This window comes from Tachyglossus aculeatus, chromosome 13, assembly GCF_015852505.1.
Source record: "Tachyglossus aculeatus isolate mTacAcu1 chromosome 13, mTacAcu1.pri, whole genome shotgun sequence".
Taxonomy (NCBI): domain Eukaryota; kingdom Metazoa; phylum Chordata; class Mammalia; order Monotremata; family Tachyglossidae; genus Tachyglossus; species Tachyglossus aculeatus.
This window is the reverse complement of record NC_052078.1, coordinates 4847356-4913441: the sequence shown is the minus strand read 5'-3', so window position 1 is coordinate 4913441 and position 66086 is coordinate 4847356. Positions and strand designations below refer to the sequence as shown.

Below are 66086 nucleotides of genomic sequence, written 5' to 3'. Positions count from 1 at the left end.
CTTCCAAAGATTTGGCTCGAAAAGAGCTTCTCCCCTCTTGTATCAGAGGCAGATATAATGGAAACTCTTTTGTATTGTATTTGTTAATGTCCCAGGCACTGTACTAAGCACTGGGATAGATACAAGCTAATCAGACTGGACGCAGTCCTTGTCCCACATGGGGCTCACTGTCTTAATCCCCATTTCACAGAAGAGGTAGCCGCGGCCCAGAGGAGCGAAGCGACTTGCCCAAGGTCACACAGAAGGTAAGTGGCGGAGCTGAGTTTAGCACCAGGTCCTTCTGACTCTGAGAACCATGTTCTACTATTAGGCTGTGCTGCTTCTCTGACCCATCAGCTGTCCACTTTGGAAGGAAGATCTCTGAGGGGAAGAGGACAAGGAGAAGCAACCTGGAGTGAAACGACAGGTGAGTGCTTCAATTCCTCAAATCAATCAGTGGTGTTTATGGAGAGCTTCCTGGGTGCAGAGCACTGTTCTAAGCACCTGGCAGAGTCCAGTGCCACAGAGTTAGTAGCCATGCCCCGTCCCTGCAAGGAGCTTACTGTCCAGTTGTCTCCAGATTTTCTTCCCTGGAAACCTCTCAAAACTAGAAGGGCAGTTAACAGCTGCCTTCCAAGCAAAACAGAAAACAATTTCACTTCACCGGCTTTTGCATAATTAAAGAGGCTTTAAATGGGAAGAGCCAACTTCTGCCCGGGTTTCTGCGCCCGGCTGGTCTACCTTGCGGTGGGGTTTACAGTAGGGTGAGAGAGCAGGTAGTCACAAGTGGTGCCTGGTGTGGGGGCTAACCTTGAAACAGATTTTCTGGAACTTTAGTCTTCAGCAAGTGGAAGTTTGTGGAGGAGGGGGGTCAGTTAACCTGCTACCTTTGTCTAGGAGACAATGGAAGCAAGGAGATCTAGAAAAAGACTTCCAGTAATCCAGCCAGATGGTTTTTAGAGCTTGTACCATCATCATCATTATCATCAATCGTATTTATTGAGCGCTTACTATGTGCAGAGCACTGTACTAAGCGCTTGGGAAGTACAGATTGGCAACATATAGAGACAGTCCCTACCCAACAGTGGGCTCACAGTCTAACTACCAGAGTAGTTAGTGGTTGTAAAGATGGAGAGGAAGGGGCCAATATGTGAAATATTAAGGAAATCACAGGATCAGTGCGGTGCTGCCTGTGAAGTAGGATTCTCCCATCTCTAAATCCCTCACTGGAAGGGAAAAAGGAATATTTGCTTTCTGAGCCACTGGAGAAATATTTAGATTCTGTTACCTACCAACCTGTTGTGATTGGGAAGATCTGATTCTGTTTTTTTCTCCTCCTCTGGTATTTAAGTGCTTACTATGTGCCTAGTACTGTACTAAGCATTGGGGTAGACAGGGTAATCAGGTTGAACACAGTGCACATCCCACACAGTCTTAATCCCCATTTGACAGATGAGGTAACTGAGGCACAGAGAAGCGATTTGCCCGAGGTATCACAGCAGTCGAGTGGCAGAGCCGGGATTAGAACCCAGGTCCTTTGGACTCCCAGGCCTGTGCTCCATCCATTAGGTCTCACTGCTCCTCCCTTGGCTGGAAGGCCAGAGGAACAGCGGAGGGGTGCTACAGGGCTCAGCTAGTGACATCTCGGGTGACCGCCCGGAAAAGATGATTCTCTCCTTACCCCCGCACCAGGTTCTCCCCTTCTGGCCTTGAAGATGTTGACCTAAATTCTGCCAATCGCATGATCTCCGACAGCAGAAGCGAGCAGAAGGGATAAACTCCCTTTTATAGGTGTGTGGGTGGTGTTTGGAGCTAGTTCTAAATCACCTGAAGAGAAGGGGATTTAAAAACACAGCTGGTCTCCAGAATGAAAATTACACCTTCACTGTCTGGGTTCAGGTTTGTGGGGATTGTGTAGTTTTAGGTCTCTGGTGGAGGGGGAGGATTTCTGGGCCCGTGGGCAAAATGTTGGCAAGACTGTCACACTCCTGCTGGCACCTGGAGTGAGCTGAGGGTGGGGAGAGGCAGGAATACTAATGGTGGCATTTGCTAAGCACTCAATACATGCTAAGTGTTGGGATGGATTCCAGATAATTAGCAGAACAGTTCCTGTTCTACATGGGCCTCACAGTCTAACTAATTATATTAATTGTGGTATTAGTTAAGCACTTACTGTGTGCCAGACACTGTATTATGTGCTTGGGGGTGGGTGGATAAAAGCAAATCGGGTTGGACACGGTCCGTGTCCCACGTTGGGCTCGCAGTCTTAAATCCCCATTTTATAGATGAGGTAACTGAGGCCCAGAGGAGTGAAGTGACTTGCCCAAGTTCCCACAGCGGGCAAGGGCAGGATTAAAACCCAGGGCCTTTTGGTGCCCAGGCTCTAGCTACTAGGCCACATTTTGAGTCCCCATTTTACAGAAGAGGAAACCGAGGAAAGCGATTTGCCCAAGGTCACACAGCAGGCTTACCAACAGCCAGGACCCAGCCCGATCACTGAATCTGCGGCATCTTCACTGCCCTCGAGGGTGAGGTGTGGAAGAGCCAAAATCATGGCAACTTGGGGACCCCTTAGCAAGCACCCTAATACTCAGGAAGCCAACCAAGTACAAGGCCGAAATACGGAGGGCTGGGAGAGCACAGGTGAGGCCCACCAGGTTCAAACTGTTACTGGAATTCCTGTCCCAGATCATCATCATCATCAATCGTATTTATTGAGCGCTTACTGTGTGCAGAGCACTGTACTAAGCGCTTGGGAAGTACAAGTTGGCAACATATCCCAGATTCCATGTCCCAGATCCATTTGCGAGAAGCAGCGTGGCTCGGTGGAAAGAGCACGGGCTTTGGAGTCAGAGGTCATGGGTTTGAATCCCGGCTCTGCCACATGTCTGCTGTGTGACCTTGGGCAAGTCACTTAACTTCTCTGAGCCTCAGTTACCTCATCTGTAAAATGGGGATTAAGACTGTGAACCCCACATGGGACAACCTGATCACTTTGTTTCCCCCCCAGCGCTTAGAACAGTGCTTTGCACATAGTAAGCGCTTAACAAATGCCAACATTATTATTATTATTTGCAGCGGTGTCTTCATACCCTGTTTTGTAGGAACCAGCTCTTGTACACGTCCCCTTTCTTTCCTCCTCTCTCAAATTTTTTATGGTATTGAGCACTTAATATGTGCCAGGCACTGTTCTAAGCTCTGGGGTAGAAATAAGTTCATCTCCCCCACAGGTACCAACTCTCTTGCGTGTCCCTTTTTTTTCCTCTTTTCTCTGAATTCTCCATAGCCTGTCAGCTCCTGCACCTTTTTATATGGTATTTAAGTGCTTACTCCATGGCAGGCACTGTACTAAGCCTCCCTTCAAGGCCCTACTGAGAGCTCACCTCCTCCAGGAGGCCTTCCCAGACTGAGCCCCTTCCTTCCTCTTCCCCTCATCCCCCCTTCATCCCCTGCATCTTACCTCCTTCCCTTCCCCACAGCACCTGTATATATGTATATATGTTTGTATATGTTTATTACTCCATTTATTTATTTATTTATTTATTTATTTTACTTGTACCTATCCTATTTATTTTATTTTGGTAGTATCAATCAATCAATCAATCAATCGTATTTATTGAGCGCTTACTATGTGCAGAGCACTGTACTAAGCGCTTGGGAAGTACAAATTGGCAACATATAGAGACAGTCCCTACCCAACAGTGGGCTCACAGTCTAAAAGGGGGAGACAGAACAAAACCAAACATACTAACAAAATAAAATAAATAGAATAGCTATGTACAAGTAAAATAAATAAATAGAGTAATAATATGTACAAACATATATACATATATACAGGTGCTGTGGGGAAGGGAAGGAGGTAAGATGGGGGGATGGAGAGGGGGACGAGGGGGAGAGGAAGGAAGGGGCTCAGTCTGGGAAGGCCTCCTGGAGGAGGTGAGCTCTCAGTAGGGCCTTGAAGGGAGGAAGAGAGCTAGCTTGGCGGAGGGGCAGAGGGAGGGCATTCCAGGCCCGGGGGATGACGTGGGCCGGGGGTCGACGGCGGGACAGGCGAGAACGAGGTACAGTGAGGAGATTAGCGGTGGAGGAGCGGAGGTTGCGGGCTGGGCAGTAGAAGGAGAGAAGGGAGGTGAGGTAGGAGGGGGCGAGGTGATGGACAGCCTTGAAGCCCAGGGTGAGGAGTTTCTGCCTGATGCGCAGATTGATTGGTAGCCACTGGAGATTTTTGAGGAGGGGAGTAATATGCCCAGAGCGTTTCTGGACAAAGATAATCCGGGCAGCAGCATGAAGTATGGATTGAAGTGGAGAGAGACACGAGGATGGGAGATCAGAGAGAAGGCTAGTGCAGTAGTCCAGACGGGATAGGATGAGAGCTTGAATGAGCAGGGTAGCAGTTTGGATGGAGAGGAAAGGGCGGATCTTGGCAATGTTGCGGAGCTGAGACCGGCAGGTTTTGGTGACGGCTTGGATGTGAGGGGTGAATGAGAGAGCGGAGTCGAGGATGACACCAAGATGTTTGGGTTTGTTCTCTGTCTCCCCCTTCTAGACTGTGAGCCCACTGTTGGGTAGGGACTGTCTCTATATGTTGCCAGCTTGTACTTCCCAAGCACTTAGTACGGTGCTCTGCACACAGTAAGCGCTCAATAAATACGATTGATTGATTGGGATAGATAAAAGCTAATCAGTTTGGACACAATCCATGTCCACGTGAGGCTCACAATCTTAATCCCCATTTTACGGATGAGGTAACTGAGGCTCAGGGAAGTGAAATAACCTGCGCAGGGTCAGACAGGAGACAAGTGGTGGATGCTGGATTAGAACCCAGGTCCTTTTGACTCCCAGGGCCTGGGCTCTATCCAGTAAGTCAAGCTGCTTCTCGTAGGCCACTCTGCTTCTCTTGAGGGTGTCTACTACCTCTATTTGGACTCTCCCAGTGCTCAGTAGAGTGCCCTATACAAGTAGATTGTAAGCTTCTTGAAGGGGAGGGATTGTGTCTACTAACTTGTACTCTCCTAAGCGCTTTGCTGTGTACACAACATTGTACTGTAGTTATTATTGATAACCCAGGCAGCATGGCTTATGTTTTCCTGTTCTCCCTGACCCTGGCGTAAACTACGCAAGCAGTTACTCGTCCATGACTGGAAAAGGGCACTTCTCAATTGAGTTTTCCTCTTTCAAGGCTCGTTTGCAAACCAATTTCTCTCCTCCCTCGCTGGAGTTTCCTTCTGGGCTTAGAGCAGCTTGTGCAGTTGCTGGGGTGTGTCTACACTGCCTTGTGTTGAAGGGGTTGGTGGGGGAAAGGTCCCTAGCTGGGAAGAAGAAATGGAAAGGGCTGAATGGTGCATGGTCCCAGACTGAGCCCCTTCCTTCCTCTCCCCCTCGTCCCCCTCTCCATCCCCCCCATCTTACCTCCTTCCCTTCCCCACAGCACCTGTATATATGTATATATGTTTGTACATATTTATTACTCTATTTATTTTACTTGTACATATCTATTCTATTTATTTTATTTTGTTAGTATGTTTGGTTTTGTCTCCCCCTTTTAGACTGTGAGCCCACTGGTGGGTAGGGACTGTCTCTATATGTTGCCAATTTGTACTTCCCAAGCGCTTAGTACAGTGCTCTGCACACAGTAAGCGCTCAATAAATACGATTGATGATGATGACTGATGATGATGGTCGTGGCTAAATGGCAAGGGTGTGGGGTGAATGGTGGGCGTGGAGAGAGCAGGGGCAGCAGGGCAAAGTCCAACACCGACCATTGAGCCCTGCCCTGGAGGAGGCTTCACCTCTGAGGAGCAGCGGGGGCCTAGTGGAGTCAGAGGACCTGGATTCTAATTCCGCCTCCACCACTTCCCTGCTGTGGGCCCCTGGACAAGTCACTTCACGTCTCTATGCTTGTTTCCTCTTCTGTTAAGTGGGGATTTAGCCATGTGAGGCAGGGACTGCCCCCAACCTGATGATGATGATGGCATTTGTTAAGCACTTACTATTTGCAAAGCACTGTTCTAAGCGCTGGGGGGGGGATACAAGGTGATCAGATTGTCCCACGTGGGGCTTACAGTCATCACCCCCATTTTACAGATGAGGTAACTGAGGCTCTGAGAAGTTAAGTGACTTGCCCAAGGTCACGCAGCAGACATATGGCAGAGCCGGGACTCGAACCCATGACCTCTGACTCCAAAGCCCGGGCTCTTTCCACTGAGCCATGCTGCTTCATCAGTCATTCATTCATTCAATTGTATTTCTTGAGCACTTACTGCGTGCAGAGCACTGTACAAAGCCAATCAGTCAGTGGTCTCTGAGCTCTTCTTCTGTACAGAGCATCACACTAAGCGTGTGGGGAAAGTGCAACAGTTATCTTGTATCTACCCCAGCGCTCAGCACATAGTAAACGTTTAACCAATACCGCAGTCGTGGTATTTGTTCAGTGCTTACAGTGTACCCTGCACTGTTAAGCACTGGGGAGGATACAAGCAAATATGGTTGGACACAGTCCCTGTCCCACGTGGGGCTCACAATCTTAATCTCCATTTTACAGGTGAGGTAACTGAGGTAACGGGGAAGTGGCTCGCCCAAGGTCACCCACAATTGATGATAATAGTAATAATAATAATGCTGACAGTCTCCCCGCAGTTTATGATGTGTGACTGGAGGTGTGTGGCAGAGGATGGGGATGAATGGGGGGGGCGTCAGCTGGCAGATGCTCCTGCTCCCGCCTTCCCGCCTGTCGTCGCCCAAGCCCCTGTTTGTGTTGGCCGCTGCCATGGTTTCCTCTCCCGCCCCGGCATCCGCCGCCCCCGCCTCATCTGTCAGCCCGCCGTCACCCCTCCGGCTCCGGCCTCCTCCCGCTCCATCCATCTACCCCAGAGAACCCTCTCGGGACCGCTTCCGGCTGTTCGGCCAGAATCCGAGGGACCAGAACGTCCTCCCATCCCGGCCACTCGGATCCCGGGAGACGCCGCTCACCGCCGGTTCGCCCAAGGAGAGATCCGGAGAGCCTGCGGCCCCGTTGCGCGGATGGAGAAACTGAGGTTGTGGGTGCTGTGGACCAGGGCCAGGGACTCTTGGGTCCCAGGACACCACTGGGTGAGGCGTGGCCTTTGTCCGGGATTTTAAGGGCCTAGTGCAGGTGGGGTTGGACATAGTTTCCCACCTCATCACCCCTGCAGTCGATCCATTCAACAGTGGTATTTATTGAGCTCTTACTGTGTGCGGAGCTTTGAACTAAGCTCTTGGGAGAGGATGACCCTCTAGACTATAAGCTCACTATGGGCTGGGAAAGTGTCTGTTTATTGTCATCCTATCCCGTCTGGACTACTGCAACAGCCTTCTCTCTGATCTCCCATCCTCGTGTCTCTCCCCACTTCAATCCATACTTCATGCTGCTGCCCGGATTATCTTTGTCCAGAAACGCTCTGGGCATATTACTCCCCTCCTCAAAACTCTCCAGTGGCTACCAATCAATCTGCGCATCAGGCAGAAACTCCTCACCCTGGGCTTCAAGGCTGTCCATCACCTCGCCCCCTCCTACCTCACCTCCCTTCTCTCCTTCTACAGCCCACCCCGCACCCTCCGCTCCTATGCGTACCTCGTTCTCGCCTGTCGCGCCGTCGACCCCCGGCCCACGTCATCCCCCAGGTCTGGAATGCCCTCCCTCTGCCCATCCGCCAAGCTAGCTCTCTTCCTCCCTTCAAGGCCCTACTGAGAGCTCACCTCTTCCAGGAGGCCTTCCCAGACTGAGCCCCTTCCTTCCTCTCCCCCTCATCCCCCTCTCCATCCCCCCCATCTTACCTCCTTCCCTTCCCCACAGCACCTGTATATATGTATGTATGTTTGTACAGATTTATTACTCTATTTATTTTACTTGTACATATTCTATTTTATTTTGTAGTATGTTTGGTTTTGTCTCCCCGTTTTAGACGGTGAGCCCACTGTTGGGTAGGGACTGTCTCTATATGTTGCCAATTTGTACTTCCCAAGCGCTTGGTTCAGTGCTCTGCACACAGTAAGCGCTCAATAAATACAATTGATGATGATGATGATATTGTGCTCTCCCAAGCGCTCTGCACACAGTAAGCACTCGATAATTGAATGAATGCCAACTCTGTACTCCAAAGCGCTTAGGACAGTGTTCTGCTTAAAGTAAGCACTCAAATAAGATTGATCGATTGATTCTTTTGCTTTTCATCCCTTCCTTTCATCTCCCCCAGCTGCCCGAGTCTCCCTCGGTTGCCAGGAGAGACGACAGCCGCGAGGGGTCAGAATGTGCCGTCTGATATTTGCTTCCTCCCTCACCCACACTTAACCGTTGAGCGATTCCCTCCGAGAACCGGGAGGCCCATCCCCTAAGCGATGTGTGTTTAGAATTGGGGGTGCGGGGAACCCCTCTCTCCCGTGGGCGGGACAGATGGCAGTGAGCTGATTCCCTTTCCTGTGGGGGACAACGGATCCCGGGGCCCAAATCTGGCTGTCGGGGAGGGGGCAAGGAGGAGGAGGGAGGTAAAGAGAAGCCTTCACCCAGAACACAAGTGCCCAAAATTCAGACCTGAAGTGAGGAGAACTGGCCGAACTCAGCTTGAGGATAAGAAACGGTTCCGGGGAGACCCGCCCTGTCCTGAGCACCTGCTAGGAGTTATTTTTTTGCAGCGTGGCTCAGTGGAAAGAGCACAGGCTATGGAGCCAGAGGTCATGGGTTTGAATCCCGGCTCCACCACATATCTGCTGTGACCTTGGGCAAGTCACTTCACGCCTCTGGGCCTCAGTTCCCTCATCTGTAAAATGGGGATTAGGACTGAGCCCTCTGTGGGACAACCTGATGACCTTGTAACCTCCCCAGCGCTTAGAACAGTGCTTTGCACATAGTAAGCACCTAATAAATGCCATTATTATTATTGTTTGCTCCCCAGAAATTGCCCACTAGACTCATCATGGGCAGGGACCTTGTTTGTTAATTCTGTTCTCTTGTACTCTCCCAAGTGTTCAGTACAGTGCTCTGCACACAAGAAGCTCTCAATAAATATAATTGGTGATTGGTTACTCTACTTCCCCAAAAGTCCTTGGGTGGCATGCCCTCTCCCCATCTACCCTCCAATGCCAAAGAAAGCCTGCTCAGCTGCCACCTCCCCCAACCACCAATCACCTCTCCAAAAATCCCCTCACCCTCAGGATGGGACTGCTGTAGGCATTCAGAGTAAAACCTGGGAATCAGCATAGCATGGTGGAAAGAAACCGGGCCTGGGAGTGTGTGACCTTGGAAAAGTCATTTCACCTCTCTGTGCCTCAGTTCCCTCATCTGTAAAATGGAGATTCAATGCCTGATCTCCCTCCTGCTTGGACTGTGAACTCCATGTGGGACAGGGACCAGATCTACTCTGATTGTATTGTATCCATTCTAGCACTTAGCACACTGCTTGGCACATAGAAAGTGCTTAATAAATACCATTTAGTAGTAGTAAATGATTCTCTCTCATTAACTTTTTTTTCCTTTCAGCACTGCCTGACACAATTGCTGTTTTGCCCTGAGGCCTGCTGAACTGCAGAACAGCAAACGTTGAGTTAACTAGGCGATCCTATAAGTTTTCAGATTCAGAAGTTCTCTCTTTTTCTCTCTCTCTTTCTCTCCTCTTCCCTTCCCCCCGCCCCCCAACCCCTACTCCCAAGCCTTTATATAAGGAAAAATGACCACCCTGAAGACCCTCTGCCTCGGTCCAGGTTTTTCTATCAGTTAGTGGTGTTTATTGAGCACTTACAGTGTGCAGAGCACTTGCTAAGTGATTAGTACCAGCCCTCTCAGTCATTCATTTATTGAGCGCCTACTGTGTGCAGAGCACTGTACTAAGCGCTTGGGAAGTATAAATCGGCAACATATAGAGACGGTCCCTACCCAACAACGGGCTCACAGTCTAGAAGACGCCCCCCTCACCCCCAGACTGTGAGCTCGTTGCCGGCAGGGAATGCCACTGTTTATTGTCGTATTGTACTTTCCCAAGCACTTAGTAAAGTGCTCCGCACACAGTAAGTGCTCAATAAATACTATTGATTGGTTAATGGGTGTTCGTAATGAAGGCAGTTGGTGGTCTAAATGAGCCTCCTTTGTCTATGGCATTTGAAGGGCAGTGTCCTTTAAATGGATCTTGTCTTAACTGGCTCACCCTGGGCAGGGGGCAGGCTGTGTGATGGCCTCTTAAGGGCTTGGGGTTCAAGTTCACAGCTTCCCTGCCCTTCACCAGCCCACCCCATCCAGTGGACATTTTCCCCTGGAGCTAAGATGCAAACAGGAAGGTCCAGGGGGAGGAGGAATCCTGGGGAACCCAGGGGGATGGAAGGGACCAGTTGGGGATGAGATCAATCATACCCATTGAGCACTTACTATGTGCAGAACACTGTACTAAGTACCTGGGAGAGTACCGTATAACAGAGTTGGTAGGCACATTCCCTGCCCACAATGAACTTACAGTCTAGAGGGGGAGACAGACATTAATATAAATAGGTTACGGGTATGTACATGAGTGCCAGGGGGCTAAGGGAGGGGTGAATAAAGGGAGCAAATCAGGGTGACATAGAAGAGAGTGGGAGAAGAGGAAATGAGGTCTTAATCATCATCATCAATCGTATTTATTGAGCACTTACTGTGTGCAGAGCACTGTACTAAGCACTTGGGAAGTACAAATTGGCAACATATAGAGACAGTCCCTACCCAACAGTGGGCTCACAATCTAAAAGGTCTTAATCAGGGAAGGCCTCTGGAGGAGGTTTGCCTTCAAGGGAAGACGGACAATATAAATAGGTAAATGACAGATATGTACATAAGTGGTGTGGGGCTGGGAGGGAGGATGAATAAATGGAGCAAGTCCGGCAACGGCAGAAGGGAGTGGGAGAAGAGGAAATGAGGGCTTGGTCAGGGAAGGCCTCTTGGAGGTGGTGTGCCTTTGATAGGGCTTTGGAGGCGGGAAGAGTAATCATCTGTCATCCCAACAGATCACCTTCTATGAGGGAAAGTTTTTCACAGGGCGGCAACTGGAGGTGGGCGGGGACTGCGACAACTTCCAGGACCAGGGCTTCATGAATCGGGTGAACTCGGCCCGCGAGGGGAGCGGCGCCTGGATCCGCTCCCACCACCCGGACTTCCGGGTGTGGCAGTTTGTCCCGGAACCTGGAGAGTACTCCAACTTCTCCCGCTGGAACGGGCCCAACGACCACATGGGCTCCTGCCGGCCCGTGGGAACGGTGAGGGTCCAGGCTGGGCAGGACTTCTGGTGCAGGGGAATGCCTGCATTGGAGAACTGTGAGGAGCAGAGAAGCAGCATGGCCTAGTGGAAAGAGCACAGACCTAGGAGCAGAAGGACCTGGGTTTGAATCCCAGCTCTGCCACTTAAAAGCTGTGTGATGATGGGCAAGTCACCTTTTTTTAGATGGTATTCGTTAAGCACTGACTCTGCCAGGCACTGTAACTTCTCTGTGCCTAGGTTTCTTCATCTGAAAAATGGGGATTAAATCCTAGTCCCTCCCACCTAGACTGTGAGTCCCATGAGGGACAGGGACTGTGTCCAACCTGATAATCTTGTATCTACCCCAGTTCTTAGAGAACAGTGCCTGGAAGATTCATTCATTCATTCAATCGTATTTATTGAGCACTTACTGTGTGCAGAGCACTGTACCAAGCACTTGGGAAGTACAAGTTGGCAACATATAACATAGATAGTAAGTGCTTAACCAGTACCATAACTATTATTTTTATTATTGCTTGCCAAGTGACCTTGGGCAAGGCACTTGACTTCCTCTCTGCCTCAGTTGCCTCATAAAATGGGGGAGTGAGACTGTGAGTCCCATGTGGGACAGAGTATCTGACCCGATTATCTTGTATCTACCTCAGTGCTTAATACAGTGCCTGGCACAGAGTAAATGCTTAACAAATATCACTAAAAAACCAAAATGTCCTGGGGTCAGCGGGAGGTTACGGAGCCCTGAGGTCCTCGGCGGGACTAGGCTCTGGCCGGGCCTCAGCTGCTGGGTTTCCTTCAGCCCAACGGTCACCGAGACTTCCCAGCATCTCAGGGGTTCTGCCGCCATGCTGGGCGGGATGAGATTTCGGCACCACGGCACGCAGAAGGCTATTTATGCGAAAAATAGACACGGCTGGGGTCCTGCAAGCACTGTTTTTTCAGAAAACATCATCTGGCCCAGCTGTGTCCCAGGTGCACATGAGGCCGGAGGGTGGGCAGGGCCTCCAGAAGGAGTTGATGCCAATGCTAACTGCCCCCCTACCTGACAGATAATAATAATAATAATAATAATAATAATAATAATAATGATGGCATTTGTTAAGCGCTTACTATGTGCAGAGCACTGTTCTAAGCGCTGGGGGGGGATACAAGGTGATCAAGTTGTCCCACTTGGGGCTCATAGTCTTAATCCCCATTTTACAGATGAGGGAACTGAGGCTCAGAGAAGTTAAATGACTCGCCCAAGGTCACACAGCAGACATGTGGCGGAGCCGGGATTTGAACCCATGACCTCTGACTCCAAAACCTCGGCTCTTTCCACTGAGCCACGCTGCTTCTCTCATCAGAGAGACAGATGCCCTCATCAGAGAACCAACTGCCCCTGGAAGCCCCCCGAGAGTGGCCATGCTGGGGGAGGGGACAGGGTTCGTCGCTGGATACTGGAAGCAGCATGACTTGGTGGATAAAGTCCAGGCCTGAAAGTCAGAAGGACCTGGGTTCTAATCCTGCTCCATCACCCATTTTCTATAATAATGATGGCATTTATTAAGCGCTTACTATGTGCAAAGCATTGTTCTAAGTGCTGGGGAGGTTACAAGGTGATCAGGTTGTCCCACGGAGGGTTCTATGTGGCCTTGGGCAATGCACTTCATTTCTCTGTGCCTCAGTTATATGTCAAATGGAGATGAAGGCTGAGAGCCCCATTTGGGACAGGAACTGAGCTCAACCTGATTAGGTTGCATCCACCCTGGCGCTTAGGACAGTGCTTGGCACATAGTAAGCGATTAATAATAATAATAACAGTACTTTTTAAGCACTTACTATGTGCAAATCACTGTTCTAAACTCTGGGGAGGTTACAAGGTGAGGTTGTCCCATGGGGGGCTCATAGTCTTAATCCCCATTTTCCAGATGAGGTAACTGAGGCCCAGAGAAGTTAAGTAACTTGCCCAAAGTCACACAGCTGACAATTGGCGAGCTGGAATTTGAACCCGTGACCTCTGACTCCAAAGCCCGGGCTCTTTCCGCTGAGCCACACTGCTTCTCTGTAATAAGTAATAAGAACTATAATATTATAATTACTTAATAATGAATGTGTTTTTTGTTCAGTGCTTACTATGAGCCAAGGGCTTCAGGAGATATAATCTAATTAGGTTGGACACAATACATGTCTCCCACAGGGCTCACAGTCTGAGGTTGCAGGAGAACAGGCACTGTATCCCCATTTGACAGGTGAGGAAGTGGAGGCACAGAAGAGTTAAGTGAGTCACACAGCAGGCAAGGGGCAGAACCAGAGTTGGAACCCAGGTTGCCTGACTTCCACTAGGACAGGTGCTTCTCTGCCTACTAGACAAGAGGTAAAAGGAATCCTCAAAACTCTGGGTTTTTCCCTTTCCTGCCAGGCCGTTCTGTGCCAGGGCCAAGCTCCTGCTCCCTGTCAGCTTCCAAGGTTGGGACAGGCTGGGGGTGATGGACCCAAGAAGGGAGTTAAAGGGGAGCATGAGTTTTTGGAGGGGAGGGGGGAATCTGTCTGTCTGTCTGTCAGGCCTTTAAAGCCCGGTTTAGCCGTAGAAACTTTGTTCCGATCAGCACGGCGACCACTTTCGCCTGGAGATCTTTGAGGGCTGCAGCTTCACAGGCCAGAACCTGGAGTTCACCAAGGACTGCCCCCTTCTCCAGGACCGCGGCCGGACCAAGACCTGCATCCAGGCCGTCAAAGTGTACGGGGACGGAGCGTGAGTGCCAGGATGGAGCCGACGGGAGGGGCGGGAGGGGTCATGGCCTGGTGAGGGGGTGGGAAGCGTACCCCAGAAATACTTTTCACCATTTGGTCAGAGAAGTGAGCCGCCTCATCCCCCAAAGCAGGAGTCAGGGAAAGGCCCACACAGGGTCTCTGAGGGAAGAGAGTCTTCAGCTCTCGGATTTTGAGCGGGGATGGCTGCACAATGGGGCTTGTGGGAGATTAGGTGTCTCCCCGCTGCCTCCAGCTGCAAAGCAGGGCCTTCTGGCATTCATTCATTCATTCAATCGTATTTATTGAGTGCTTACTGTGTGCAGAGCACTGTACTACGGACTTGGGAAGTACAAGTCGGCAACATATAGAGACGGTCCCTACCCAACAACGGGCTCACGGTCTAGAAGGGGGAGACAGACAACAAAACATGTAGACAGTTTTGATGACAGTAGACAGATGTAGACAAAACATGGCAGTCCGAGTGTCCGGCAAGGGTTAAAGTGAGAACCCTCCCCCCGCCCCCCCACTGCAAGCCGCCATCATTTCTCTCCCCTGCCCCTCTCCGGCCTCCTCTCCCTCTTCCCTCCCTCGTCGGAACCATGTCTCCCTTCTGTCCATCCCTGCCCCGTTGGAGAGGTCTTTCTCTGCACCCCTGCCCACCCTCCCCTCCGCAGACATTCCTGCCTCTTCCCCGCCTACCAGGCCTGGCTGGTGCAGATGGCCCCCACTCCCCAAGCCATCACCGCACACAGGAGATTGGGGTATGCAGGAATCAGCTGTGGGGGCTCCTGCAGGAACTCGACCTCAAGCTGGGCCTGGGTCCAGGTGGAGCACTGAGCTCTGGCACAGGGGGTTTAGATTCTCTCTGTGATGCCATCATCCTCCCCGCTTCTTCCTCTCTGTCTGCATTCCTCTACTCCCCAACTTCCCTTCTCTCCTTCCCCTCCTCAATCAATCATATTTCTTGAGCATTTACTGTATTCAGTGGATGGGGCTGGGCCTCCCCTGATCCAATGGGCACCGCTGCTTCTGGGCAATGAGGAAGGAGAGGAAAGGTAAACCTGAGCTCTCTCCCGAAACTCTGGCTTCTTGCCTATCCTCCCATCTCCCCCGACTTGGTTTTGGGGACCCCAACCCCTGCACCCCCTTAAGTGATTATTCTGGCAAGCGGTCTTTTCTCCCTGCTCAATATTCCCGTGAGGAGGCGGTCCCCTGTGGGACACCTCTAGAAGGGGGGCACCTAAACTACAAGGGCAGGCCCTGCCCGCCCCAGGCCAGGAGCCAATTAAGCAAGAGTATTTATTGAGCACATACTGAGTGCAGGACACTCTGCTAAGCCCCTGGGAGAGAGCGATGGAGTAAGGAAGGAGAGCGTCCATGGGAAGGGGAGCCAAACGAGTCACTGGGAGGACGCAGGAAAAGCTTTAGGGCCATGGTTGGATGGATGGCAGGGATTGTGGGTGGGGGAAGACAGTGGCTGACTGGAAACTGGGCTGGCCTGAACCAGCATCCACCTGTGGGGAGGGGCCCATGGGAACCCCCGAAATGTGGCCTCCCCACCCCTCCACTCTGTTCCAGGTGGGTGCCCTACGAGGAACCTATCGTGGGCATATGTACGTGGTGGAGAGAGGCCCCTAACCCAGCCTGTACCAGTGGCTGGCCCACGGAGCCAGCGTCCAGTCCCTCCACCACATGGTCAACTCCCTCTGACCAAGGCCCCCGCCGCCCCTACCCAGGGAATAAACGCATCCACTCCCATCAGAGGCTTTCCCTAATTTTTTTTTTCCTCCTCCATTAGTGCTGGATTTAATTCATTCATTCAGTAGTATTTATTGAGCGCTTACTATGTGCAGAGCACTGTACTAATCCCTTCTGGTGGATTCCAACCCCACCAGAGGTCCCTCTCCAACCCGGGTGTCTCCCCATGGCTGGAGACACAGCAGAGACCAACCAGTCAGTCCATCTGTCAATCAAACAACAGTATTTATTAAGGCTCTACTGAGTGCGGAGCACCGTGCTATTCAAAGCACTTGGGAGGGTTTGAAGGAAAGAAAAACAGGCATTCCCTGCCCTTGAGGGCTTACAATAATAATCATTATTATTATTCATTCATTCATTCAATCGTATTCATTGAGCGCTTACTGTGTGCAGAGCACTGTACTAAACGCTTGGGAAGTGCAAGTTGGCAACATATAGAGACGGTCCCTACCCAACAACGGGCTCACAGTCTAGAAGGGGGAGACAGACAACAAAACAAAGCATGTGGACAGGTGTCAAGTCATCAGAATAAATAGAAATAAAGCTAGATGCACATTAACAAAATGAATAGAATAGTAAATATGTACAAGTAAAATAAATAGAGTAATAAATCTGTACAAACATATACAGGTGCTGTGGGAAGGGGAAGGAGGTAGGGCTGGGGGGATGGGGAGGAGGAGAGGAAAATGGGGGCTGATTCTGGGTATTTAATTATGGTATTTAAGCGCTTACTATGTGCCAAGCACTGTTCTAAGCACTGGGGTAGATTCAGGGTAAGCAGGTTGTCCCACATGGGGCTCACAATCTTAATCTCCATTTTACAGATGAGGAAACTGAGGCCCGGAGAAGTTAAGTGGCTTGCCCAAGGTCACACAGCAGAGAAGTGGTGAAGCCGAGTTTAGAACGCAAGACCTCTGACTTCCAAGCCTGTGCTCTTTCCACTAAGCCACGCTGCTCCTAAATCTAATGGGGCAACCAGGTAGGCATAGCTTCTTTACAGATAACTTCCTGAACCCCTCTAGACTGTAAGCTTCTTGTGGGCAGGGAGCATATATAGCAACTCCATCGTATTGTAGTCTCCCAAGCAGGTAATACGATGCCCTGCACACAGTAAGCACTCAGGAAATACCTTTGATTGATTAATTGATTGATTGGTGGTGTCTGACCAGAGCCCTGCAGAGATAGCAGTCAGAAACCTGAGCTGTTCTTGGCTGGGTCTGGGAGAGACCGTTTGGCCCTGGGGTCAATGGCCCTTCCCCCCATTATGGTGGATCAGGGCCATGGTGGGGGCAGCGGGGGATGGGGAGAGAGAGAGAGTGTGTGTGTGTGTGTGTTTTCCCTGTGGAGTCTCTGGCTCAACAGCATCATGCCCTCTTCCCCATAGGAAGTGAGGTTAGAATCCCTTCCAGCCCCAGTTGGACCCAGAACAAATTTGAATGCAGGCCCCAGGCCACAAATTAGCCACCAGACAGGGCTCCACCTCCACATGGACATTGTGTTTCTCATCTGACCAGACATTTGAGGACCCCCCAGCAGAGCATATCATCCCCGACTCCTCCACAAGTATGTCCTGAAATGACCCCCTGCCTAGCCCCATCCAGCTTCTCCACCCACCCTGGCTAGCTATTTCCCCGTAGCGCTCTCGGGTTCATTGGTGGGTTGATGCTTAGCCATGTTGGCTGCTTGGTAGCTGTTAAGTGGGCTCCCCCCTCCCCGCCAGGGCTGGGCACCACCCACATCAGGCACTGGGCACAGGTTCAGCCCTCTCAGGGGCTTCCTCGCCACCCCTGGAAGTGGGGTGCACTGTGTTACCCCAGCGAGGAAGTCTTGGCTCTCATATTCATCCTGACTTTTGCAGATTCTGACACCCCTTTGGAGCCACATAGTGACTGCTCATTCTAAAGGCAGCTTGAAATCCTGTTAGTGGATTACCCACTTGGTGGATTATCTGTGATAGATATATATAATTTTTAAGGGTCTCCCCCGAGCAAAAGTCCCCTCCTCTTTCCACACCAGGCACCCTAAGTCTATTAAAATGGCTCTCCAAGACCCCAGGGGTCCCTTCTACCTTTCGGACTGGAGGGTATCATTATCCCTTCATTCAATTTTGTTTCTCAAAGGCTTAGCAGCTCCCTGAAAAGCAGAGCTTTGATGGTTTCACTGAAGTTCTCCCCAGCCGCTCAGGTCAGAGTCTTGAGTATTCGTTTGTTCATTCGTTAAATTGTATTTATTGAGCACTTAATTTTTCATGAATATGCACGGCGGACTGAGTTGACCCAGTGGAAGCTTGGAATCCAATTGACAGTAGCATTTGTTCAGGAAGAAAAGGCAGAAGGACTTCCACCAGACTGTAATCTTTTAGAGGGCAGAAGGAGGGTTTATATAGAGTCCAGCAAGTCAGTTAGGTGGAGGGACACAGCATCAAAATGTACTTCAGCCTGGAACCAAACATGATCCAAATATTCTGCTGAGAGCCTGGGATTTGAAAATTTTTAAACTAATTACCTCGGGAGTTTCTGCACACGCAGCCCCGCTTCCTCTTCCCCCTCCAATCTCCCCTATCTCCCTCCTCACCTCTCCCCTCCCCTCTCTCAACTCTCAATCAATCAATCGCATTTATTGAGCACTTACTGTGTGCAGAGCACTGTACTAAGCGCTTGGGAAGTACAAGTTGGCAACATATAGAGACAGTCCCTACCCAACAGTGGGCTCACAGTCTAAAAGGGGGAGACCTTTTCTCTCTTCTCCTCCCCCCACCGCCCCGGCTCCACCCCTGACCTCCCCTCATCCTTTGCAGTTGGGCAACAGGGACAGCAGCACAATGCATTTTTCCTCAAGTGCTGACATGGTCACGCCATGGTTTCTGAGGCCCCGTCTGACCACAGGAAAAATGTTCTTTTGATACCCCAGATGTTTCTCCTTGCTGCATTTCTGTGGGAAGGGGAGGAGGAGGAGGAGGTCAGAAGCGCCTAGAGGGATGTTTTGACCAAGCTAAGGGTGAGTCCCGGGTCAGCGGGGAGTTGGTTACAGATCGCAGTTAAGGGCCAGACTGTGCTGGAATTCAGACCGCCCCATCCTGCTTTCCTGGGAGACTTGACCCTCACAGTCCTTGGACAAGCCTGGATAGAATGGAGTCTAGGGATCAGGATCAGGGTCCGGAAGCTCATCTTCTGCGGACCAGCCATTATCAGGCTGTTGGTCCTGCTGCATTCCCAAGGCTTATCCAGTCTGGTCCTGGTCCGAATAGGGGCCAGGGCAGAGCCGGGATCGGAATCCCAGTCTTCCGACCCCCGATCCACGCTCTTTCCAATTGGCCGGGACTCTAACCCCAGCTCTGCCAGTTGCCTGTCTTGGGACCTTGGATGGATGAATTAGTGCATGAGTGTCGATCAATCAGCGGTATTTATTGAGCTCTTACTGTTTACAGAGCACTGTACTAAGCGCTTGGGGGAGTATAATAGAATAGACAGGAGATCCCAGCCCTCCAGGAGCTTACAGACTGTAGGGGAAACGGGCATTAAAATAAATTACAGCGGGTTAGGTATCTAAGTGCTGTGGAGTGGGATAAAAATCAAAATGCTTAAAGGTTAAAGACCCAAGTATGTGGGCAACCCAGAAAGGAGGGTGAATAAGGAGAAGTGACACAAAAGGGAGGGCAAATGGGGGGAAATGAGGGCATAGGCAGGGAAGGCCTTGTGGAGGAGGTTTGATTTCAGAAGGGTTTTGAAGGTGGAGCGCACGAAGGACTGTCGGATATAAAGGGGGAGGGAATTCAGGCCAAAAGGAAGATGAGGGCAAGTGATTGGCGGTGTGATAGCCCGCAACCTTGGTGTCATCCTCGACTCCGCTCTCTCATTCACCCCTCACATCCAAGCCGTCACCAAAACCTGCCGGTCTCAGCTCCGCAACATTGCCAAGATCCGCCCTTTCCTCTCCATCCAAACCGCTACCCTGCTAATTCAAGCTCTCATCCTATCCCGTCTGGACTACTGCACTAGCCTTCTCTCTGATCTCCCATCCTCGTGTCTCTCTCCACTTCAATCCATACTTCATGCTGCTGCCCGGATTATCTTTGTCCAGAAACGCTCTGGACATATTACTCCCCTCCTCAAAAACCTCCAATGGCTACCGATCAATCTGCGCATCAGGCAGAAACTCCTCACCCTGGGCTTCAAGGCTGTCCATCACCTCGCCCCCTCCTACCTCACCTCCCTTCTCTCCTTCTACTGCCCAGCCCACATCCTCCGCTCCTCCGCCACTAATCTCCTCACTGTACCTCGCTCTCGCCTGCCCCACCATCGACCCCCGGCCCACGTCATCCCCCGGGCCTGGAATGCCCTCCCTCTGCCCATCCGCCAAGCTAGCTCTCTTCCTCCCTTCAAGGCCCTACTGAGAGCTCACCTCCTCCAGGAGGCCTTCCCAGACTGAGCCCCTTCTTTCCTCTCCCCCTCGTCCCCCTCTCCATCCCCCCGTCTTACCGCCTTCCCTTCCCCACAGTACCTGTATATATGTATATATGGTTGTACATATTTATTACTCTATTTACTTATTTATTTATTTATTTTACTTGTACATTTCTATCCTACTTATTTTATTTTGTTGGTATGTTTGGTTCTGTTCTCTGTCTCCCCCTTTTAGACTGTGAGCCCACTGTTGGGTAGGGACTGTCTCTATGTGATGCCAATTTGTACTTCCCAAGCGCTTAGTACAGTGCTCTGCACATAGTAAGCGCTCAATAAATACGATTGATTGATTGATTGATTGATGATGGTGGGTGGCGTTAGAGGAGTGAAGTGTGCAGCTTGGGTTGTTATAGGAGAGAAGTGAGGTGAAGTAGGCGGGAGAGAGCTGACTGAGGGCCTTGGTGCAAGTTTCTGTCTGATGCGGAGGTGGATGGACAACCACTGGCAAGTCTTGAGGAGATGGGAGATGTGGACCTGTATTCACCAGTGCTTTGAATGGTTGGGAATTCACAAGTGCATTGTTAATCATAACAACAGGAATAATAATTATTATTATTGTTTAAGTTCTAAGTAGCAAACATTGGGCAGATTCCTGATAATCAGGTCAGAAACAGTCCTGTCCCACGTGGGGCTCATGGTCTAAAGGGAAGAGAGAAACAGGTATTTCACCCCCATTTTCATAATAATAATAATAATGGCATTTGTTAAGCGCTTACTATGTGTGAAGCACTGTTCTAAGCGCTGGGGGGGTAGAAGGTGATCAGGTTGTCCCCTGTGGGGCACACAGTCTTAATCCCCATTTTACAGATGAGGTAACTGAGGCTCAGAGAAGTTAAGTGACTTGCCCAAAGTCACACAGCTGACAAGTGGCGGAGCCAGGATTAGAACCCATGACCTCTGACTCCCAAGCCCGGGCTCTCTCCATGGAGCCAAGCTACTTATCATTTTACAGATAAGAGAGCTAAGGCCCAGAGAAGTGAAGTGACTTACCCAAGGTCACACAACAGGCAAGCAGTGGAGTCAGGATGAGAACCCAGGTCTCTTGTTCATTTTTCACTAGGCCCCAGTGCTTCTGTTTTTTTGGTTTGTTTGCTTTTTGTTTTTTAAATGGCACTTATTATGTGCCAGGCCCTGTACTAAGAGCTGGGGTAAATACAAGGTAATCAGGTTGGACACAGTTTATGTCCCACTGGAGCTCACAGTCTTAAACCCATTTTACAGATGAGATAACTGGGGCACAGAGAAGTGAAATGATTTGCCAAGGTCACACAGCAGTGGTGGGGCTGGGTTTAGGGCTCCTGACTCTCAGGCCTGGGCTCTATCCACTAGGCCACACATGCTTCTTTTGGTGTAGACAGGCTGACATGGCTATTTGGTGGTGTGGGGGGGGACGCGCTTAACAAATGTCATAATTATTATTATTTTTACTTTCCCAAGCATTTACTGCTACTGTGTACACAATAAGCACTCAACAAATACCGCAGATTGAAGGTCTGATACTGACTCCAGAGTGAAGGGGCAAGTGGCAAATCTTGCATTAGGCTTCATGTTCTTGGATTGTGGGAATCTGTGGTCTATTGGGTGCACACAAACATCCAGGAAAGTGAGAAGTAGCTTGGCCTAGTGTATAGAGCACAGGCCTGGGAATCAGAGGATTTGGGTTCTAATCCCGGCTCCACCTCTTTTCTATTGTGGGAGCTTGGGCAAGTCACTTTATTTCTCTGTGCCTCAGTTCCCTCATCTGTAAACTGGTGATTAAGGACCGTGAGCCCCATGTGAGACACAGACTGTGTCCAACCTGAATACCGTGTATCATCATCATCATCAATCGTATTTATTGAGCGCTTACTGTGTACAGAGCACTGTACTAAGCGCTTGGGAAGTACAAATTGGCAACATATAGAGACAGTCCCTACCCAACAGTGAGCTCACAGTCTAAAAGGGGGAGACAGAGAACAAAACCAAACATACTAACAAAATAAAATAACTAGAATAGATATGTACAAGTAAAATAAATAAGTAGAGTAATAAATATGTACAAACATATATACATATATACAGGTGCTGTGGGGAAGGGAAGGAGGTAAGATGGGAGGGATGGAGAGGGGGACGAGGGGGAGAGGAAGGAAGGGGCTCAGTCTAAGAAGGCCTCCTGGAGGAGGTGTATCTACCCCAGTGCTTAGTACAGTGCCTGGCACATAGTAAGCGCTTAACAAATACCGTTTTTAAAAAATGTGGGGTGGTGGGGGCTGACCCTAATGGGAGATCAGAAGGTTTGCCAGTTGTGTGACAATTGGAGGTCAGACTTGAATGAGGGCCCCCTGCATTCCATTTGGCTGAAGCAAAGGAGGTTTTTCCGACTCCTTTTCAGCCTTTTTATCGGGAGGGATTGAGGGGGTTTTTCCGACTCCCCCTCAGCCTTTTATCAGGGGATCAAGGCAGTGGAAGGCCTGGCCCGGATTCCATGTGGAATGATACTAAGCTAAGTATTCAAGGATTAATAACTGTGACGGGGGATTGGAGTGAGAGCCAAAGTCCACAGTCAGTGAGTGACGGTGCCTTTGCAGTGAGCAGCTGGAAAAAAAACCTCTGGAATAAATGGAAACAGATGGCGGTGGGCCGGTCAAGGGGTCATCTCTCCCAGAGGCACCGTGGGGTTCCTCCCAGCTTGCCTTGCTGACTAAGATGGGACGGGAAAATCCCCCCAGTGAGAAATGGATGCGTTCGAAACCCTGAGTCGTCCCCACTGAGTACCAAATCATCATCATCATCATCAATCGTATTTATTGAGCGCTTACTGTGTGCAGAGCAAATATCGTCTTAACAGGGAGCGAGGAAGCCCAATCCATCCATCGCTTGTATGTATTGAACGCCTCCTCTTGCAGAGTGCTCTAGAGGACCTGAACCCTGCCCTCGGAAAACTTAGAATTGATTCAATTATATTTTTTGAGCACTTACTGTGTGTAGAACACTGTACTAATCGCTTGGAATCTGAGGGGAGAGAGACACAAAATAGCATGGAAGGCAGCGAGGGGGATAGTGGAAAGAGCACGGAGCTGGGAGTTGAAACCTGAGCTCTAATCCTAGTTCCACCACTTGCTGTGTAACCTTAAGAAAATCACTTAAAATCTCTGTGCCTCAGCTTCCTCATCTGTAAAATGGGGATATGATGCCTGTTCGCTTTCCCTCTTAAGTGGGGAGTCCCAAGTGGGATGGGGACTGGGTCCAGCTGTTTGCCTTGTATCCCGCCCAGCGCTAAACACAGTGTTTGGCACATGGCACGTGATTAATACATAAGCAAAGAAGCGGCGTGGCTTAGTCAGTAGAGCCAGCCAGGGAGTTGGAAGGACCTAAATTCTAATCCCAGCTCTGCCGCTTGTCTGCTGTGTGACCTAGGACAAGTCACTTCTCTGTGTCTCAGTTCCCTTATCTGTAAAATGTGGGACAGGAACTATGTCCAACCTGATTAGAACAGTGCCTAGGCCAGAGTAAGTGTTTAACAAATGCCATCGTAGTATAAATTATTTTAAAAAGTATTGTTATTAGCTTACAGGTAGAAGAGAAAGGAAACGTGGCCACGTAGAGGAGGGAATTCCGATCCCTCTTTCAAAGGAAAGGTGAAATGCACCGGGAAGTCATTTGAGCAGTCCCGATGTTGCCCTGGAAATAGGTAAGTGGAAGTAGTAGAAGCAATAATATTTATTAAACGCCTACTCTGTACAGAGCACTGTGCTCACTGGGGGAAAAAATATGCCCTGTCCCTTGTAAGGAAGGATGGGCCCCCTTCCACCCCTGGGCTAATCACTGAAGGGCGTGCCCTCTGCCACCCCACCGCCTGCCTCAGTCTCCCTGTTCAGTTTGGGTCTGAGAGACAACTGGTCTGGTCCACCCTGATCCCGCTCTGGGGAGGTGAGACGTGGAGCGTCTAGACTGTAAACTCATTGTGGGCAAAATAGCATGGGACTAGGTATGTATGTATCAGCACTTAGTACCATGTCTGGCACATAGTAAGCGCTTAACAAATACCAATATGATTATTATTATTATTATCCACTCTCAAACATTTAGTACAGTCATCTGCACACAGCAAGCACTCAGGAAGTACCAGTGATGGATTGAGTGACCCTGGTGTCTGATTAATGCCTATGGGCTTTCAGCCAATGAATCACAGGCATAGGGAAATGAAGGCCAATCAATGAACAATCATATTTATTGAATGCTTACTGTGTACAAAGCACTGTACTAAGGGCTTGGGAGAGCCCGATATAAAAGACTTGGTGGGGAAATCAATCGTATCTACAGAGTTCTTACGGTGTGCAGGGCACTATACTAAGTGTTTGGGACAGGACAATATAACAGAGTTGGGAGATGCATTCCCTGCCCACAACAAGCTTACGGTTCAGAGGGAAAGAAGGTAACATCATGAGGGGCGTGCTCCCCTAGGCAGGGGGTTGGACCATATGACCTTCCTGGGTCCACGCTTGGTCCCAGGGGCTCCAGCAGCCTATGGGCAGAGATTTTGGTCCAGGAGTTGTAAAAGAGTCTGGGTGAGTCATGCCAATAGCCCCTCGCCCTCTTATCCTGGGTGAATTACAAGGGATTCTGGTTGGGTCCCTGGGGCCGAGAGGGCTAAGACCATCGGCTGGTGGTAGTGGTTGCTATGAACGAGGAAGGCGGAGGGGGTGGGGGGCTGGGAGACAGAGGGTGGCCGGCTAAGAAACAGCAACCACTCTTTCCGGGAGGGAAGAATGAGGAAAATCCTTGGCGTTTCTCTGGAGTTGCCAGGAAGGGCCTTTGGGGAGGTGAAGAGGAAATTCCAGGAGGGGGGGAGGGTCTCTAGGCCATTTGACCCCGCTTGCCTCTGATCTTGATCGGGGAGGGCCCGAGGGGGCGGTTGGGGGGAGGCAGCCCGGGCTCCTGAGGACATGGCCCAGGCTCAGGGGTCTGCCCAGGGCTCCCAGGCAGGGGAGGGTGACCCCTGCCAGAGCCAGAGGCTGCCAGAGCCCCCTCAGCGTCGCCGGGGCTTGGAAGTGCACCGGTTTTCAGGCCTGAGGAGGCCAAGACTCAGCAGCCGCCGCCACCGCCATGTCACAGGGGATTTGCTTGTCTGTGGGGTGTGCAGAGGGTGTGTGGGGGGTCTTCCTGGCTTCAGAGGGGCTGGGTGGGGTGGTCCTCTACTCCCTCCTAGGATCACCCCCGCTCTCCTAATGCTGGTCGAACTGGATGGTGAGATGGGCAGAGAGGCAGCACTCACTCCTGGGGGAGAGGTTTCTCCTCCGGGGCCACCGTACAGCTGACTTGGCAGACCTTTATTGCTTGGCTTATTTTACGGGATCCGAAGGCAGCCCCAGAGGTACAGAGGTGAGGCTAGAAATAATAGTAACTGGTTTTTATTAAGTGCTGGCTAGGTGCCAAGCCCTCTGCTCAGCGCTGAGGTAGACACAAGAGAATCAGGTCAAGCTCAGTCCCCGTCCCGCATGGGGCTCACGGTCTTCAGGGGAGGGGGAACAGGGATTGAATCCCCATTGTACTCATGAGAAAACTGAGGCACAGAGAAGTTAAGTGACTTGCAGCCAGACTCCAGCTGCCGTAGCTGGACAGAGCAGCCTGAACTGTGGCTTTAGTGAGAAACGGGGGTCACCCTGCCATAGCAGTGATGATGATTATGGTATTTGCTAAGCGCTTACTATGTGCCAAGCACTGTTCTAAGCGCTGGGGGGGGGGGATACAAGGTAATCAGGTTGTCCCAAGTGGGGCTCACAGTCTTAATCCCCATTTTACGGATGAGGTCACTGAGGCCCAGAGAAGTTAAGTGACTTGCCCAAAGTCACACAGCTGACAAGTGGCGGAGCTGGAATTAGAACCCATGACCTCTGACTCCCAAGCCTGGGGAGTGGGGTTTGGGATTTGGAGGGGGGCAAAGGGGTGGAGATGGGATGCAGGGCCGGGCTGGGGGAGGAGGAGGAGGGGAGATGCAGGGGGGAAAGAGGAGGGGGAGAAACACTGAAGGGGGAGAAGGGAGGAGGGGAAAAGGGCGTTACAGGGAAAGGGAGAAGGAGCTCTGTTGGAGATGGGAGGAGAAGGAGAGGAGAGAAGCAGCGTGGCCTAGGGGAAAGAGCACAGGCTTGGGAATCAGAGGTAGTGAGTTCTAATCCTGACTCCGCCACTTGTCCGCTGTGTGACTTTGGGCAAACCACTTAACTTCTTTGTGCCTCGGCTACCTCGTCTGTAAAATGGGGATTAAGTCTGTGAGTCCCACGTGGGACAACCCGATGACCTTGTATCTACCCCAGCGCTTAGAACGGTGCTTGGTACATAGTAAGCGCTTTAACAAGCACCATAATCCTTATTATTAGAAAGGGGCGCTGTGGAGAAGGGAGGCGAGGGAGAAGGAGCGTGGAGTCAGAGGGTCTCAGGAAGAGGGGGGCTGGGGGCCTGGCGGCAGGGGGCTCGGCGTGTGGGCTCTTTAAAAAGAAAGAAAGAAAGAAAGAAAGGGGAGAAGGGGAGGGGATGAGCCCCCACGGCCCACCCCCAGACCCTCTCCGCCCACCGCCTTGATGACTGGCAGAGCTGGCTGGGGCAGAGGGGCGAGCAGGCAGCCGCCAGCCCCCTCCTCTTCTCCTCTCTCCCCCTCGGGCCTCCTCCCCCCACTCCGGGACCCCTCCCCTCCTCCGCCCCGGGGTGGAGGGGCTTTGTGGGGGCTTGGGCCCTTTTGGACCGGCCCCGCCTGCAGCCCGGGACCCCCTCCCACCCCCCACCCCCCCCCACCGCTCTGCCCCCACCAAAGCCATTTTCCCGTTGCCAAGGACCAGCTCCCAGAACTGTCTGCCCCCTTCCCCATCCCCCTCTCCCCCCCCATCCCCCTCCCCAGCCCCCTGTGGCGCGGGGCGGGGCTGGAGGCTGCGGGTGGGATTTGCGGGGGGCGGGAGAGAAAACGCTTATCCCCCTCCCCCGTCCTCCCACCCCCTCCTCCCTGCCCTCGGCGTGGACGGCCGGGCCCGGGGAGGGGAGGGGGCTTCGTCTTTGGGCTGCGCTCCGGACGGACAGAGGACCAGGACGGACGAGGCCCCGACGACAGCCAGGGATTGGGGGCCCGACCTGCCCTCCTGGACCGTTTTCCTCCTCTCCTCCGGGAGGAGAGAGCCGGGCCGGCTTCCGGAGGGCTGCGTGGAGGCGGCTGGCCCCTCTCGGGCCTGCCCCCCGGCCCCTTGTGTAGGACCCTCCCGGGAGGGTCGGCCAGCCCGGGCCGAGCAGGAGGTTGGAGAGTCAGACCCGCTGCCCAATCAATCAATCAATCGTATTTATTGAGCGCTTGCCGTGTGCAGAGCACTGGACTAAGCGCTTGGGAAGTACAAGTCGGCAACACATAGAGACGGTCCCTATCCAACAGTCAGGGAGTGCCCAGTCAGGGAGACCCTCCCAGTGGGGGTCGAGCCCCTGAGCCGGCCTTCCACCCCGGGTGTGTGCCCTGTGTGTGTGTTTTTTGTGTGTGTGTTTGTGTGTATGTGTGTATGTGTGAGCCCAGGCCTCGGCTGACAGCATGGGCAGCGGCCCCTCCGCCCTGAGGGTCTGTGCCGACCACCACGGGGGCATCAACTGGCTGAGCCTGAGCCCGGATGGGCAGCACCTGCTAACGGGCAGCGAGGATGGCACGGCCCGGCTGTGGGGCACCAAGGACGGACGGTGCTGGGCACATTTCCGAGGTAGGCCCGGGGCGGGGGGGGGCGGGGGAGGAGAACGGGGGAATCGGGGGGACCCGATGGGGACCCCGGCATCCCCCTTCCCCCTGGATTCCAGCTTCCAACTTCCAGCTCAGCCCTGCCATCCTCACCGGCCTCTGTCCAACTTGTACTTCCCAAGCGCTTAGTACAGTGCTCTGCACTCAGTAAGCGCTCAATAAATACAATTGATTGATTGCCCGAGCCGGAGATTCCCCCTTTCTTATGGTGTCTGTTGAACGCTTCCTCTAAGCCAAGCGCTGGGGTAGATACAAGCTAATCAGGTTGGACCCAGTCCCTGCCCCACACGGGGCTCACATTCTTCATCCCCATTTTACAGATAAGGTAACCGAGGCATAGAGAAGTTAAGCGACTTGCCCAAGATCATGCCGCAGATGTGCGGCGGAGGCAGGATTAGAACCCAGGCCTTTCTGACTCCCAAAGCCAGGGCTGTATCCACTAAGCCACGCTGCTTCTAGGGGTAGGTAGAAGTTAATCAGTTTGCACAAAGTCCCTGTCCCCAGGGGGGCTCAAAGTGTGCTGAAGGGGGAACAGGTATTGAATCCCCATTTTACAGTTAAGGAAACTGAGATGCAGATGAGACGCAGCATGGCCTAGGGGATAGTGCACCGGCCTGGGAATCAGAAGACTTGGGTTCTACTTCTGACTCCATCACTTGTCTGCTGTGGGATCTTGTGCATGTCGCTTAACTTCTCTGTGCCCCAGTTACCTCATCTGTAAAATGGGCATTTTACAGATGAGCCCCATGAGGGACAGGGACTGTGTCCATCCCAATTAGCTTATGGTCTACCCCAGTGCTTAGTACAGTGCCTGGAACATAGCGCTTAACAGATATCAACCCCTGCTCGAAAAAAAAAAGTCACCACTTCTCAGTGCTTCAGTTCCCTCATCTGTAAAATGGGGATTAGGAATCTGAGCCCCATATGTGAGAAATGGACCGTGTTCAACCCAATTATCTTGCATGCACTTAGTACAGTGCCTGGCACATAGTAAGTGTTTTACAAATACCATAAAAAATGAATTAAATGACTTGCCCAAGGTTGCAAAGCAGACAACTGGCAGAGTTGGGTTTAGAACCCAGGTCCTCCGACTCCCAGGCTTATGCTCTTTCTCTTAGACCATACTGCTTCTTGATGTCCCCGGCCTTCAGCTCGCTCTCCCCAGTGTGCTGTCATTCATTCATTCAGTAGTATTTATTGATCGCTTACTGTGTGCAGAGCACTGTACTAAGCGCTTGGAAAGTACAATTCAGCAATAAAGCCACATCGGGCTTATGGTCTAGAAGCGGGGAGACTCAAACTCTTCCTGACTGGGGAAATGCAGCCCGTTCTGGGGTGGGTCACGACAGCGCTCTGAGGATGCACAGCAATAGGACTCAGCCATTTTGGACAAGCAAAGGGAAGAGCCCCTCGAATTTCGCTGAGGGGGGCGGGAAAGGAATCTGTTGGGCTTGAGAAGTAGCAAGTGCAAAACCCTCCCCCCAAACTGGCACCTAATCAATCTATCGTATTTGCCAAGCACGTACTCCATTCAGAGCATCGTACTAAACACTTGGGTGAGTACACTGGGGTTCAATGGACCGATCCTGTGCCACGAAACCCCGAGGGGTGCAGGGATCATTTCTCCTGGGCGTGCAAAAGCGGGGCCTGGAACTCCCCCAGTGCTGGGGTTCTTCCTGGGGACGTTCAGATAATACCTCATCTGCAAAATGGGGATAGAGACTGTGAGCCCCAAATGGGACAGAGGCTGTGTCCAACTCAATTTGCTTGTATCCACCCCAGCACTTAGTACAGTGCCTGCACATAGTAAGTGATTAACAAATACCATTATTATTATTATTATAGTGATCATTGGCCGTGCATCCCGTGAGCTTCCCAAGGCTTCCCCGAGTCAGCCTGGCTCCACTTCTTCCTGTGCAACGGTGGTTTTCTTGGGAAATGTCAGTCTGGACTATCGGCCCCTGGGTGCCAGGCTAGCGGGTGGGGCTGGGGGGCCACCCACAACTTGAACGGCCAGGCCGGGCCAGGCCAGAGGATCGGTGGACACGAGGGGTTGGGGGAGAGTCACAGTCGAGGGGGAGAAATAACCAGCCTTCGGGCAGCCACTGGGTCATGAGCTCTCCCCCTCTAGACTGTAAATTCATTGTGGGCAGGGAACGTGTCTGTTTATTGTTACATTGGACCCTCCCAAGTACTTAGTACAGCGCTCTGAACACAGTAAGCGCTCAATAAATACGATCGACTGTCTCTTCCGACAGCTCTCCTTTGGCTCGCCTCTACTTCACCCTGCGTTCCTTGCATTTCTCTGCTTCCTCCCAGTGCCTTCCTTGGCATCCCGGGACCCCCAGAGCGGCCGTGGGGGTGGGGCGGAGGGGGAGGCGTCCGGTGGAATCCAGCCGCAGGACCAGTTTTGACAATCTCAAAACAATCTGCAGATTCCCGGGGTACCAAAGAGTGAAACCCCTGGTTTGATACAAAGAAATCCATAGTTTATTTTCTATCAGCAGTCGATGTTCTGATCACTGCCTTATAATGATCTAAAATAATTTCACATTTTTTTTAAATAATCCAGTAACTGCATTTTAACGATGCCCTAATCGAGCTGATCTTTGGGGAAAAAATGCAGGAGTGATAGCTCAACCATATTCTGTCACAGTTTAATGCGGAGTGCCATTAGCCAGCCAGCGCTCAAATCCCCTGCGTGCTTTAAGGGGAATCGAATCTGGAGGTTGAGGTAATCTCCACAGTGTGGTTTTCTAGTTGGTTTTTGCTGTCTCCTGGCCAGAGCAGCCCCGGAATTCCTTCTGGAGGATTTTCTTCCATGGGCCCAGAGAACCTACAAAACGGTGCTGCGAGTTTTTCTGGGGAGGGATTGTTAGGGGTCTAGATGAGGGGGTTTCCTGGCTAACAGCAGGAAAGCAGTGGGGCCTAGTGGAAAAAACCAGAGTCTGGAAGTCAGAGGACTGGGGTTCTAATCCCAGCTGTGTGAACTTGGGCAAGTCACTTAACTTCTCTGTGCCTTAGTTTCCTCACCTGAGAAGTGGGGATTCAATATCTGTTCTCCCTCCTACTTAGACTGTGAGCCCCACGAGGGACAGGGACTGTGTTCAGTTGATTAACTTGTCCAGTGCTTAGGATATTGCTTGGCACATAGGAAGTGCTAAACAAACATGATTACTATTCTTCATCTTCTTATTCATTCATTCAATGGTATTTATCGAGCGCTTACTGTGTGCAGAGCACTGTACTAAGCGCTTGGGAAGTACAAGTCGGCAACATAGAGGTCCCTACCCAACGGCCGGCTCACAGTCTAGAAGGGGGAGACAGACAACAAAACAAAACATATGAACAAAATAAAATGAATAGAATAAATATGTACAAGTAAAACAGATAGAGTAATAAATATGTACAAACATATATACATCTTATTATTATTAGTGGTCTGACTTGGCCAAACCCAATGTACCAGGTCACAGATTCATTTAAAAAGCGCTGGTCAAATCTGGCTCTGAAATATTTCTCTTTCATTTCTTCCTTCCTTCAGGTTTTTCTCCTTCCCTTCCCACCTCTCCCTTCCTCCCGCTCTTCCTCTTCATCCTTTCCCCCTCTTTCCTCTCTTTCCCCCACCTAGAAAAACAACAGGATGTCATCGTTGCACTTTCAATCATTGTGGTATTTGTGAAGCTATTATGTGCTAAGCACCGGGTTAGATGCCAGAGAATCAGGTCAAACAGTCCCTGTCCCACCTGGGGTCCACAGGCTTTAGGATCCCCATTTTACTGATGAGGCAACTGAGGTAAAGTGACTTGCCCAGGATCACCCAACAGGCAAGTAGCAGAGTTGGGGTGAGAACCCGGGTCCGGTTCGTGCTCTATCCACTTGGCCGTGCTGCATTTTCCTTCTCTCCATCCTCATCAGAAGTGTTTCTTACCGTGTGCTGAGCACTGTACCGTCCTCTCACCTGCTCTGCCCCGCCACCGGCCCAGGTCACGAGAGTTACATCACCTTCTGCCATCTTGAGAACGAGGCGGCCTTCACCTGCAGCGCCGACCGCACCATTCGCAAGTGGGACGTGCTGACCGGGCAGTGCTTGGCCATCTACAGAGGGCACACGTCCATCGTGAACAGGTGAGGATTGACCTCCGCGGTCTGGGGGTCCGCCGGCACCCTCCCTGCAACCGCAGGGGCTAGTGAATTGGGGGGGGACTTGTGACTCTTGGTCTCACGTGCCTCACGGACAGACTGGGTTAATCCGGCGATAAGGCTGTATTCCAGGCTGGGCGGTGGGTGAAAATGAGGATAATAATAAAATAATGTTGATATTTGTTAGGCGCTTACTATGTGCAAAGCACTGTTCTAAGCGCGGTGGGGGAAACACCAGGATATGAGGTTGTCCCACGTGGGGCTCACAGTCTTAATCCCCATTTTACAGATGAGGGAACTGAGGCACAGAGAAGTGACTTGCCCAAGGTCACACAGCAGATATGTGGGGGAGGCGGGATTCGAACACATCATCATCAATCGTATTTATTGAGCGCTTACTATGTGCAGAGCACTGGACTAAGCGCTTGGGAAGTACAAATTGGCAACATATAGAGACGGTCCCTACCCAACAGTGGGCTCACAGTCTGAAAGGGGGAGACAGAGAACGAAACCAAACATACTAACAAAATAAAATAAATAGGATAGATATATACAAGTAAAATAAATAAATAAATAGAGTAATAAATATGTACAACCATATATACATATATACAGGTGCTGTGGGGAAGGGAAGGAGGTAAGACGGGGGGATGGAGAGGGGGACGAGGGGGAGAGGAAGGAAGGGGCTCAGTCTGGGAAGGCCTCCTGGAGGAGGTGACCCATGACCTCTGACTCCCAAGCCCGCACTCTTTCCACTGAGCCACACTGCTTCTCTATAACACTCCTGCTTTGGGGGTGGCGGGGCAGAATTCCCCATGCAATCAATGATTTTTTAATTTTATTTTTTATGGTATTTGTTAAATGCTCACTATGTGCCAGGCACTGTGCTAAGCACCGGAGTAGATAATAGCTGATCAAGTACCACATGGGGCTAACAGTCTAAATCCCCATTTTTACAGATGAGGTAACTGAAGCCCTCAGAAGGGAAGTGACTTGCCCAAGGTCGCACAGCAGACAAGGGGCAGAGCAGGGATTAGAACCTAGCTCCTCCGACTCCCGGGTCCGGGATCTTTCCACTGTGCCGCACTGCTTCCCAAGGAAGATAGGATGAATGAGTATATATGTATATATGTTTGTACATATTTTTTATTCTATTTATTTATTTATTTTATTTGTACATATCTATTCTATTTATTTTATTTTGTTGGTATGTTTGGTTTTGTTCTCTGTCTCCCCCTTTTAGACTGTGAGCCCACTGTCGGGTAGGGACTGTCTCTATTGCCAATTTGTACTTCCCAAGCGCTTAGTCCAGTGCTCTGCACATAGTAAGCGCTCAATAAATACGATTGATGATGAGTATCAGGTTAACACTAGATTTAGAGCGTGTGTATCAGTCATCATCATCATCATCAATCGTATTTATTGAGCGCTTACTATGTGCAGAGCACTGTACTAAGCGCTTGGGAAGTACAAATTGGCAACATATAGAGACAGACCCTACCCAACAGTGGGCTCACAGTCTAGAAGGGGAGACAGACAACAAAACAAAACATATTAACAAAATAAAGCAGTCGGACTCTGAAAACCCGGCCACAGGCCTAGATTCCAGGAGAGAATCCAGACCTCTCCTACATCCAGGGACAAACTGCTCACCACTGAGGGGGAAAATGAGGAAGAGACCGAGCCTGGGATGTATTACCAACTCTTGTTATATTGTCCTCTCCAAAGTGCTTAGTAAAGTGCTCTGCACACAGTAAGGGCTCGATAAATACCGTCGATTTGTATTCATCATCATCAACCGTATTTATTGAGCGCTTACTGTGTGCAGAGCACTGTACTAAGCGCTTGGGAAGTACAAGTTGGCAACAACATCAGAATGACTTCTGACTTCAGCCTGGAATCAGCCCGGCCCGCCAAGGGCACACAGAGCAGGGGCGGGGCGTAACGGGCCGTGGGGGTACCGGCAAGACCAAGCGAAAAGAGCATGGAGCTGGAGCAAGGGACTTGGGTTCTAATCCTGCCGCTGCCTCTGGCCTGCTGGATGACCTCATCCAAGACACTCAACTTCACCTGTAAAAGGTGAAGAAGATTCCCCCCTCTCCCTCCCTCCTAGCCTGGGAACCCCATGTGGGATATGTATATATGTTTGTACATATTTATTACTCTTTATTTTACTTGTACATATCATCATCATCATCATCAATCGTATTTATTGAGCGCTTACTATGTGCAGAGCACTGTACTAAGCGCTTGGGAAGTACAAATTGGCAACATATAGAGACAGTCCCTACCCAACAGTGGGCTCACAGTCTAAAAGGGGGAGGCAGAGAACAAAACCAAACATACTAACAAAGTAAAATAAATAGAATAGATATGTACAAATAAATTAAATAAATAAATAGAGTAAAAAAAATGTACAAACATATATACATATATACAGGTGCCGTGGGGAAGGGAGGGGGGTAAGATGGGGGGATGGAGAGGGGGACGAGGGGGAGAGGAAGAAAGGGGCTCAGTCTGGGAAGGCCTCCTGGAGGAGGTGAGCTCTCAGCAGGGCCTTGAAGGGAGGAAGAGAGCGAGCTTGGCGGATGGGCAGAGGGATTGGGGGCATTCCAGGCCCGGGGGATGATGTGGGCCGGGGGTCGATGGCGGGACAGGCGAGAGCGAGGTATCTATTCTATTTACTTTATTTTGTTAGTATGTTTGGTTTTGTTCTCCGTCTCCCCCTTTTAGACTGCGAGCCCACTGTTGGGTAGGGACTGTCTCTATATGTTGCCAATTTGTGCTTCCCAAGCCCTTAGTACAGTGCTCTGCACATAGTAGGCGCTCAATAAATACGACATGATGATGATGATGGGACAGGGCCGTCGTGCGTGACCTTTTTATCTCGCACCTACCCCAGGACCCCCGGCTGGGGGAGGAAAACGAGGTGGGAGGCTCTGGACCAGCCGGCCCCGCCAGTCCCGACACTGTGCTTGCCGCCCACAGGATCCTAGTGGCTGAAGACGTCCTGTTCAGCGGCTCCTACGACCGGACGGCGCGCTGCTGGAGCGTGGACGGGGAGCGGCAGGTCCAGGAGTTCTGGGGCCATCACAACTGCATCCTGACCCTGGCTCACTGCCCCGCCAGGGAGGTCGCGGCCGCGGGGCCCGCGGAGGGGTCGGACCGGGGCCTCCTGGTGACCGGGAGCTCGGACTGTACGGCCAAGGTGTGGGGCGTGTCCGGCGGCTGCTGCCTGTGGACCCTGCGGGGTCACACGGGGGCCGTGCTCTGCTTGCTGCTGGACCCGGCCCGCGGGGAGCTGTTCACCGGCAGCACGGATGCCACCGTCCGCTCCTGGAGCCTGACCACCGGCCAGACGCTCAGAGTGCTCCGAGACCACCAGGGCGCCGTCATCTGCCTGGAGGTGAGAGGGTGGCTCGGCTCCTCCCTGGAAGGATGATAATAATAATAATAATAATGGCATTTATTAAGCGCTTACTATGTGCAAAGCACCGTTCTAAGCGCTGGAGAGGTTACAAGGTGATCAAGTTGTCCCACGGTGGGCTCACGGTTTTAACCCCCCATTTTACGGATGAGGTGATGGAGGCTCAGAGAAGTGAAGTGACTTGCCCAAAGACACACAGCTGACCAGTGGCGGAGCCGGGATTTGAACCCGTGATCTCTGACTCCAGAGCCCGGGCTCTTTCCACTGAGCTGCTGCTTCTCCGCAGCGATGGGGAGGGGACCGCCGTGCGGGACGGGAGAAGGGGACCACTTCCCTCTGAGGGCCGGAGACGGGTGCGGCCGTGGCCTGGCGGGAAGAGTGTGGAGCTGGGAGCCAGGGACTTGGGTACTCTGGCCTGCTGGGTGACCTCGGGCAAGTTGCTTCACCTCTCTGGGCCTCCGTTTCCTCATCTGCAAAATGGGAAGAAGATTCCCCCCTGCCGCCTCTTAGACTGGGAACCCTCATATCAATCAATCAATCAATCAATCGTATTTATTGAGCGCTTACTATGTGCAGAGCACTGTACTAAGCGCTTGGGAAGTACAAACTGGCAACACACAGAGACAGTCCCTACCCAACAGTGGGCTCACAGTCTAAAAGGGGGAGACAGAGAACAGAACCAAACATACCAACAAAATAAAATAAATAGGATAGAAATGTACAAGTAAAATAAATAAATAAATAAATAGAGTAATAAATATGTACAACCATATATACATATATACAGGTGCTGTGGGGAAGGGAAGGAGGTAAGATGGGGGGGATGGAGAGGGGGACGAGGGGGAGAGGAAGGAAGGGGCTCAGTCTGGGAAGGCCTCCTGGAGGAGGTGAGCTCTCAGCAGGGCCTGGAAGGGAGGAAGAGAGCTAGCTTGGCGGATGGGCAGAGGGATTGGGGGCATTCCAGGCCCGGGGGATGACGTGGGCCGGGGGTCGATGGCGGGACAGGCGAGAACGAGGTACGGTGAGGAGATCAGCGGTGGAGGAGCGGAGGTTGTGGGCTGGGCAGTAGAAGGAGAGAAGGGAGGTGAGGTAGGAGGGGGCGAGGTGATGGAGAACCTTGAAGCCCAGGGTGAGGAGTTTCTGCCTGATGCGCAGATTGATTGGTAGCCACTGGAGATTTTTGAGGAGGGGAGTAATATGCCCAGAGCGTTTCTGGACAAAGATAATCCGGGCAGCAGCATGAAGTATGGATTGAAGTGGAGAGAGACACGAGGATGGGAGATGGGACGGGGCTGTGCCCGACCTGATTATCTCACCCCAGTGATTGGCACCAGAGGTGCCAGTAATGGGGGATCTGCTCTGTGTGCCACAGATGAACACGTATCCCAGTCGGGTCAGAGTCTCCAGCCCAGTTCTTCCCGCCCCTGCCGGACTCTAGTACAAGTCCAGGCCAGCCCCCGGGCTCGCTCAGAGGAGACAGGAGGGAGTTGGGGGTCGTCCCATGGGCTACTGGGGGTTGCATCCGTCCCCTTCCCTCCCACCCCCGAATCCTCCATCCTCCTCTGATTGACAGGTGACGGGCAGGGGTGGCAGCTTCACTCTCCATTGGATGGGGAAACAGTCACGCTTCGGGACTCAGCCGGGGGTTGGAGCCGGCTGATCCTTTTCCTCCTCCCTTCTCTTCCTCCTCCTCTCGGCTTCCTCCCTCACCTCCAGCTGGAGAAAGGGCTCTTGTTCTCGGGGAGCACCGACCGGACGGTGAGATGCTGGCAGGCGGACACCGGCGAGAGCATCCGCACCTACGGGGCCCACAAGCACAGTGTCAGCGCTCTCAAGTGCCACGCCGGCACACGTAAGTGACCCGCTCTGTCCTGTCTCTCCCTCTCTCTCCTCCCCCGCCCCCCACGCTTCCCCGGCGATCAGGACCTCAAACGGCTGTGGTCACCTAGTGCACTGAAATGGAAACGGGAAATAATTCTGCTTTTCCGGGTGCCATTTGGAGGTCAGCGCGCTCCGTGTTGTGTGCGTGGGTGTTTTGGGTGCTGTGTGCGCACACATCTGTGGGCATGTTCTCCGTGCTGCCTCGCCACGGGGAATGGATTTTTTTCTCTCCATTTGATGTTGCTTGAAGGTCAAAAAGCCAATCCCCACATCCTGCCATTCTCTTGAAAGGAAAGTTGTGGCCCCAGGGGCCAATGGGGTGGGGGGTGAGGGTTAGAGACCCTTTGGGTGTGGCGGTCCCTGAGGGAGTCCTGGGACTCCTTTGAAGATTTTGAGCTTCCCTGCCTGTCCACCCACCTGCCCATCTCCTTCTGGCAATCTCCTCACTCCCTGCATCTGTGTGTGTATGTGCGGCGGGTACGTTGCGGGGGGAGAAGTGTGAGGCCCAGCCAGGTGCCCCAGCAGCTCCCGGCCTCCCTTCTCGCCGGCCCTGAGCTGCCGTTTTGACCTCCACAGTGTTCACAGGGAGCGGGGATGCTTGTGCCAGGGCCTTCAGCACGGAATCCGGCGCTCTGCGGAAGGCCTTCCGGGGACACTCGTTCATCATCAACTGCATCCAGGTAAGGCCTGGCCTGGAGGGACGAGACCTTGTGGAACTCCTGGGGCGATCGGGCCCCTCGTCCATCCTCCAGCGGCCAGACAGACCTGGCCTTGGGGGCCGAGACCTCCCGGGGCTCCCGGCTCGGACGTCCTCCCTCCCACTGTCCCTCCCTCTCGGGCAGGGAGTGAGAGGGTGGGCCCTGCGTTCTAGATTCACAACGGCGTCCTGTACACGGCCTCCCACGACGGCACGCTGCGCAGCTGGGACATCCGCGGGGTCTGCAAGCCGAGGGACCGGGGCTCCCCGAGACGTGGCCTCCCCCGTCTCTTCCGCAACAGGGTCGGCTGCTCGGCCCCGAGCCCCGGGGGCCAGGCTGAAGAACCCGCGTGACCGGCTGGGGGGGCGGCCAGCCAGATGGACCCAATGGCGGACACAGATCCAAGGAATGCACAGTCCACGGCTGCCGGGCTCAGCCTCCCCGCCTACTAACAGCCCTGGGCTAATCCCAAGCCCCGGGTTTTCACGTTTGTTGCGGATGTTGGTATTTCTAAATAATTTTTTAGAGCCCCTCCCTAACACCTGGCCCCCGATTGCCCTGCTGCGCGCTCCCCCTTCCCGCCCAAGTAGCTGGGCCTGGGTGGAGAGGAGACAGGTGGCGGAGGGGCTCAGAGATGTTGGTCCGCTGCCACAGTGAGGTTGGCCTGTTGCGAGGGGGCTGCCCTCCCTCCATAACGGGCCCGCCTCCAGGGAAAAGATGGGGTCACCGGCGTGAAGGGGGGAGCACGGAGGTTGCGGGCTGAACGAACCTGCACTGGACAGCGGCTGGATGCGCGGACGGACAGGCCAGGCTGACCAGGGGAAGGCTCTGGAGGGTGGCAGCGTCCTGTGCTGGACAACCGGTGGCATGGGGGGCATGGGGGGCAGGGGAAGGCTCCGAGGGAAAGTGGGTGGGTGTAGCTCCCACCTCGCCAAGCCATCTCCCATCTCTATTCTCCTCCGATTGGGTCCTCTGGGCACTGGATGCAGGGCCCCGGGCCCGATGCACACGGCTGCCCTGACTGATGGTGCTCATTCCTGGGGTCCCTTTGGGGACTAGATGGGGGGAAGGTGTTTGGGGGTTGCCCCCCAAGGGGGTGAGTCTGGCCCAGGCCCATCCATCCCCCCTGGCAGACCTGAGGGGAGTAAAAGTGCCCATCCAAATGGCGCTGGCCCTATTTCTGGGGTGGGGTCAAAGGCCAATGGATTCACCAGGCTCCAGCCGGTGCTTGACTCCAGAGAAAGGGCCCTCGTTGCAGCCCCGCACTCTATAAAAGACAGAAACGTTAGCTGACAGGAATCGTGTTTATTGCAACGTGTTTTTAAAAGAACTTCCCATTCTGGTGGGTCCCGCTGAGACACACAGATGGTGGACCCAGGGTACCCCCGTGCCCACCCAACAGCTGATTCTCTCTCTTCAACTGCAGAGGACAGAGGCTCATTGAGGTTAAGCCCCTCGCTCACAACGGCATAGCTCACCCCGGGGTGGGGGACACCCATCCGTCACCTCTGCTACCTTCTGCCCCTCACGTTGGCTTTAAACAAAAGAAAATCGGGGGGCGGATTAAACGCGTCGGCCTGTGGGACCAACGAGGATGCGGCTTGCTACGCTTTTGGCTACGCCACCCGGGAGGAGATCAAAGCCTGCCGGGGGAAGGACAGTGCCCTTCCACTCCCACTGTGACCGCGCATCTTTAGAAGCGAACTGGTTTCGACGCTACGTTAAGAAAAAAAATCTGTCAACATATCTAAACCTGCTAGAGTGCCCTCGACTAGAAGTGGCGTTAAATAGAACAGTGTTGATTTCAGTTAAAAATAGACTCGTTTGTCTTTTGGCTCAATCCCTGAAAGTGTGAAAGAGGTGAGGTCGGACCTTTCTGCTCTAGCTTTTCCCAGAGGAGATAAAAGGGGAACCCGAAACTGAAAGCGTCGTGACTGCAGCTTGGTGCTCGTGGCCGCCGGTGATTCTAACGAACTAGCCGGCCAGCAGACAGGAAAGGCGGCCAGTGGAAACGTGGGTGCCGCTGGGAGAAGCGGCAGCCCGCAGCAGAGGGAGAGCAGCAGGCAAAGACGAAATAAACCGGGGGCTGAGGAATGGGAAGGGGGAATATATAAGCAAAGCTACCTTTCCTTGCCTCGGGGTGACCCTGTGTGTCCCCCCCACTGACTCCCCACCTTCTTCTGAGGAAGCAGGAGGAGAAATGGGGCAATGCCCCCCAGCTTGTCTCCCAGCAGGTGCGGCCGGGCCCCAGGAGCCAGAGAAACAGTGCGGAAGAGCCGTGCGCGAGCTGCGATCTGTGAGGCGGAGGCCGGTTCTGCGGCTAGTCCTTGCGGGGAGGGGCCCGGGCCATGTCGACGTAAGACAGGTACTCGGCCATGATCTCCGCCTCGTCTTCCAGCGTCAAGTCCAGGTAGTCCTCCTCGTGCTCCGGGATGTCACCCAGGATCTCCTGCACGGCCTCCGTCTCCATGTCGTCGTCCGTGGAGGCGCTTGAGGTGCCTGGAACGGAGGGAGGGGGTGCTGAGGGAACGGCTCTCCTTCACGCCGGTCCCGGGGGCTCGGGGTGCCCGCCCGTGACCTCACCAGCCGAGTCGGAGGGAGACTCCGTGGAAGGAGACTCCGTGGAAGGCGTCGAGGGCGTGGAGGGCGAGTGCAGGTCGGGGGGGGAGCGCCCCTCCGTTGAGGGCGAGGGTCTGAGCGGCCAGCTGCACGTTGCCTCGGAACACCTTCAGCGCCTCCTCCGCCGTCTTCGCCTCGAAGCCCATGTACACCAACTGGGGCGCAGAGCAGGGTGGCGGGGAGGTGAGGACCGCCAAGCATCGGGCGGGCCGCCCTCTCGGGGGGTCCCACCTCCCACCTCGGTCCCGCCGGGGTGTGGGGCCGGCGCTCACCTTCTCGATGCTGTCCGGGTCCGCGTCCTGCATCCGGCTGGTCTGCGGCTCGGCCGCGTCCACCCACCACACCTGAGGGTCGCTCAGCAGGATCTGGGAGGGGACGGGCGTCACACCGGGCTGAGGTACGGGCCGGGGTCGCCCCGCGAGCGATGACGCAGGGCCACGGGCAGCACACGGGGCTCGGCCGCACCATCGCAGGCCAGGTGTACGGCCCGTTGAGGCGGTACGGGGATGCGGGGGACATCCACATCCGGACCACCCAACATTGGCTTCGCGCACCTTCCTCAGAGGCATGTTTGCACTTCACAGTTTCCCCCACCTCACCCTGCCCCACCTCTGTTCTTCCTGGGCCTCCGTGCCGCTCCGCGTCAACGGCTCCCACATCCCGGGGCCCCTGGGCGAGGCCTGAGAAGGGCCAGGTAATCGGAGCCGGCATCGCCACTGGAATGGGCTCCCTTTAGTTAAAAATTATTGCCAGCTGCTTCCCGGGAGCAAAGCCTTACGCTGGCCCCGTGGCTAGACACAAGGTAATCGGCCCTTGGAGCTTGGCATTTGCCGCTTTCAACCTGTGTGGGTTCCTGCCCTTGTATCAACCTTAGCTTTGGTACCTTCTTGTGCTGTGCCTTCCAGTTTGTTATGCTGACTTGATGGTGGCCTCCATCCAACTCTCAACTGGATCCTGGCTGGACTAAGCCTGCACCTTCCTTGGACTAACTAGTGAGAGTCACCCCTTCTGTGCCCAGAGCCATCTTAGACTGGGGTCTTTCAGCATCTTCACCCACCTTTTGTCTATTGCTGAACTGTCCCTCCAAGCGCTTAGTATAGGGCTCTGCACACGGTAAGCGCTCAATATATACGACAGCGAATGAATCCAGTGTAGCAAAAAACCCGGTGACCCTTCGGGGATACAAAGCAGCCGCCCCGCCTACCTTAAGGGCTTCGTCCAGGTTTCCCTTGGTCCGGCGGAGGACTTCTCTGGCCGCACGGGCCGAGTACCCCATCCCTTTCAGGGTGTTGATGCTTTCCAGCCGCTTCCTCCTCTTCTCTTTCTCCTCTCTTTTGATTTGGGCCATTTCCTAGAGGAGCAGAGGTAAGGGTCACCGAACAGGCGGTGGGGAATCAAAACGGAGGTCAACCAGCCCACCCGCCGCGAGCCTCCTGTAGCATTTGCAGACAGGGGTCTTCGTTCCCGCCGAGCCTATGGAAAAGTTATCCATTACAGGTGTAGCAGTGTGGAGTAAAAAAATCATCAATCGTATTTATTGAGCGCTTACTATGTGCACAGCACTGTACTAAGCGCTTGGGAAGTACAAATTGGCAACACATAGAGACAGTCCCTACCCAACTGGATAGAATGTAGTGGATAGAACCCGGCCCTGGGAGTCACAAGGACCTTCGTCCTAATCCCGGCCTCCACCACTTGTCTGCTGTGGGACCTTGGGAAAGTCACTTCACTTCTCTGGGCCTCAGTTCCCTCCTCTGGAAAAAGGGGATGAAGACTGAGCCCCATGGGGGACAGGGACTGTGTCCGACCTGATTAGCTTGGATCAACCCCAGCGCTTAGAACGGTGCTTGACACTTAGTACCATCATTACTACTAGGTGTCTGATGCCATCCTCGTTCCCTCCACCCCAGTCCGGGCCCAGCTTCTTTACGTCATCGCTTGACGCTGAGGGAAAATGGTCAAGATGTCGAGGCCTCTGGTCAGGAACCACGCTTCTCCCTGCCCCGAGGCTTAGGCGGCCCACGGGAGCCGGCATCAACCCCTCTTCCTTCTAAGCGGCCAGAGTACCCTACCAACATGGGCCGCCTTCCCGTGGGCACCAGAGAGGGCAGAAAGGCATGCGTGACCACCCCAACTCAGGGCAGGGGAGAGGTTTATGCCCAATTTCTGCTGCCCGGTGTGGGCTGCTGGGGGACTGGCGTGGAAGAGTGATGACATCGTAGCTCCGCTAGCCCATCGGGTGACCACCTGTTCACAGACTAGGACTCATCAGAGTACTCAGGTAGTAGAGTGGCTGCGGTGTTTGGACCCCAGCGCGCCCTTCGGCATAGTTTCTGTGAGCGCTGGAAATGGAAACCGTTCTTGGAGGCATTATGGCATGGGAGCCCGAACAACGGGAGGCTCGCTTCAAAAACTGCTACCACTTGGAGATGACGACCTCAGCTCTCCCTCTCCTTCGCCGGGGCTCTGGCTGCGCTATCCCAAGGTAGGTCTGCTAGCCCCGAGGGGCCCGGAAACAGACCGGCGTCTGTGGGGGCGGGGGTCAGGTACCTCTCTCCGGTTGGTGATGTGGTTGGCAGCGTGGTCCACGTTGCCCTCGCAGGCCCGCAGGCCCAGCCGGGCCTCCTGTGGGGTGAAGCCCAGCTGGAGCAGGCTCTCCACTTTGTGAGGGTCGATGGACAGCTCCTCGTACAGGTGCTTCGCCTGCCAGCGGCGGCGGTGGAGCGGGGAGAGAGGGTGGACCATCAGACACGGAAGGACACGCGGACGGCCTGCCCGCTGCCCTGGGGACTCCCACATCACCACTCCACCAGGGACCCAGGTGAGAAGGTCTGGGACTCCATCGCACTCCATCGATGGAGACTACAGACTAGTGAGTTAAGCAACTGACTAGAAGGACAGGTAAGACAGTGGAAGGGGGCGGTTTTTGTGTGTATCGCGCGGGCAAAGTACTTGAGTGTTTAAGGGGTGAAGGCTCAAGTGCATAGGTGACCCAGGGGAGAGGAGATGAGTAAGTCAGGGAAAGCTTCCTGGAAGAGACGTTATTTTAGTAGGGCTTGGAAAATGGGCAGGGGGCTGACCTGTCAGATGGGAAGGGAGGAGGAGGGCATGAGCAGCAACTATGTGGAGAGGGGCAGTAAAACTATTTATCGAGAAGCAGCGTGGCTCAGTGGAAAGAGCCCGGGCTTTGGAGTCAGAGGTCATGGGTTCAAATCCCGGCTCTGCCAATTGTCAGCTGTGTGACTTTGGGCAAGTCACTTCACGTCTCTGGACCTCAGTTACCTCATCTGTCAAATGGGGATTAAGACTGTGAGCCCCCCGTGGGACAACTTGATCACCTTGTAACCTCTCCAGCGCTTAGAACAGTGCTTTGCACATAGTAAGCGCTTAATAAATGCCATTATTATTATTATTATTATTATTGTCGAGCACCCACTCAGTGCACCCCATTCTCCTAAGCGCTGGGGACGTACAAAAGTTAGCGTCATGTTCCCCGCGCACCAGGAGCTTGTATATGGCAGAGGGAAGAGGCTTAGAACAGTGCTGGGCATACAGTAAGCACTTAAATGCCATTATTATTATTATTATTATTAAAGAGGATCCCAGCAAAGTCAGCCTCTCTAGACTGAGCTCTTGGTGGACAGGGAACACGTCTGCCTGGATTGTCCTGTCCAAAGCACTTCATGCCATGCTCTCCACACACAGTAAGCACTCAGTAAAGACCCCCTGGTTGAACGACTGCCCCCAGTCATTTCCCACTGCACCCAGTCCCGGGGCCCTCATTCTCCTTACCTTGTTCAGATACTCGGAAGCCTCTTTCTCCTTCCCACTATGGAAGTTTCTTATTCCTTGGAGCAAGTAGAGTCTGAGAAATAGAACCTTCTCTCGGCCGTAACTCCCCTACAGAGGGGGTTGGAGAAAAGACGCCCAAAGCAGTCAGATGGCTGGTTGGGGGCTACCTCCACCCTGCCACCTGCCTGCCCACAAGCCCCCGCGCTTTTGGGAGCAGCTGAAAAGCAGATTTTGAAAAAGGGGGGATTCCCTGCGGCCTGGGAGCAAGCAGCCCTCTCTCTCGGGTGAGACAAGCTGCGTGCTTGGTGAAAACACCCTGCGGTGGCAGTTAGGATGAAGGATGGGTCCCCCAAGGCCTACGGGCAGCTGCGGGACGCTACTGAGCAGATGGGATTGGGAAGGGGACACCCCCAGACTGGCCTTACCGGGGTTGACTCCTCGGGGTGCCCCCCGCTAACTAGCCTGTGCCTCTGACCCGGACACTACCGGTCTGGGCAAGCTCCTGCCCGGCCCACAAGCAGGCACGGAGTTCTGGTCTCTCTCGGTGGTGGGATCCGCCCCAGGAGTGGCTCGAGCCAGAACCTTTTGCGGAGGAAACCGGGAGCCCCGGCCGGGGTTCGGGGGAAGGAAGCAGCCGCTCCAGCCCCGGCACTTCCAGAAGGGGCTCCTCAGGTCCGCCCCCGGCCACCCCAGCAGGTCTGAGCACCCCCAATGGAGAACCACCAAGCCGGACGGGTCCCGGCGCTAAGTCCACCCACGGACAGAGGACCCTTGGTGCCAGCGGCCCGAGCCCCCGGCCCCCCCTACTTTAATGTGGATGAGTCTCTCGTGGTGTTCGCCATAGCAGTTCTTGAAGCAGTTGAGGGCCATGTTCAGCTTCCTCTCGGCGTCATCGAGGCACTCCAGCTGGCCCAGGCGGAAGTAGCACCACACCGTGTCCAGCTGCAGCACGGCGTAGTTGTCCACCGTGTCCAGCAACTCCCTACAGCACTCGCTGCCAGACCAGATGCACACGGACCCGCCGCCTCAGCCGGAGTGCTGACCAGGCCCCCCCTTCCCTCCCAGGTCGCAGCAGTGTGGTTTAGTGGGTAGCGCACGGTCCCGAGAGTCACGGGACTTGGGTTCCCTCGTCTGCTGTGGGATCTGGGGTAAGTCACTTCACTTGTCTGGGCCTTAGTGACCTCATCTGGAAAATGGGGATTCACGCTATGAACTCCATGTGGGAAGGGGGACTGTGTCCAACCTGATTAGCTTGGATCTAGCCCAGCGCTTACTACAGTGTCCGGCACAGAGTAAGCACTTTCATACCATTAAAAAAACCCCACAAACACTGCAGTACTGAGCACTCGCTACCTGCTAAGCACCAAGAGGGTGAGCCCCAAGTGGGATGGCTATAGTGCCCGATCCATTAATCTCCATATGGACAGATGAAGAAACTGAGTCTTCAATGGTTAAGTGACTTTGCCGAGGACATTGAACCCCGGGCGGGGATTGTGTCCAACCTGATTAGCTTGGATCTAGCCCAGCGCTTACTACAGTGTCCGGCACAGAGTAAGCACTTTCATACCATTAAAAAAACCCACAAATACTGCAGTACTGAGCACTCGTTACCTGCTAAGCACCAAGAGGGTGAGCCCCAAGTGGGATGGCAATAGTGCCCGATCCATTAATCTCCACATGGACAGATGAAGAAACTGAGTCTTCAATGGTTAAGTGACTTTGCCGAGGACATTGAACCCCGGGCCTCCCACCACCCGGTCCCAGGCTCTCTCCACTAGACCACACTACCGTTTTTGGTGCCTATCTATCTCTTTTGGTGCCAGATGGTAATCTCCACGGGGAGAAGAGATTGTGTCCCGCTACTTCTACTGTTCTCCGCTGAGCATTTAATGCTGTTCTCTGCCCTCAAAAGAAGCTATTGCTTGATGGATGGGTGACGGGCCGCTGGCCAATGGAAAGGGACTGGAAGGGGATGCCACCTGACTACCCAAACCCACGGTAAGGGGAGCTGGTGTCTCCCGCCCTGCCCTCGTTTTTCTCGTTCACACTCACGATGGAAGCCAGCTGGCCCCCATCAGCCAAGGCACTCATTTGGCCTTTCTTCTTGGGAGAAATCAGGAGTTGCTTCCCCGCCCACTTGGACCCAACACACCGGCCCCGGCGGTCCTCCCTACCCACGGCAGCGGAACCCAGGACAGCACGGCAGATTTGCTGCCCTTTCCTGACAAAGCCAGGACACCCGGGGCCCAGGGACCCCAAAAGAGTCTCACCAGAAGTGTTTGTCTGCGTCCAGGAGGAAGGGCAGGGCCATAACATACTCTTTCCTCTTCAGGAAAGCCCTGCCCTTTTCGTGATATCCCATGGCTAACATCAGGGCCTGGAAAGAGAGGGATTTTTTTTTCAAAGTGGTTTTGAATGATCGACAGTGAAATCACATTCCCACCTCATCTCGCTCGAGTTCATCACAGTTCCTGAAAAACAGCATCAGCCTAGAAACAAAAAGGCCTAAGGTGAAAGAAAAGACAAAAAACCCACATCTCATGTTTTAAAACACTGAAGTACCTCGAGTGATCCAAATTTGCTACCGTATGGAACTCAGCAGCACCCTGAATTTAGACCTTGTGAGTAATGGTGAGTCAATCGTATTTACTGAGGGCTTTATTGGGTTCAAATCCCACCTCCGCCAACTGTCAGCTGGGTGACTCTGGGCAAGTCACTTCACTTCTCTGGGCCTCAGTTACCTCATCTGTAAAATGGGGATGAAGACTGTGAGCACCCCCGTGGGACAACCTGATCATCTTGTAACCTCTCCAGCACTTAGAACAGTGCCTTGCACATAGTAAGTGCTTAATAAATGCTATTATTATTATTATTATTATTATTATTATTATTATTACTGTTTGCAGAGCACTGTACTAAGTACTTGGGAGAGTACAATACAACAATAGAATAGACACATTCCCTGGCCGCAACGAGCATCTCAGGCAGCCAAAATCCCAGTGATATCGTTTGAATGACTGGAAGTGATTTGTCCCTTAATTTCTGTCTGACCGAATGTCTTGATTTATGCCACCCTTCAAATTTCACATAAAACAATGGCCAGCAATCGCATCCATTTCCCTGGGATTATGTTTTGCAATTTCTATTCTTAACCATCCAGATTGTCTTTCTGGCATCTTTTCGGTGACTTATATATATATATATGCTCTCAGGCCAACTTTAAACTCTTTGTCTATATAAAAGAGAAAAATTTAACAAATCAATCGTCTCCACAATAAGCTCTATTGTATCAGAAATTAGTTTTTAACACAGTACCCATTCATCAAATTCCAGTCCTGCCAGCCATCCTCCGACCAAGAGAAAAAATAAAAGGTATTCAGAAGAGGTTGATGCTATGGGTATCAATCAATCCATCGTATTTATTGATCACTTATGTGTGCAGAGCACTGAACTAAACACTTGGGAGAGTACAATCTAACGAGTTGGCAATCTAATAGACTCGTCCCCTGACAACAACGAGCTTACAGTCTAGAGGGAGATGAGGATTTAGCGTGTCCCTATCAACCTTGGGGTACAATCCACCCACATTTCTTCATTTATGAAGGCAACTACGCTTACAACTGGTTTTAAGCCGAGTTGTTAATTCAGACAGTCTCAATTAGCTCAGATCCCTCCCTTGTCAGGACTACATTTCCTCTCCTGCCCAAAGATGCCGAAGGATAGATAACTGTGCCTCAGTTCCCCAATTTATAAAATGGGGATTAAGACTGTGAATTCCAAGTGGGACAAGAATAGTGTCCAACCTGATTAGCTTGTAGCTGCTGATTACACCAGCATTTAGAACACTGCCTGACACACAGTAAGTGCTTAACAGGTATCACAAAAACAAATAAATAACCACGGTGAAGACCACCCGGGTTCTTGGGGGTCCTGAGACCTGGCCATGCATACCTTCTTTTCTGCAGGGGGGATCTTGATGGACCTGCCCGTTTGGTTGGCGATTTCCAAGTATGGCATGGTGTCCGGATCCACGGTCTCAGCTGCAACAGGACAAAGGAAACCCTCGTCCGTCCGTCCGACAGCGGCCCAGCGCCGACGAGGGAGTCGGAAAATGGATGGAGTTCAGGGTTTGAATCCCACTCCCTCCTGCTTAGACTGGGAGCCCCACGTGGGACAGGGACTGTGTCCAACTCAACTATCTAATATCTACCCCAGTGCTTAGAATAGTGTTTGGCACATGGTAAGCACTTCACAAGTACCGTTAAAAAAGAAACCAACAACAACAAAAAAAGGCCAGAGCTGCCAACTGCCCTTTATATCTTGGCTTCCTCACCCTGTTGCTTGCCCAAGATGCTGCTGTATCAAGGGCAGAGGGGACAGGTGGAAGGAAGCAAAGAAGCAGCGTGGCCTAGTGGATAGAGCATGGGCCTGGGACTCAGAGGACCTGGGTTTTAATCCCAGCTCCACCACTGGTTTCCTCTGTGCCTTGGGCAAGTCAAATTAACCGCTCCGGGCCTCGGTTACCTCATCTGTAAAAATGGGGACTAAATATCTGTTCTTCTCCCAGAGGTACTGAGTTCCGCGTGGAACGGAGATTGGGTCTGATTGGATTGTAGTGTCGCAACTGTACTGCGGAGTTGTGTGGCCTGGTAGAAAGAGCAGGGGCCTAAGAGTCAGAAGGCCTGGGCTCGAATCCCAATTTTTTTTTTCTTCTTTTTATGGTGTTTGTTAAATGCTTACTACAGGCCAGGCATTGTACCAAGCGCTGGGGTGGATACAAACTAATCAGGTTGGACACAGTCCCTTGTCCCATGTGGGTCTCACATTCTTAATCCTCATTTTACAGATGAGGTAATGGAGGCCCAGAGAAGAGAAGTCACTTGCCCAAATTCACACGGCAGACACGTGGCAGAGACGGGATTAGAACCCAGGTCCACCTCACTCCCAGGCCCGGGCTCTACGCAAGAGGCCGTGCTGCAGGATGAAGTATGGTTAAGAGGACTAGGGCAAGGGTCCACCCCAGTTTCTGGGGAACCTGGGCTGCAGCCAGAGTGGAGAAAGTGGGGAGAAGCAGCACCAGGCTAATGGGTGGCCAAAGTTGGGTAAGATGGTCATCCCTCCAGGATAGGCCATTTTCCCCCAGAAGCCTCTTGGGCTTCAGCTAAGCCCACATATAGTCCCTCTCTCCATTTTCTCTCCCATCTCAAAACACTCCCCTTCTGCTGCCTTCCTACAGCTAACCAGCTACGTCGGAGAGCAGAGGACAGAAATGAGGATTGGACTCTAAGGACACACAAGAATCTCCGTGGTGACAATCCTTGTGTCCTGAATCAGACGCATGACCACCTTTGAAGACAATGCTTCCCCAAGTCATGAAAATTACAAGCTTTAACTCAACTGGAAGAGGAGGCTTCCTTCCCTCAATTTGCTGCTTCCCTTCTGCCCGGCCCAGGGACTGCACTTTCCTCCACTTGGATTTCTGAAGGTGGGAGAGGCGGGTGAGATTACCTCTCTGGGCCAGGATTTCGAGCCCTCGTTTTGTTCTCTGCATCCTTTTCTCCTTCTGGTCCAGTTCCTTCTGCTCCAGTTCTTCTTCCTGAAGATGTTTTTTGGCCTCCTCTTCGGACTGCTTCAGCTCCAGCACCATGGCTTTGACATTGTGCGTAATGCCCTGCTCCTCCAGGGTTTTCCCTGCAAAGAGGCAGGGGCGGTGATGCAAGGTGGGAGGACGGGGGAGGCCCGAGCTCTGACCTCCCGGGATGGGCTTTGGCTAGGGGAGGGGGCTGAGGCCATCAAGCCACCGGACCGGGGACGCTGCTAGAATTCAGCAAGTCAGCCTCGGGCCAGGCTGTTTCTGAGGTTTCACTGCCCAGGACCACAGTTCTTCTAGTCACAGTAAATGATCAGGCCTGGGAAACGTCTGGTTTTTCCATCATCTTCAGTGGCCTCGGCCCTCAAAAATGATTTGGAGTTTCCCTGCAGGTGGAACCCAGATACAAGCGTACTCAAGGACGGCTTTCCTGATGCATGGCTGAAAGTAACCTCCCCTCTGGGTCTGCAGCCAGCCCCATGCTGGGGCAGGGGTCACAGAGTAGCCACCTTGGGAGCCTGCCCCCACCTCTAACACCCTAAGGGCAACTGCTGGGGATTTGGGGGGATGGGGAAAAAAACCCAGTGCCACACTGGGCATTGCTGGCATTTTAATTTTCGATGGCGATCACCAGGAAGTGAGGTTGCCACCGCTGTCTGACTTTAGGTTTGGGGGCCCTGCTGGAGGGGCTTGTAAATAGGACATTAAATGGAACCTGCCGCCTTGGGTTTTCAGGGCATCTAAACTGATCTGGTTTCCTTTTGCATACTTTCCTTTTCACTGGAAAACTAGACTGGACGGATTTCATCCGGCAGCTCCGAGACAGAAGGATTTGAGAGGTAAGAGTTCCCCCGAGGGCTTGAACACCAAACTTGGGGAAAGTCAGCTTTCCCTGAAGAAAACGAGGGAGATCGCCATATTTCTCCATTACCCAGTGTCGGGCATTGAAATCTCCATTTAACTGACACATACCTAGTTGAAGCTGCTTCTTATTTATAACGATTTTGATATAGTTTTCTTGAAATCCATAGGTCTGGGCTATTCTGTTAAAAAAGAAAGAGAGTGAACGACGTGGAACACAAACGGGGAAAATAAATTTTTCCACTCATCACCAAAACCGACTTACCAACATTATGAACTCCACACCCCCTGCCCACAGGGCTAAGCGTTTTTAGCCTAGCATCTTCCTGGATTCCCACACCCACTCCGTTCCCTAGACCGTGAGTTTTCACGCAGTGTTTTGGACAGGATACCACGGGACAACCAGGGGTCAGCTTGAATGGACTCGAGCAGAATGTGGGGTTCCTCATAGGGATACGCCTCACGCCTGGGCAATTTACAACTCGCCCCTCGCTCAGTGATCTGCGTTCCCCTTGGGCCAGGGGTGCCCCGCTCCGTACTGCTGGTGGTTTGGATGTACAGGAACCCGGATTGGGGGTACATACCCACCCCACCAGACGGGGAGACCCTCTGGCCCAACACTGAACCACTGTTTGTTCTGCAGGCCCAGGGAGGAGTCGAACCAAAGCAGCTTTGGTTCCCCGCCTTTAAGGCAGGTTGGAGTCACTGGCTGGCAAGCAGGGAAAACCCAAGGGGTTTCCTTCCACAGGCTCCCGAGGACTTTAATCTTTTAAGAAACCTCGTCGACCGACCCCACGGTGGGCTCGAATGGGCAGAGACGTACTGTACTTATTTGACGGATGGGGAAGTTGAGGCCCAGGGTGAATAAAGTGGGTCTCCTGGCCGAACCAAGAAGGGACCCGACGCCCCAGCCTGGGGCTGGGGGGTGGCAGGGCTGCCTCTGTCCCAGATGAGGGGGGACTTGGGAGGACGGAGGGCCGCCGGACTTACTGGGCTCTCAACTCCTTGCCGGTGATTTGCAGTTTCGTTTCCAGCAGGCTTTTTTTATCCTACGAGAAGGAGAAAGGATCAAACGGGAGAAGTGGACCTGTTCTGGCTAAGCATTAAGGCCTCCAAACCCATCTCCTGCCCAGAAAAACTAAATAGCTTCAAGACCAGCTGTGGAGGTGAGTGTAACTGGATCTCATAGAGCCAGGACATTGTCCTGGTTACAGAAGGATCCCGGTGGGGGAGGGTAAAGAGGGGCGTTCACCAAACACAGAGTGAACTCCACCACCACCAGACAGGGATCTGGACAACCCAAGCCCGACCTTAAGGATCACCTGGGGGTCGCTATCCCAACCGTTGTGGTCAGCTCAGGGTCCACTCAGTCCCTCCCCGGTCGTGGCGGCGGCTGCAATAAGGCTGCAGCTTTGGGCAGGGGATAGCACTCAAGGCCCCAGATCTCTGTTTTTTGGTTGCCGGGCTGGGAAAACAGGGACCTCTGCCCTTCAGGGCTCTCCCCCCTGCCCCTCCTCCCTTCCCAAAACATTTTTCCTAGGATTTCTCGCCAATTTTGATGTTTGTTACAGAGCAAAATCGGGCTCACGCCAAAACCAGCCTATAGGGTCAATCTGTCAGGGATGCGGAGTTTGTTACTTGGGTATGGAACTTCTAGGCCGAACCGGCCGACCCCAGATAGCGTTTAGAGGAGCGCTCTGCACACTACAGGTACACAGTAAATAGCACTGGCAGATCGATCCTTCCCAAAGGACTTTTTGGTCACTGCCCAAACGGTGAACCCAGCAGGTACAGATGATCAACTCAATGCGATGAAGCAGAGTGCTTGCTCAGGAGTCCAGACCTGGGTTCTAATCCCAGCTCTGCCACTTGTCTGCTGGGTGGCCTTGGGCAAGTCACTGAGCTTCTCTGTGCCTCAGTTCCCTCACCTGCAAAATGGGGATTAAGACTGGGAACCCCACGCAGGACACGGGCTGTGTCCAACCTGACTAGCTTGCGTCTCCCCCAGCACTTAGAGTTGCCTGGTGCACAGTAAGCACTTATCAAGTACCATAAAAATTAAAAAAAAGACAAACTTACTTTTCGGTGTTTGGGGGGCAAAAACACCTCGATGGTGGCAATCCCCGTGGCTTTATATGCTTCATTGCCTGACCCCCTCTCAACAGCTTTACAGCGGATTTCTTCTATTATCTTCTCTATTTCATTTTCGCAACAGTCCAGCTTGTCTGAGTATTTCTTGGCAAGCTCCTAGCGGGAAACAAACAGAAAGCAGATCAAGGTGAGGGACTTTACACAGCTCAGGGCTGCTGTGCTGCAAGCAGAGTTTTCCCGTGCAGGAGCCTGGACTGTAGCTCCCCACGCGCCACACATCAGCATGATTCCATATCCAGCCTGGGGATCCACAGCTTAAGGGATGCAGAGAAGACTGGAGGCAGGGGAGATTGAAAAGCAGCGGGGTTGAAGGGGAAGAGCACGGCCCTGGGTCAGGGGACCTGGGTTCTAACCCCGGCTCCACCACCTGCCTGCTGAGACACCTGGGGCAGGACATTAACATCTCTGAGCCTCAGTTTCCTCCTGTAAAAAATGGGAACTCAAGACTGGTTCTCCATCCTCCTTAGATTGGAGCCGAGTGTGGGACGGGGACTGCACCTGATCTGATTGCATTTACCCCAGTGCTCAGCACAGTGTGAGCACTTACATCCCACAATTATCATTAGAAATGACACAGGCCACTATGCAGCAGGAGCTGGAGTTTGCCTGGGGGAAAGAGGGTAAGAGGACATCTTGACTGTCTTCAGGACCTGAAGGGTGATTATTTTAAGGAGGATTGGTGAAAGGTTGTTCTCCGTCACCGCCAGGGAAAAATCCAGGGGAAACTGGATGTCACTTATGGCAGGACCAATCTGGCTGACCCCACAAAGAATACACACTTCCCAAAAGGCCAGAGTTGTTTGATCTCGGAGTGGACTTTTGAGTCGGGGAGGGAGTGGCAACCATCTCTCTAGGGTGGATAAAGACAGAGAGATGGTCCAAAAAGACCAAAAGGACTCATCGCCATCACCATCAATAAGCAGCCCCTGAACCAGGTACCCCAGAAGACCCCTCGAGAAACAGCAACCACCCAGTCAGGATATCCTGACCCGGAGTTCCCAACAGAGAAAAGCAAGACAGACGTTGACAAGCACAATCATTTCGGATTCACTTTTTTTTATAATATATATGTAATACAGGCTTTGCTGTTACAGGAAACAGGAAGGAACAAACTCTGTTTTGAGCTGAGCGCCTACTGAGAACAACGCACTGTGCTAAGCACTGGAGAAGTACAGGAAAGCAACAGGAAAGGGGAAGAGGATGACAGAGAGAGGTGGATCCCGCCCATGAACCCATCCTCATTGGGGATAAGAGGTCCCTAGATTATTTTCTGTGGAATAATTTAAGCCAAAGTATACTTTAATAACATGCTGATCTCCCTCGGCCTCTATGTTAACCGAACGAGCTCAGGAGGAAGCACAGGACAGAGAGTGGGAGAGCGCAAGCTTGGTACTCCACGTGAGCGCTGACTGTCCGGAGAAGAAGAATTTTAATATTACCAAAACATTTGGCAGAACGACAATCAGGTCTACAAAGCTTGAAAATGACCACAGCTGAGATTGTTTTTAAATAATCTGCAAAGAAATAAGACCTCTGTCAACAGCAAAGTCATAAATCCGGCTAAAAAACTGGGTGATGACTACCTTCAAAAGCGAACCTGCTTCTTTATTTTCATTGGTGTACGGAGGCTTCCACAGTTGAATTTTGTCTTCTCTTAAGAAGTTGGTAAGTTTTGCTTGAAGGTATTTCTTTTGTGCCATCCTTTAAAGCAACCACACACAACAGCCTTCGTTTTAAAAAGCAAACCCAATCTGGACAACACACGGCTGCTTTCCTGAAGAAAGCTTTAAAGCTATATGAAGTCAATTAACACCCGTACCTGCTCTCCTTAAAGAAAGCACGTGAGCCCCCCGTGGGACAACCTGATCACCTTGTAACCTCCCCAGTGCTTAGAACAGTGCTTTGCACATAGTAAGCGCTTAATAAATGCCATCATTATTATTAAAGCAAAACTGCACACAAAAAATGCATGACGCTTAGCTCGCTCCACAACGTACCTTATATTCCTCAACTTTCCCACTCTGCCAGCCACCCCTAGTTGACCGCCTGGTTCCTTCAGCACCTAGCTTTTTTAAAGGGTATTTATTAAGCGCTTACTATGTGCCAGGCATGGTACTAAGCATTGGCGATGATACAAGATAATCAGCTTGGACACAGTCCCTGTCCTAGTCTTAATCCCCATTTTACAGGTGAGGGAACTGAGGTACAGAGAAGTGACTTGCCCAAGATCACACATCAGACAAGTGGGGGGCTGGTATTAGACTCCAAGTCCTCTGATTCCCAGGCCTGGGCCCTTTCCACTAGGCCACACTGCTTCTCCAAGTCCTTTCCCGTCAGGTTCGTATGTGAGGACGCCTCACGGAGGAAGGGGCCAAAGCAGCCGTGGAACAAAGTCTCCCAGGAGTCGTGCTGGACACTGTGCGGTACGTTGTTCCTGGGTGGCGGTGGAAGCTAGGATGTATTTGGGTCGGGGCTGGGACCAGCAAGAGAATGGAGGAGAGTCATACTAGTGGTATTCATTAAGCGCCCACTGAATGAAGTATGCTAATACTGATAAAGGTATTCAGTAAGCGCTTACTGTACACCAATCAATCAATCGCATTTATTGAGCGCTTACTGTGTGCAGAGCACTGTACTAAGCACTTGAGAAGTACAAGTTGGCAACATATAGAGATAGTCCCTACCCAACAGTGGGCTCACAGTCTAAAAGGGGGAGACAGAGAACAAAACCAAACATACTAACAAAATAAAATAAATAGAATAGATATGGACAAGTAAAATAGAGTAATAAATATGTACAAACATATATACATATATACAGGTGCTGTGGGGAAGGGAAGGGGGTAAGATGGGGGGATGGAGAGGGGGACGAGGGGGAGAGGAAGCAAGGGGCTCAGTCTGGGAAGGCCTCCTGGAGGAGGTGAGCTCTCAGTAGGGTCTTGAAGGGAGGAAGAGAGCGAGCTTGGCGGATGGGCAGAGGGAGGGCATTCCAGGCCCGGGGGATGACGTGGGTCGGGGGTCGATGGCAGGACAGGCGAGAGCGAGGTACGGTGAGGAGATTAGCGGCGGAGGAGCGGAGGGTGTGGGCTGGGCTGGAGAAGGAGAGAAGGGAGGTGAGGTAGGAGGGGGCCAGGGGATGGACAGCCTTGAAGCCCAGGGTGAGGGGTTTCTGCCTGATGCGCAGATTGACTGGTATCCACTGGAGATTTTTGAGGAGTACCAAGCACTGTACTAAACCTTGGGATAGATACTAGTCAGGTAGGACAGAGTCCCTGCCCCACACAGGGTTCCCCGTCTAAGTAAAATAGAGAGTGGGTACTAAATGCCCACTTTACAGACGAGGAAGTGGAGGCACAGGGAAGTGAAATCATTTGCCTAGGATCACCCAGCAGGCAAGTGGCTGGGCAGGGATTGAAACCCAGGTCTCTCAACTCCATCTGGGCTCTCTCCACTAGATAGCAATGCTTCACTGAGGCTCCACTGCCCCGTCAGAGACAAGGGATCACTAAGGTCCCAGCAAATTTAGCGATTTTTTTCCAAGGCTTCAAGAGTTCGGGCCCCGCAATAAAACATGGAAGGGAAAACCTCACGGCAGAATGAGCCCCTTCTCATCCGATCTGGTGGTCTTAGCTCCACCCCGCTGCTCACACAGAATAAGCACTTAACACATACTACTTTGAGGATTGATATTATTGCACAAAAAGCCAAAAGCGAAGCATGTCTTATTGCCGCGGGCTGCATATTGGACGGCGGACGGTGGCGCTTTCACTTCTCGACTACCTGATGGATTCGCCTCGCGGGAATTTCCCTCAGCTCCGTTACTGTCCTTGCGACATATTTTCCAGGGAAGTTTCCACAGACCTAGAGGGTAAAGAGAAATCGTCTTTCAACATACAGGTAATAATAATAACAATGACGATGGTGGTATTTGTTAAGAGCTTACTATGTGTCAAGCACTGTTCTAAGCGCTGGGGTGGACAGTGGGGCTCACAGTCTTCATCCCCCTTTCTCAGATGAGCATTCCTTCAATTGTATTTATTGAGCGCTTACTGTGTGCACAGCACTGCACTAAGCGCTTGGGAAGTCCAAGTTGGCAACGTATAGAGACGGTCCCTACCCAACAGAGGCCCAGGGAAGGGAAGCGACTTTACTGAGCACTTACTGTGTGCAGAGCACTGTACTAAGCGCTTGGGAAGTACAAGGTGGCAACGTATAGAGACGGTCCCTACCCAACAGAGGCCCAGGGAAGGGAAGCGACTTTACTGAGCGCTTACTGTGTGCGAAGCACTATACTAAGCGCTTGGGAGGTCCAAGTTGGCAACATATAGAGACGGTCCCTACCCAACAGAGGCCCAGAGAAAGGAAGTGACTTTATTGAGCGCCTACTGTAGCAGCGTGGCTCAGTGGAAAGAGCCTGGGCTTTGGAGTCAGTGGTCGTTGGTTCAAATCCCGGCTCTGCCAATTGTCAGCTGTGTGACCTTGGGCAAGTCACTTAACTTCTCTGGGCCTCAGTTACCTCATCTGTAAAATGGGGGTTGACTGTGAGCCCCCCGTGGGACAACCTGATAATAATAATAATAATAATAATGGCATTTGTTAAGCGCTTACTATGTGCAAAGCACTGTTCTAAGCGCTGAATCACCTTGTATCCCCCCAGTGCTTAGAACAGTGCTTTGCACATAGTAAGCGCTTAATAAATGCCATCATTATTATTATTACTGTGTGCAGAGCACTGCACTAAGCGCTTAGGAAGTCCAAGTTGGCAACGTATAAAGACGGTCCCTACCCAACAGAGGCCCGGGGAAGGGAAGCGACTTTACTGAGCGCTTACTGTGTGCAGAGCACTGTACTAAGCGCTTGGGAAGTACAAGGTGGCAACGTAGAGAGACGGTCCCTACCCAACAGAGGCCCAGGGAAGGGAAGCGACTTTACTGAGCACTTACTGTGTGCAGAGCACTGTACTAAGCGCTTGGGAAGTCCAAGTTGGCAACATACGGAGACGGTCCCTACCCAACAGAGGCCCAGGGAAGGGAAGCGACTTTACTGATCACTTACTGTGTGCAGAGCACTGTACTAAGCGCTTGGGAAGTCCAAGTTGGCAACATATAGAGACGGTCCCTACCCAACAGAGGCCCAGGGAAGGGAAGCGACTTTACTGAGCGCTTACTGTGTGCAGAGCACTGTACTAAGCGCTTGGGAAGTACAAGGTGGCAACGTAGAGAGACGGTCCCTACCCAACAGAGGCCCAGGGAAGGGAATTGACTTTATTGAGCGCTTACTGAGTGCAGAGCAGTGTACTAAGCGCTTGGGAAGTACAAATTGGCAACATAGAGAGACGGTCCCTACCCAACAGTGGGCTCACAGTCTAGAAGGGGGAGACAGAGAACAAAACCAAACATACTAACACAATAAACAGAACAGATATGTACAAGTAAAATAAGTAAATAAATAAATAGAGCAATAAATATGTACAACTATATATACAGGTCTCTAGACGTCGCCAGCTTGGACTTCCCAAGCGCTTAGTACAGTGCTCCGCACACAGTAGGCGCTCAATCAATACGACTGATTGATTGAAAGGGGAAACGGGTGATGCCAACCGGAAGTGTGCGGTTCCAACGGCAGGTGAGGGGGGAGGAGGAGGAGGAGGAGGAGGAGAAAGCCCAGGCCCGGACCCCTCCGCCTTCTTCTCCTCAGCCTCCTCCTCCTCCTCCTCCGCCGGCTCCCCTCCCCCCAGCTCACCTGCGCTGAGGGAAAAGTCCCCGGATGAGGCGGCCGCGCCTTCTCGGCGTTCCGGGGGAAACCGGCTCCGTCCGGCCAGGCTCGCGCAGGGCTGGCGTCACGTGACGCGTCCCTCGCGGAGGGGACCGTCACGTGACACCCCCCTTGCGGGAGGGGGTGGCCGTCACGTGACGCGCCCCTGGCGGGGGGGGGCCTGAGCGAGGGGGTGGCCGTCACGTGACGCGTCCCTCGCGGGAGAGGGGAGTGGGGGAGGGACCGTCAGGTCACACTCCTCTTGCGGGAGGGGTGGCCGTCACGTGACGCGCCCCTCGTGGGCGCGGAGGAGGGGGAGGGACCGTCACGTGACAGTCCCCTTAAGGGGGGGTGGCCGTCACCTGACGCGTCCCTCGCGGGCGCGGAGGAGGGGCTGTCACGTGATGCGCCCCTCGCGGGCCCGGAGGATGGGGAGGGACCGTCATGTGACACTCCCCTTGCGGGAGGGGGTGGCCGTCACGTGACGCGCCCCTCGCGGGGGGGGCCTGAGCGAGGGGGCGGTGGCCGTCACCTGACGCGCCCCTCGCGGGCGCGGAGGAGGGGGAGGGACCGTCACAAGACACTCCTCTTGCGGGAGGGGGGTGGCCGTCACGTGACGCGCCCCTCGCGGGGGGGATGAGCGAGGTGTGGCCGTCACGTGATGCGCCCCTCGCGGGCCCGGAGGCTGGGGAGGGACCGTCACGTGACACTCCCCTTGCGGGAGGGGGTGGCCATCACGTGACGCGCCCCTCGCGGGCGCGGAGGAGGGGGAGGGGCCGTCACGTGACAGTCCCCTTAAGGGGGGGGTGGCCGTCACCTGACGCGTCCCTCGCGGTCGAGGGGCCGTCACGTGACAGTCGCCTTGCGGGAGGGGTGGCCGTCACGTGACGCGTCCCTCTCGGGCGAGGGGAATGGGGGAGGGACCGTCAGTTGACACTCCTCTTGCGGGGAGGGGGTGGCCGTCACGTGACGCGTCCCTCGCGGGGGTGGGCGAGGGGCCGTCACGTGACACTCCTCTTGCGGGAGGGGGTGGCCGTCACGTGGTGATGATGCCATTTATTAAGCGCTTACTCTGTGCAAAGCACTGTTCTAAGCGCTGGGGGAGGTTACAAGGTGATCAAGTTGTCCCACAGGGGCCTCACAGTTTTAATCCCCATTCCACAGATGAGGTAATTGAGTCCCAGAGAAGGGAAGTGACTTGCCCAAAGTCACACAGCTGACAGTTGGCAGAGGCGGGATTTGAACCCATGATCTCTGACTCCAAAGCCCGGGTTCTTTCCACTGAGCTAACGCTGCTTCTCCACGTGACTCGCCCCTCGCGTGGGGGGGAGGGTGGCCGTCACGTGACGCGCCCCTCGCGGCCGGGGGCGGGGCCACGTTCATTCATTCATTCATTCATTCATTCATTCAATCGCATTTACGGAGCGCTTACTGCGTGCAGAGCACTGTACTAAGCGCTTGGGAAGTCCAAGTCGGCAACATCTAGAGACGGTCCCGACCCAACAGCGGGCTCGCAGTCTAGAAGGGGGAGACGGACAACAAAACATATTAACAAAATAAAATGAATAGAATAAATAGGTACAAGTAAATAGAGTAATAAATACGTACAAACATATATACATATATACAGGTGCTGTGGGGAAGGGAAGGAAGTAAGGGGGGAGGGGGAGAGGAAGGAGGGGGCTTAGTCTGGGAAGGCCTCCCGGAGGAGGTGAGCGGCAGCAGAGGGTGCGGGCTGGGCTGGAGAAGGAGAGAAGGGAGGGGAGGTAGGAAGGGGCCAGGTGACGGACAGCCTTGAAGCCCAGGGTGAGGAGTTTGGGCCTGGAATCATCATCAATCGTATTTATTGAACGCTTACTGTGTGCAGAGCACTGTACTAAGCGCTTGGGAAGTACAAGTTGGCAACATATAGAGACAGTCCCTACCCAACAGTGGGCTCACAGTCTAAAAGGGGGAGACAGAGAACAAAACCAAACATACTAACAAAATAAAATAGAATAGATATGTACAAATAAAATAAATAAATAAATAGAGTAATAAATATGTACAAACATATATACATATATACAGGTGCTGTGGGGAAGGGAAGGAGGTAAGATGGGGGGATGGAGAGGGGGACGAGGGGGAGAGGAAGGAAGGGGCTCAGTGTGGGAAGGCCTCCTGGAGGAGGTGAGCTCTCAGTAGGGCCTTGAAGGGAGGAAGAGAGCTAGCTTGGCGGATGGGCAGAGGGATTGGGGGCATTCCAGGCCCGGGGATGACGTGGGCCGGGGGTCGATGGCGGGACAGGCGAGAACGAGGTACAGTGAGAAGATTAGCGGTGGAGGAGCGGAGGGTGTGGGCTGGGCACTAGAAGGAGAAAAGGGAGGTGAGGTAGGAGGGGGCGAGGTGATGGAGAGCCTTGAAGCCCAGGGTGAGGAGTTTCTGCCTGATGCGCAGATTGATTGGTAGCCACTGGAGATCCCTACCCAACAGTGGGCTCACAGTCTAAAAGGGGGGGGGAGGGGCTCCACACATCCGCCAAGCTAGCTCTCTTCCTCCCTTCAAAGCCCTACTGAGAGCTCACCTCCTCCAGGAGGCCTTCCCACACAGAGCCCTCTTTTTCCTCTCCCCCTCCCCATCCCCCCAGCCCTACCTCCCTCCTCTCCCTACAGCACCTGTATATATGTTTGTAGAGATTTATTACTCTCTCTTTTACTTGTACATATTTACTATTCTATTTATTTTCTTAATGATGTGCATCTAGCTTTATTTCAATTTATTCTGATGACTTGACACCCACCCACGTGTTTTGTTTTGTTCCCTGTCTCCCCCTTCTAGACTGTGAGCCCGTTGCTGGGTAGGGACCGTCTCTATATGTCGCCAGCTTGTACTTCCCAAGCGCTTAGTCCAGTGCTCTGCACACAGGAAGCGCTCAATAAATACGATTGAATGAATGGATGAGCGAGGGGATGACCGTCACGTGACTCCCCTTGGCCTCCACGTGCTTGTCACTAGCACCAAGAATTCAGTCGTATTTATTGAGCGCTTACTGTGTGCAGAGCACTGGACGAAGCCCTTGGGAAGTACAAGTCGGCAACATGTAGAGACGGTCCCTAGCGTAACGATGGCAATTTTTTTTTAATGGCATTTATTAAAAGCTCACTATGTGCAAAGCACTATTCTAAGCGCTGGATTATAATAATGGCATTTGCAAAGCGCTTACTATGTGCAAAGCACTGTTCTAAGCGCTGGGGAGGATACAAGGGAATCAGGTTACCCCACGTGGGGCTCACAGTCTTAATCCCCATTTTACAGATGAGGTCGCTGAGGCCCAGAGAAGTGAAGTGACTTGCCCAAAGTCACACAGCCGATAATTGGGGGAGAGGGGTTCGAACCCATGACCCCTGACTCCCAAGCCCGTGCTCTTTGCCAAGCGTTTGCTCTGCGCCAAGCACAGGGTGGCCTTTTGGATACAGCCCCTGTCCCACATGGGACTTATGGTCTAAGGAGGAGGGAGAACAGGTAAATCAATCAATCAATCAATCAATAATGATGGTATTTGTTAAGCGCTTACTGTGTGCCAAGCACAGTTCTGAGTGCTGGTATTGAAGCCCCACTTTACAGGTGAGGCTGAGGCTCAGAGAGATTTAGTCGGTCAGTCAATTGTATTTACCATAATTATTATTATTATTTTTTGAGGGCTTACTGTATACAGAGCATTGTACTGTGCTCTTGGGAGGGGACAATAAACAGACACATTCCCTGCCCACAAGGAGTTTACACTCTTGAATGGAGAGGGAGACAGACATTTATTCATTCATTCATTCATTCAATTGTATTTATTGAGCACTTACTGTGTGCAGAGCACTGTACTAAGCGCTTGGGAAGTAAAAGTCGGCAACATGTAGAGACGGTCCCTACCCAACAAGGGGCTCACAGTCTAGAAGGGGGAGGCAGACATAGAGAAGCAGCGTGGCTCTGTGGAAAGAGCCCGGGCTTTGGAGTCAGAGGTCATGGGTTCAAATCCTGGCTCTGCAAATTGTCAGCTGTGTGACTTTGGGCAAGTCACTTCTCTGGGCCTCAGTTACCTCATCTGGAAAATGGGGGTGAAGACTGTGAGCCCCCCGTGGGACAACCTGATCACCTTGTAACCTCCCCAGTGCTTAGAACAGTGCACATAGTAAGCGCTTAATAAATGCCATTATTATTATTATTAAGTGTTGAGGGGCTGGGAGGGGGGTGAATAAAGGGAGCAAGTCAGAGTGATGCGGAAAGGAGGCCTCTCAGAGGAAATGTGCCTTCACTAAGGCTTTGAAGGGGCTGGGGGGGGGAGTACTTGTCTGATATGAGGAGGGAGGGCATTCCAGGCCAGAGGCAGGATGTGGGCAAGAGGGTGGTGAGATAGATGAGATTGAGGTGCAGTGAGAAGGTTGGCATTAGAGGAGCGAAGTGTGCGGCTTGGAGTAGGAGAGTAGCGAGGTGAGATAGGAGAGGGCAAGATGATTGCCCGCTTTAAAGCCAATGGTGAATTTCTGTTTGATGCAGAGATCACTAAGTGACTTGCCCAAAGGAACACAACAGCGAAGTGATGGAGCTGGGATCAGAACCCAGATTTCATAGCAATGATGATAATAATAATATAACAATAATAATGATGGCATTTATTAAGCCCTTACTATGTGCAAAGCGCTGTTCTAAGCGCTGGGAAGGCTACAAGGTGATCAGGTTGTCCCACGGGGGGCTCACAGTCTCAATCCCCATTTTACAGATGAGGTCACTGAGGCCCAGAGAAGTGAAGTGACTGGCCCAAAGTCACACAGCTGACAAGTGGCGGAGCCGGGATTTGAACCCACGACCTCTGACTCCAAAGCCCGGGCTCTTTCCACAGAGCCATGCTGCTTCTCTGTTAATAGTATTAATAGTAATAGCATTAATTATATTAATATTATTACATTAATAATATTAATAATAGTATTATTATTTTAATGGTATTAATAATGGTGATGACAATAACAACTGTGGTATTTGTTAAGTGCTCAGTATAGGCCAAGCACTGTACAAAGCACTGGGGTAGAAACAAGATAATCAGGTCTGACACAGTTATTTTGATTGATGTCAAGTGGAAGGCAGAAGGTTGCAAGGGGCCAGAAGTGAGAGGTAAGATTCTCTTGACATCAAAGTTGGGAGTCATATTTATTACTCTATTTATTTTACTTGTACATATCTATTCTATTTATTTTATTTTGTGAGTATGTTTGGTTTTGTTCTCTGTCTCCCCCTTCTAGACTGTGAGCCCACTGTTGGGTAGGGACTGTCTCTAGATGTTGCCAACTTGGACTTCCCAAGCGCTTAGTACAGTGCTCTGCACACAGTAAGCGCTCAATAAATACGATTGATTGATTGATTGATTGAGTCACCAGCAGTTGTTGTTTGGTGGTCAGAGTAGTTAAAAAAGCTCTCTGTTCCTAGCTCCTCTGGCCCCTTTTTTGTCTGTTGACTTTTTATTGAGCACTTGGAATATAATCATTCTTACAGCGTTGAAGTAATACTCAGCGCCAGCCAGCCAATAAATCAATCCATCAATGGGATTTCTTGAGTGATTATTGTGTGCCGAGCACTTGGGAGAGTACAGTATGACAGATACAGATATGGTAGAGACTGATTAAGCAGCGTGGCTCAGCGGAAAGAGCTCAGGCTTTGGAGTCAGAGGTCACGGGTTCAAATCCCAGCTCCACCGCTTGTCAGCTGTGTGACTTTGGGGAAGTCACTTCACTTCTTTGTGCCTCAGTTCCCTCATCTGTAAAATGGGGATGAAGACTGTGAGCCCCCCGTGGGACAACCTGATTCCCTTGTATTCCCCCAGCGCTTAGAACAGTGCTTGCCACATAGTAAGTGCTTAATAAATGCCATTATTATTATTATTCTCCAGCACTCAGTTCAGTGCTTGGCACATAGCACTTAACAAATATTATTATTATTACTATTTACATTTCCTGTCCACACAAGCTTACAGTCTAGAAGGGGAGATAGATGTTAATATCTCTATTAATAGTATTAATAGTAATAGTATTAATTATATCAATATTATTACATTAATAATATTAATAATAGTATTATTATTTAAATGGTGTTAATAATGGTGATGACAATAACAACTGTGGTATTTGTTAGGTGCTCAGTATAGGCCAAGCACTGTACAAAGCACTGGGGTAGAAACAAGATAATCAGGTCTGACACAGTTATTTTGATTGATGTCAAGTGGAAGGCAGAAGGTTGCAAGGGGCCAGAAGTGAGAGGTAAGATTCTCTTGACATCAAAGTTGGGAGTCATATTTATTACTCTATTTATTTATTTTACTTGTACATATCTATTCTATTTATTTTATTTTGTTAGTATGTTTGGTTTTGTCTCCCCCTTCTAGACTGTGAGCCCGCTGTTGGGTAGGGACTGTCTCTATATGTTGCCAAGTTGTACTTCCCAAGCGCTTAGTACAGTGCTCTGCACACAGTAAGTGCTCAATAAATACGATTGATTGATTGATTAATATAAATAAATTATGAATATGGACATAAAGTGCTGTGGGGTGAACACCAATGGTGCCCAAAGGGTACAGATCCAACTGCATAGACGATGCAGAACAGAAGGTCGGAAGGTATGTTCCCTGCCCACAAGGAGATTTACAGCCTAAAAATAAATTACAATTATGTTCGCAAGTGCTGGGGCTTACTCAGTTGAGTGCTTAATCTGTCAATCAGTGGTATTTATTGAGCACTTCAGTGTGCAGAGCACTGCACTAAGTATTTGGGAGAGTACTATAGGGTTGGTTGACCACATTTCATAAGTTTACAGTCTAGAGGGGGAGACAGACTCTGAAATAAAGTACATAAGTGCTGAGGGGCTGTGAATATCGAATGCTTAAAGGCTACAGGTCGAAGTGCCCAGGTGATGTAGAAGGGAGAAGGGGAAATGAGAGCTTAGCTGGGGAAGGCCTCTTGGAGATGTGATTTTAATGATTTTAATGAGGTTTTGAATGTGGAGAGAGTGGTTGTCTGCTGTATGTGAAGGGGGAGGGAGTTTCAGGCCAGAAGGGAGGATGTGGGAAGGAGTCAGTGACGAGATAGAGGAGATGGAGGTTCAGTGGGTAGGTCGGCATTAGAGAAGTAAAGTGTGCGAGCTCGGTTGGAATAGGGAATCAGGGAGGTAAAGAGGGGGCAAGGTGATTGAGTGCTTTAAAACCTATGGTAAGGAGTTTGAGGAGGTGGATGAGCAACCACTAGAAGTTTTGGAGAAGTGGG

At 52.2% G+C, this 66086-nt stretch overlaps 3 protein-coding genes across 3 annotated transcripts; 2 read left to right on the top strand and 1 right to left on the bottom strand.

Moving 5' to 3' along the window:
* Positions 1–6902: 6902 nt before the first annotated feature.
* CRYGN (crystallin gamma N) lies at positions 6903–15575 on the top strand. Its single transcript, XM_038755478.1, is given in 5 exon segments — positions 6903–7068; positions 10960–11208; positions 13793–13938; positions 15516–15532; positions 15535–15575. Coding segments are annotated over 5 exon segments (522 nt in total). The 5' UTR covers positions 6903–6999.
* An 11957-nt stretch (positions 15576–27532) lies between these two features.
* On the top strand, positions 27533–38865 carry WDR86 (WD repeat domain 86). Its single transcript, XM_038755881.1, has 6 exons — positions 27533–27861; positions 31883–32024; positions 35028–35445; positions 37183–37318; positions 37924–38027; positions 38219–38865. Exons 1-6 carry the CDS (start codon positions 27699–27701, stop codon positions 38396–38398), a joined length of 1143 nt encoding a protein of 380 aa, XP_038611809.1. The 5' UTR covers positions 27533–27698; the 3' UTR covers positions 38399–38865.
* A 470-nt stretch (positions 38866–39335) lies between these two features.
* Positions 39336–58970, bottom strand: NUB1 (negative regulator of ubiquitin like proteins 1). The gene is given in 16 exon segments (XM_038755563.1): positions 39336–40544; positions 40629–40710; positions 40712–40819; positions 40937–41029; positions 41869–42015; positions 43215–43367; positions 44457–44564; positions 45264–45450; positions 46727–46833; positions 48408–48496; positions 49965–50147; positions 51019–51089; positions 51898–51956; positions 52987–53154; positions 54642–54759; positions 58801–58970. Coding segments are annotated over 15 exon segments (1851 nt in total). The 5' UTR covers position 54759; positions 58801–58970; the 3' UTR covers positions 39336–40365.
* Between the last annotated feature and the right edge of the window lie 7116 nt (positions 58971–66086).

What these genes read in the sequence shown, in the direction of transcription:
- WDR86 (XM_038755881.1), top strand. Translation starts at nt 27,699, where the DNA reads ATGGGCAGCGGCCCCTCCGCCCTGAGGGTCTGTGCCGACCACCACGGG. An exon ending in GTGCTGGGCACATTTCCGAG is followed by an intron (nt 27,862 to 31,882) that starts GTAGGCCCGGGG and finishes CCACCGGCCCAG; the next exon opens with GTCACGAGAGTTACATCACC. An exon ending in TCATCATCAACTGCATCCAG is followed by an intron (nt 38,028 to 38,218) that starts GTAAGGCCTGGC and finishes CCTGCGTTCTAG; the next exon opens with ATTCACAACGGCGTCCTGTA.